Source organism: Oryctolagus cuniculus, chromosome 7, assembly GCF_051225735.1.
Source record: "Oryctolagus cuniculus isolate XC-2025 breed Fujian yellow rabbit chromosome 7, ASM5122573v1, whole genome shotgun sequence".
NCBI lineage: Eukaryota > Metazoa > Chordata > Mammalia > Lagomorpha > Leporidae > Oryctolagus > Oryctolagus cuniculus.
In genome coordinates this window covers 46,742,386-46,803,333 of record NC_142873.1, presented here as the reverse complement: position 1 = coordinate 46,803,333, position 60,948 = coordinate 46,742,386, and the positions used below count along the sequence as shown (strand labels likewise).

The 60,948-nt window shown below is 47.9% G+C and overlaps 1 protein-coding gene across 3 annotated transcripts; it reads right to left on the bottom strand.

Moving 5' to 3' along the window:
• Positions 1-20,942: 20,942 nt before the first annotated feature.
• On the bottom strand, positions 20,943-47,224 carry THEM4 (thioesterase superfamily member 4). Of its 3 annotated transcripts, XR_016210612.1 has the most exons (7): positions 46,770-46,957; positions 40,478-40,619; positions 31,154-31,310; positions 30,178-30,288; positions 26,482-26,606; positions 21,427-21,576; positions 20,943-21,332 (listed from the first exon to the last, which is right to left on the bottom strand). XR_016210612.1 is itself a non-coding variant. In XM_008264434.5 (6 exons), the coding sequence occupies exons 1-6, from the start codon at positions 46,827-46,829 to the stop codon at positions 21,298-21,300; spliced, it is 630 nt and encodes a 209-aa protein (XP_008262656.1). In that variant the 5' UTR covers positions 46,830-47,224; the 3' UTR covers positions 20,943-21,297. The 3 variants fall into 3 exon arrangements, 2 of the variants coding, with proteins under 2 accessions (XP_008262656.1, XP_089156059.1); XM_008264434.5 differs by lacking the exon at positions 21,427-21,576 and having other exon boundaries at positions 46,770-47,224; XM_089299933.1 differs by lacking the exons at positions 21,427-21,576; positions 26,482-26,606.
• Between the last annotated feature and the right edge of the window lie 13,724 nt (positions 47,225-60,948).

Genomic DNA, 60,948 nt, shown 5'->3' with positions numbered 1-60,948 from the left:
GGTTAATGTGAAGCTTGGGACACCCCCATCCCACACCGGAGTCCCACCCTGGCTTTTTTTTTTTTTTTTTTTTTGTGCCCTAGGTCTGAAACAGCTCTGGCCACCCACACAGGCATCAAGCTGAGATGGACGGCTCTGCCCCTGAGGGATACCAGACCACCACCAGCTTCCGGTGCAGCTGCCCGCTAGTGCACACCCCGGGAGGCTGCGGTGATGGCTCAGTGCCTGGGGAGGCCCGGATGGAGTCTCCAGCTCCTGGCTGAGGCCAGGCCCAGCCCTTGCTGTCGAGGGCATTTTGTGAGAGAAGCAGCAAATGGAAGATCTGTCTCTTCTCTTTCTCTGCCTTTCAAATAAAATGAAAATAAATAAACAAAAACCTCAAAGAACAGTTAGGGACAATTACTACAGCTTTGTGACATCGGACCCCAGGCGTTTACACTTTCACCTACTTATTGCTGAGGTTAGTTCAGAGGTTATTTGTTTTTCGGATCCTAAACCGGACACCAGTGATGTATCATTGCCAAGATCTGCCTCGGCAGAGCGTCGTCAATTTCCCGACTAAGGTAGCGTTCTCTATAAAACACAAATTTTTCACGACTCGGGTTTGGAAACTGGCCTCAAGCGCAGGGATAAGGGGTGTCTGCCTTGCCCAGGATCTCCACCTCCTGCTCTGCCCTGCTTTTGTGCATGCCCAGCCCCAGCGTGTGATCAGAGAGACTCATCCAGATACAGAGCCCACCTTCGCCTCAGCTTCTGTGTCTGTAAAGTGGGAGTAACAAGGCCATCTGGGCTGGCAGTGTGGTGCAGAGGGTTAAATCGCCTCCTGCGTCGCCAACGTCCCACATGGGCACTGGTTCCAGTGCTGGCTACTCCACTTCTGATCCAGCTCCCTGCTGATGGGCCTGGGAAAGCAGTGGGAGAGGGCCCAAGTGCTTGGGCCTCTGCTGCCACGTGGGAGACTCGGTTGGAGTTCCAGGCTCTGGTGATTTGGGGAGTGAACCAGAGGATGGAAGATCTCTCTCTCTGTAACTCTTTCAAATAAATAAATAATTTTTAAAGAGGGTCTGCTTTGTTAGGTGGTTGTATGATTTTGGGAAATTTACTTAAATCTCACCATTTGCTCACCTGTAAATTGAGGCTATCAATAGTATCTAAAAAGTAAAGAAGGTGATGCAGACAGTGTGTTTTCACAGTGCTTAGCAAGTTCTTGTTTTCAGCTGTAGCCATCAGTTTTCCACAATGACATGTGCTGCCGTGGGCTTGGCGCCCTGGCGAGGAGTGTGGTGGGGCAGTGCAGCCTCGCTTGCTCGGGACAGGTGCGGCTTCTTCCCAAACAGCCGTGTTCATCTCCTTTAACACTGCTTCGTCCCCTGGGAGACTCAAGACAGACAGCTGAGTGGGGCAAAAGCACTCAATTTGTTGCACGCATGCTCATAGAAAAAGTTCTTTGGGATGCGCACTTGGCATAGTGGCTACTATGATGCTTTGGATGCCCAGGTCCTGTATTGTACTGCCTGGGCTGGAGCCCTGGCTCCGCTCCCTTTTTTTCCTTTTTTTTTTTTTCTTTTCTTTTCTTTTTTTTTTTTACAGGCAGATTTAGACAGTGAGAGAGAGAGACAAAGGTCTTCCATTCCGTTGGTTCACCCCCCCAAATGGCCCCTACAGCCGGCGCACTGTGGCCGGTGTATTGTGCCGATCTGAAGCCAGGAGCCAGGTGCTTCCTCCTGGTCTCCCATGGGGTGCAAGGCCCAAGCACCTGGGCCATTCTCCACTGCACTCCCTGGCCACAGCAGAGAGCTGGCCTGGAAGAGGAGCAACCGGGACAGAATCCGGCTCCTCGACTGGGACTAGAACCCTGGGTGCTGGCGCCGCAGGCGGAGGGTTAGCCAAGTGAGCCGTGAGGCAGGCCCCAATTCCAGTTTCCTGCTAACGTACACTCTGGAAGGCAGTGGTGATGGCTTAAGTACTCGGGTCCTTGCCACCCCCGTGAGAGACTGAAATTGGGTTCCCAGCTCTTGACTTTGGCCTGGTCTAATCCTTGCTGCTGCAGGCATTTGGGGGGGGGCGTGATTTCTCTCTCTCCTCCATGCTTCCCCCTACTGCTTCCTCTCCAATTAAAAACTTTTCGGAGGGGCTGGCATTGTGGTGTGGTGGGTTGATCTGCCTGCAGCACCGGCACCTCTTTGGGGCGCTGGCTTGGGTCCTAGCTGCTCCACTTCTGATGTAGCTTCCTGTTAATGTGCCTGGGAAAGCAGTAGAGGATGGCCCAAGAGCTTGGACCCCTGCACTCATGTGGGAGACCTGGAAGAAGCTCCTGGCTCTTGGCTTTGGCCTGGCCCAGCTCTGGTTGTTGTGGCCATTTGTGGAGTGAACCAGTGGATGGAAGATCTCTCTCTCTCTCTCTCTCTCTCTCTCTCTCTCTCTCTGTAACTCTGCCTTCCAAATAAATAAATAAATATGACTGATTAAAAAAATTTCTTTTGGAGAGGTTCTTTAAGGTCAAGGTCAATCCCTGCCTCCTGGAAGCTGATGCTCCTCTCGTCCCTCCCCTTCTTCTTCTGCACTTGGACAGACTGCTAAGCTCTGGAAACTTCCGGCTGAGGGCTGGACAGGGCTCAGGGGAGTGAACGGCACGGTTCCCCAGGAGCCCCAGCAGGGACTCTCACTTTCAGCCCTTGAGTCTGTAACTGTGCACACCCTATTCAGGGGAGGAAGATGCAAGGCACCCCAAGGTTGATATTAGGAGTTGCAAAACAGTCCCCAACCTGTGTAGGCAGGCACCGGGCCATGTCTTACCCTGCCCCCGGGCTGCTCCTAGCTCCTAACATGGAAAAAGGGAGGGTGGGTGGACTGACAAGGGGTGGGTCCTGGATGCTGGCGCTGCTGTCCCCTCTGCTGCCTCAGGGGTTCCCTGTGGTGACCGAGGCACAGCCCCCCGGAGCCTTTGCTCCACAGTTATGGGCGCGCGAGCACACCCTTGCTTCCAGGATGAGGGTCACTGCCACGTTCTTGGGTTGGGTGGGAAGAGGAAGTTCTTCTCCCAAGAGCACAGCTTGGCCCTGGGCGCTCCCCAGGGCTGTGAAGCCCAACAGACCGGTTCTTCAGAGGCTGCCGCTTGCTCTCACACAGGCCATTTTGGAGCTCGTCCACACATGGTCCTGATTCCGCAGCTCTGCCTCCCCTTCCAGGCTTGCCCGCTGCCCCCGCCTCCTCCCCACCCCCAGGTACTCCACGCAAGGGTTTGAGTAGTGGTCTTTTCCTTCTGAGGAAGACCTTGGGCTCGCTGTGCAAATTAGGCCCCCCCCACCCCCGGCTCTGCAATTCCTCTCTGAGCACTGCATACCTGTGGTTAAAGGGTGCACGTGTGTGAGGGGCTGGGAAGCAGTGCACTGGCTCCCTCCTGTCCCTCTGCCTGGCTGAAGATCCCACCACTGGAGAGACAGAGGCAGGGATAATGAGTCCGCCAGAAATGGCCACATCTCTTGGAGGGGCAAGTGTTGTGTCTCAGCAGGTTAACCACTGCTCCGTGTCCCCTACTGGAGTCCCAGGTCAAGTCCTGGCCACTCTGCTTATATCCCAGCTTCCTGCTAATGGATCCCAGGAGGCAGTGGGTGATGGCCCCGTAACTGGGCCCTTGCCACCCATGTGGGAAGCCTAGATGGAGTTCCAACTTCAGCCTGGCTGAGCCCTGGGCTGTTGCAGGCATTTGGGGAAGTGAACCAGCAATTTGGAGATTCATTCTCTCTCTCTCTCTCTCTCTCTCTCTCTCTCTCTGCCTTTTAAGGAGATGAAAATAAATGCAACATTGAAAAAACAAGTCTTGGAGCATTCATTCGCGAGGCACTTCTCTGCAGACTATATGCTGAACTTACCTCCTCTGCTGGCTCGAGAGGTCCCTGACTACAGCTGTGCCGTTTAAATATCTAAGCTGCAAGTCTGTAACACATTTTTAAAAAATTTTATTTTATTTATTTGAAAGAGTTACAGAGAGAGGTAGAGAGAGAGAGAGGTCTTCCATCTTCTGGTTCACTCCCCAAATGGCTGCAATGACTGGAGCTGACCTGATCCAAAGCTGGGAGCCAGGAGCTTCTTCTGGATCTCCCACGTGGGTGCAGGGGCCCAAGCATTTGGGCCATCTTCTACTGCTTTCCCAAGTCATAGCAGAGAGCTGTATCAGAAGTGGAGCAGGGGCCAGCGTTACACACAGAGAGGAGAGACAGAGAGAGAGAGAGAAAGAGAAAGACACAGAGAGAGATGTCTTCCATCTGCTGATTCACTCCCCAGTTGACTGCAGTGGCCAGAGCTGTGCTGACCTGAAGCCAGGAGCTTCTTCCGGGTCTCCCATGCGGGTGCAGGGGCCCAAGGACTTGGGCCATCTTCTACTGCTTTCCCAGGCCATAGCAGAGAGCTGGATTGGAAGTAGAGCAGCTGGGACTCAAACCGGGGCCCACGTGGGATGATGGCACTGCAGGCCGCGGCTTTACCCACTATGCCACAGTGCTGGCCCCAATAAATAAATCTTTTTAAAAAAGATAAAAAATTTAGTTTTTTTTTTATTAAAGTAGCAATCACATATAATTTAGTCACGCCCCCATGGAAGCAAAAAACCAAGCCCAGTCCCTCCACCCTGCTCCATCTTCCACTCCCACAGAGTCAATCATGTTAAACTGGTTTCTTCAGCTTTTACAAATGTGCTTAAAGAGCTCCTTTTTCATTTTGTCAGTACTAGGCTTAGACTTGACAAAGCACATGGTTTCCTTTCCCTTACTACCAATTCCACATTTTTATCTTGAATCAAACCTATGAAACTTCAAATTAGACACACCAGAAGTAGGAGTTTTGTAAAAAGTCATGTGTTCTGTGAATAAATGCTTCAGATTTTTATTATATATTGGAGCAAATGCTTCCTTGAGGAGCATTGCAACTCAGTCCCAGCATTGGGGGGCCTTAATCCTGCCTTGCACACTCTGGGTCTTCCATTTGGAGATTTATTTATTGCCAGCTTTTTTTTTTTTTTAAAGATTTATTTATTTATTTGAAAGTCAGAGTTACACACAGAGGAGAGGTGTTACTGGAGAACTGCGAGGGTCCTTGTCTTCGCGCAAGAAAGAATTCAGGCGTGAGACAGAGTTAAGTGGAAAGCAAATAGCAAGGTTTATTAGGGCAGGGACATCCATAAGAACAGATGGGCACCTCTCCAGACAGAACCTGGGAGAGAGTGCCCAGTCGCTCAGACGAGGGGAGAGCGAGGTTACATGATTGAGTGGAGAGAGTACACCTGGCCAGGCCGGGCGGGCGGCTCAGCAGAGGCAGAGGGCTGAGCGCGCAGTCCAGTTGAGGCCGGGGGTGGGGGGTGGGGTGGGGGGGGTGGGCTTTTAAGGGGATGGGCCTTGCCTTCCCGCCTCTGCTCTTCCCGGAACAAAGGACTTTTTGGATGTAAATGCGAAAAGTTCCTATCTGAGTTTTCCTTCTGAAGTTCTCAGAAACAGCAGGAAGCCTGGCTGCCATTGCCCTGCTTAGAGGAAGGATGGGCGGGACCCTCTGGAAGATCCCTAGGATGTTTGAAGTGCACATACTGGGCTGCACCTGGAAGGTGATCAGGCAGAAGGGGCGGGGACCCCCACCCGGCAGGTTGTCAGGATGACTTTGAGATGCATATGCTGGACCTAGATGTCAACTCTTTAGGCCTTTGTCACACACACATAAGCTCATATCTGACTTCCTAACTAGCATTGGCAGAGAGAGAAGTCTTCCACCTTCCATCTGCTGGTTCACTCCTCAGTTGGCTGCAACAGCTGGAGCTGTGCCGACATGAAGCCAGGAACCAGGAGCTTCTTCTGGGTCTCCCATGCAAATGCAGGGGCCCAAGGACTTGGGCCATCTTCTACTGCTTTCCCAGGCCATAGCAGAGAGCTGGATTGAAAGTGGAACAGCCGAGACTAGAAATGTGCTCATATGGGATGCCAGCACTGCAGGCAGCGGCTTTACCTTCTATGCTACAGTGCCGGCCCCTGGTGGTTTTGTTTAACAGTATCCTGGATTTTTTTTTTTTTAATCACAAATAAATACAGTGTGCACTCAGGAAACAGGAGTCTCTCTTAGTTCAATAATGTTACTTTCGCTAACATCTTCAAGCACTACCTGCCTGGCACACCAGTCACTTACGGGGTTGCCTCGTTTGGGATCAGCTGTGCCACTGGCATCGTAACCCCCAGTCCTCCCTGTCTGCTGTTCACTGCTACATTACAAAGTAACCCAGATTCCAGGAGTTGAAAGTCTATCCTCTCACGCCATCTCTGAAGGTCAAGACTCTGGGGAGAGGGTCATGGTGGCTCTGGCTCCAGGGCCCCTCGAGTGGTTGCAGGAGCTGCTTGTGGGGCTGCTTTTCCTGCAAGACTCCCCGGGGCTGAAACCAGTTCCAGCCAGGCGGATCCCTGCACGGGGCTGCGGGTGATAGACTTCTCCAAGACAGATTGTGTGTGTGTGAAGGGGGCAGGTGGAGAGAGAAACATCAGGATGGAAGCCACGGTCTTCCTGTAACACAATCTGATTTGGGAAGTGGCAGCCCATTACTTCTGCCATATTTTATTTGTTAGAGGTGAGTCATTATATCTCGCTCACACTCAAGGGGAGAGCAATTAAGCTCTGCCTTTTAAGGGGATGAACATCATATGATGTGTAGGCTTAAACACATCCCCATTTCCCAACTCAATTGTTGAAAACTACAGCCTTTGGGCCAACTCTGTTTCTATCAATCAAGTTTTATTGGAACACAGCCAGACCTATTTATGTGGCTTTTTCTGTGCTACAGTGTTCCAGCTGAATAACTGCGACAGAGACACGGTGTCCCCAGGTCTAAAATATTTTTATATTTAAATAAGTTTCATATTTAAATAAGTTTAAATAAGTAGCACAGGGCTGGTGTTGTGGCATAGCAGGTTAAGCCTTTGCCTGTAATGCCAGCATCCCACAGGGGTGCTGGTTCATGTCCTGGCTGCTCCACTTCCCATCCAGCTCCCTTGGATGGGATGCCTGGAAAAGCAGCAGAAGATGGCCCAAGTGCTTGGGCCCCTGCACCCTCATGGGAGACCTGGATGGAGTTCCAGGGTCTTGGCTTTGGCCTCGCCCAGTCTTTGATGCTGGGGAGTGAACTAGTGGACTGACGATCTATCTCTCCCTCTCTCTCCCTCTCTCTGTAATTCTGCTTTTCAAATAAGTAAATAAGTAAATCTTAAAAATATATTTAAGAAACCCCAGCAGAACTGAGTAGAGTTGTGTAAAGATATCTAAAAACTCCCAAATTATTTCCTTCTTCATTTCATTCGAGGAAACAGTTGAAGCTTTATTAAGTGTTTGAGGGTAAGGCACGAATGGGGAAAGCTCCTGGCTCCTTAGGAGTGTGCCAAATACTTGGGCTGTCACTCCCCCTCTTCGTGGAGGAACGACACTAAACCCTGCCTAGGCTTCCTATCCGAGTCACGGCACCATTATGTCACTCCCCCTCTTCGCGGAGGAACGACACAGGACCCTGCGCTGTTCTTTTGTCTGCTCGGCCCTCCCCGGGTTTGCTGCTGGTTCTTCCCGGGTTGGCTACCGTCCCCTCCACCTCCGTGGAAGGGTGGTTCCCCCTGCCACTTTCCCCACTTCCGCGGGGGAGCGGCACACCGCCAGCCGGCTCTCTTGGGGGCTGCACAGGTGTTCCTTCAGATAGATGTTCCTGGTGCATGTTATCTCTCTCCTCCTTTATAGTCCTCTTCTGCCAATCCCAACTCTGCTACCCACACGCCGAGTACGCTGCTCTCCTCCAATCAGGAGCAGGTCCTACAGTTTATTGGTTGAACTGGAGGCAGCTGTGTAGAAGCTGTTTCCTCCTCTCCCAGCGCCATATTGTGGGAGAGCAGATGCATAGAATAAGTCTTAATTCCAGTAACTTAGTCTAGTCCGAGTTGCTCCCCATAGATCCCCCTTTCTTTTTATTTTTGGCGTTGATACGCGCCTGTCTTCGGTGCCCCACGGCACACACTCTGCTCTGCTTGCTAGAGTTGCCCACAGGTGCTTACAAGCCTTACCAATCAGGCAAACCGAATCCGGGTCCTCTCTTCGCCATGTTGTGAGGAGGTTTTTAGGCGCTGATGCGTGCCTGTGTTCGGTGCCCTGCAGCGCATGCTCTGCTCTGCTAGAACTGCCTGCAGGTGCTTACAAGCCCTACCAATCAGGCAAACCGAATCCAAGCCTTCTCATTGCCGTATTGTGGGGAGACTTATTGGTGTTGATAACGTGCCTGTCTTTGGTGACCTGCAGCCGCCCACAGGTGCTTATCGTCTTACTAATCAGGCAGACTGAATCCAAGCTCTCTCATTGCCATGTTGTGGGGAGGCCTTATTTTTCTCTATTTCTCTACCTCCGGGCATTCCTATTTCTCCTATTTTACTTCTATCTGCCAGCATTCCTATTTTTCTCATTTTACTTCTATACTTCTATTTCTCTTATCCCTGCGGCTTCCCGGCGCCTACCCCGAGGCTGCTTCTCGGCGCCTTGCCCCGTGGCGGCTTCCCGGCTTCGCGCGCTCCGTGGTCTCTGTGCCCTTCGCACCCGCACCATGGCCTCGCGCTAGCCCCACGTTTCCTATTCACGCCCTGTGCGCTCTCCCCGTTTGTGCCCCACGCGCTCTCTCTGTGCGCGGCGGCTTCCGCGAGTCACACAGCCTAGCTCACGTTTCCGCTACCGGTATTCAGTCTAAGTTCCCCGGGCTAACCTGGCGAATTCAACCTAGCCTACGTTTCCACCTTACTGTTTGGCTTCCTGTCTTTTGCTCCCCGGGCTAATCTGACGGATTCCAACCTGGCCCACGTCTCCGCCTCTGGTTCCAGATTTTCGCCCCTTGTTCCCCGGGCTGACTCGACGAATCCCAACATAGCTTACGTCTCCGCCTCAGCCTGCCCCCGCAGCTTCATCCTCCCTAACATTTTTCTCTACCCGGTATGTTTCCTAACTTTTCTTCCAACAATATTCCCCTCTCATTTCTCCTGGCTTCTCCCCACAGTCCGTATCCGAGTCTAAGTTTCTTCTAGGTTTCACTTTTGCTTTCAATCTCCTAGCTTCCCTACCATAGTCCGCATCCGAGTCTATGCCTAGGCTTTCAATAGCTTCTTCCAGCACCTTTTCCGTCCGACTTTTCCCTAGGCTCTTTGCTAGTCTCTCTCTCCGGTATTTTCCCACTTCTTCCCGTTTCTTCCCTCCTAGGTTTTCTATCCGAGTCACGGCACCATTATGTCGCTCCCCCTCTTCATGGGGGAACGACACTAAACCCTGCCTAGGCTTCCTATCTGAGTCATGGCACCATTATGTCACTCCCCCTCTTCGCGGAGGAACGACACAGGACCCTGCGCTGTTCTTTTGTCTGCTCGGCCCTCCCCGGGTTTGCTGCTGGTTCTTCCAGGGTTGGCTACCGTCCCCTCCACCTCCGTGGAAGGGCGGTTCCCCCTGCCACTTTCCCCACTTCCGCGGGGGAGCGGCACACCGCCAGCCGGCTCTCTCGGGGGCTGCACAGGTGTTCCTTCAGATAGATGTTCCTGGTGCATGTTATCTCTCTCCTCCTTTATAGTCCTCTTCTGCCAATCCCAACTCTGCTACCCACACGCCGAGTACGCTGCTCTCCTCCAATCAGGAGCAGGTCCTACAGTTTATTGGTTGAACTGGAGGCAGCTGTGTAGAAGCTGTTTCCTCCTCTCCCAGCGCCATATTGTGGGAGAGCAGATGCATAGAATAAGTCTTAATTCCAGTAACTTAGTCTAGTCCGAGTTGCTCCCCACATTGGGCTGTTGGTAAGAGTCAGGCCACAGTACCGAAAGGGTTCTGAGAGTTCAAGTGAGAGGAGTTTGCAGCCTTGTGTAGCTCAGGGGGCCCCGATAAGGCAAGAATGGAAGAAAAGGAAACCTACTCAAGGTCTGCTCGGCCACTGAGCTTTCTGCTAAGCACTGAAACAGACGTGATCTACAAACATTTCATCACAAACACAAGATTGACACATTTCCCAGACCCCTTACTTTTTTTTAACTACTATAATAGTTTTGTTTAGTATCAATACAAATACTGTTTTTGCTTTCAACAGAAAAGCTGCATACATACTAGTGTTTTAGGAGACATCACTGAATTTGGACATGTCAGGCCTTTCTGTACACTGGTACCATGGCTGACAAAGGACTTCTGGTGCTAAGAGTGTTAGTTTGGCCCCTTGCTGGCTGTTTGCTACTATTTGCATTTTTCATTTTTTAAAAACAGTGAATAAACTCACACATTTAAAGTGTACAATTCAGGGGCTGGCCCTGTGGCGGAGCAGGTAAAGCTGCTGCCTGCAGTGCCAGCATCCCACATGGGCGCCGGTTCGAGTCTCTGCTGCTCCTCTTCTGATCCAGCTCTCTGCTATGGCTTGGGAAGCAGTAGAAGATGGCCCAAGTCCTTGGCCCCTGCATTTGTGTGGGAGACCCGGAAGAAGCTCCTGGCTCCTGGCTTTGGCCTGGTCTAGCCTGGCCCTTGCTGTCATCTGGGGAGTGAACCAGCAAATGGAAGATCAATCTCTCTCTCTCTCTCTCTCTGTCTCTGTCTCTCCCTCTCTGTAATTCTTTCAAATGAATAAATAAATAAACCTTTAAAAAATAGAGTGTACACTTCAGTGGTTATTGGTATATTATGATGGCCTTTAGAAGTTGTGGTAAAATATACATATCGCAAGATCACCTATCTCAACCATTGAGTGTAGGACTGGGTGGCATTAATTACACTCATGAAGTTGTGCCTCTATTACCCCTGTTTCTAGAACATTCCAGAGACGCTGGACCTGTCACATCCACTTCCCGTTCCCCTCTCTCTCTGCAGCCCCTGGCAAGCTCTAAACTATTTTCTGTTTCTGTGAATTTGCCTATTCTAGAGATTTCTCCTAAGTGGGCTAACACGGCCTTTGTCCTTCACTGTCAAGTGCATTTCACTTAGGAGTTTTCCAGGCTTGCTCACGTGTAGCAGGTATCTGAGCTTCCGCTCCTTTCGTGTGTGGCGCGTGTGTTTGTGGTGTGTGTGTGGTGCGTGTGTATGTGTGCTCTGTGTGTATGTATGGTGTGTGTGTGTGTGCTGTGTGTGTGTGTATGTGTTTGTGGTGTGTGTGTGTGCGTGTGTGTGTGTGGCACATTTGTTTATCTGTTCATCTGTCGATGGATATCTAGGTTGTCGTGGATAACGCTGCAATAAACATTGGCATCCAGCGTCTGAGCCCCACCTTTCAGTTCTTTTGGCTCCATAGCTGTGTAATTCTGTTGAGCTTTCTGAAAAACCGCCAGGGCATTTGCATCATTTTACATTTCCACTGATTCACCACGTTCCTGCCAACTCTTATTTCCTATTTTGTCTTTTGCTTCAGTGATAACCTTCCTGGTTGTAAGGTACGTTTTCCATTGCTGTAACAAAATCTGCGAGGCTGGCTACTGTGCACGGAAAGAGGTCTATTCAGCTCACAGTTTTCAGGTCTGGAAGTCAGAGAGTAGGCGGCTCTGTTGGCTCAGCCTCTGCTGATGTTCTCGTGGTGGGAGCATGCATGGTGAGACCGGAAGCCAGGGAGCTCCAGGAACCAGGCGGGCTCGCTCTCAGGGGCAAACGGGGGTGTCTTGTGCATCCCTCCAAGGGCAGCACTCCTGCTGACCTAATCACCCTTTAAAGGGTGCTGCACTGAGACCAAACTGCCAGCAGGAACATCTGGGGGACAAACCATACAACACTGGGGGCCGGCGCTGCGGAATAGTGAGTAAAGCTGCTGCCTGCAGTGCCAGCATCCCATTTGGGCGCCGGTTCGAGTCCCAGCTGCTCCACTTCTGATCCAGCTCTCTGCTGTGGCCTGGAAAGCAGTAGAAGATGGCCCAAGTCCTTGGGCCCCTGCATTTGCGTGGGAGACCCGGAAGCTCCTGGCTCCCAGCTTTGGATCAGCACAGTTCCAGCCATGGCGGCCATCTGGGGAGTGAACTAGCGGATGGAAGACCTCTCTCTCTGTTTTTCTGCCTCTGGCTCTCTGCAACTCTGCCTTTCAAATAAATCAATAAATCTTAAAAACAAAAGCAGAAACAAAAGCAAAACCACAACTGGAAGAAGTAGAGTGGCATCTCAGCATTTCATTCTGGGTAATTTTTGTAAAAATTCAGGTGAAATTTGTGTAACGTACAACTAATGATTTTAAAGTGTACAACTCCTTGGCACTTAGTGCACAGTGTTGTGCAAACACCACTTTTTCTTAGTTTCAACACGTTCACATCACCCAAGAACAGCACTGTTAGGAACCACTCCTCTGTCCCCTCCCTGCCACCCCTGGCAACCACTACCCTGTCTTCTGTCCCTATGGATTTGCTTATTTGGAATATCACCTTTTTGGGTTAATCTAATGTTTCTGAGGTTCATCCAAGTTGCAGTGTTTCATTCCTTTTCAATGGCTGGATAAGAGTCATTGTCTATATCCCCACAATGTGCTTCTTCACCCTTCTATTAATGCACATTCAGGTTGTTTACAGATTTTGGTTACTATGAATGCTGCTGCTGCAATTTTTTATGCATAGACTTGTTTTCAACTCTCCTGGATTTACACCTACTGGAGGAACTGCTGGGTTATATGCTAATTCTAGGTTTAACTTTTCCAGTGGCTGCATTTTATATCTACCCAATTCCTATTTTTTCTATATTCTCACTGACACTTGTTTTCTGCTTAAAAAATTATAGCCAGTTTAGTGGGTGTGAAGTGGTATTTCATCGTGGTTTGATTTTCATTTTCCTTGTGATTAGTGATGTTAAACATCTCTTCATGTGCTTGTGGGCCATTTGCATATCTTCTTTGGAAAAATGTCTACTTAAGTCCTTTGCCCACTTAAAAACTGGATTGCCTTCTTGTTTTTGAGTTGTAAGAATTTTTTATATATTATGAACATAAAATATATTATTTATAATAATATAAACCTTTATTGGATATGTGATTTGCAAATACTCCATTCTGCATCAAGATTACCATGTGTTTTTTTCCCTTTTGTTCTATTAATGTGGTGTTATCACATTGATTGACTTTCTTATGTTGAAATACTCTTGTATTTTTGTGATAAATCCCACTGGCTCTTATTGTGTACTCTTTTTTTTTTTTAATTTATTTATTTGAAAGGCAGAGTTACAGAGAGGCAGAGACAGAGGCAGAGGCAGAGAGATAGACATAGAGAGATAGAGATATAGATAGATAGAGATAGAGAAAAGTCTTCCACCTTCTGGTTTACCCCTCAAATGGCTGCTGTCGCTCCCCCTCTTCGTGGAGGAACGACACAGGACCCTGCGCTGTTCTTTGGTCTGCTCGGCCCTCCCCGGGTTTGCTGCTGGTTCTTCCCGGGTTGGCTACTGTCCCTTCCACCTCCGTGGAAGGGCAGTTCCCCCTGGCCACATTCCCCACTTCCGCAGGGGAGCGGCACACCGCCGGCCGGCTTTCTCGGGGGCTGCACAGGTGTTCCTTCAGCTAGATGTTCCCCTTAGATGTTCCCCGGTGCATGCCGTCTCTCTCCTCCTTTATAGTCCTCCTCTGCCAATCCCAACTCGGCTGCCCACACGCCGAGTACGCTGCTCTCCTCCAATCAGGAGCAAGTCCTACAGTTTATTGGTTGAACTGGAGGCAGCTGTGCAGAAGCTGTTTACTTCTCTCCCAGCGCCATATTGTGGGAGAGCAGATGCATAGAATAAGTCTTAATTCCAGTAACTCAGTCCAGTCCGGGCTGCTCCCCACAGGCTGCAATGGCTAGAGCTGGGCCAATCCGAAGCCAGGAGCCAGGAGCTTCCCTCAGGTCTCCCACACCGGTGCAGGGGCTCAAGGACTTGGGCCACCTTCCACTGCCTTCCCAGGCGCATTAGCAGGGAACCGGATCAGAACTGGAGCATTTGGGACTTGAACCAGTGCCCATATGGGATGCCAGCACTGTAGGAGCAGCCTTACCCGCTGCACCACAGCGCTGGCCCCTCCTAGTGTATACTCTTAATGAGCTGTTGGGAGTTGGTTTGCTAGTATGTTGTTGAGGATTTCTGCATTCATATTTATAAGGGATATTGGTCTGTAGTTTTTTTTTTCCTTTGAGGTATCTTTGCCTGAAACCTCTCTAATTTTAAATCCATAATTAAGATGAGGAATAAGCCAATTCTTCATTTCTAAACTGGCCACAGTAGTGGGAGACTAAGAATACTATCAAAAAATTTTAAACCTGAGACATAAAACCTATGACTCATTTTTAGTGACTTAAATTCAAGAGATTTCTCTGTTGTCTGCACCATAGAGATTTTTATTAAGATTTATTTATTTAAAAGTCAGAGAGTGAGAGAGAGCATGAGAGAGATCTTCTATCTGCTGGTTCACTCCCCCAAGTGGCCACAATGGCCAGGGCTCAGCCAGGCATAGCCAGGAGCTTCACCCAGATCTCTCACATGGGTGGCAAGGGGCCCAAGTACTTGGGCCATCTTCCAATGCTTTCCCCAGTCCATTAGCAGGGAGCTGGATCTGAAGTGGAGCAGCTGGGATCAAATAGGCTTTCATATATTGGCATTGCAGACTCTGGCTTCACCCACTAGGCTGGGCCCTAACTTAGAGAATACTGTATATTTGGTACTGAAAGTTATGCTTGGGGCTGGTATTGTGGGGCAGCAGGTTAAACCTCTGCCTGTGACACCAGCGTCCCACAACGGAACGCTGCTTCAAGTCCTGGCTGCCCTAGTTTTGATCCAGCTATCTGCTAATGCACCTGGGGAAGCAGCAGCAGACGGCTCAAGCCCTGCACCCATGTGGGAGACCCAGATGGAGTTTCAGGCCCCTGACTTTGGCCTGGCTCAGACCCAGCTGTTGTGGCCATTTGGGGAGTGAACCAGGGGATGGATGATCTCTCTCTCCACTCCCTAGCACTGTACCTTGCAAGTAAATAAAACAAATCTTAAAAAAAAATTATGCTTGCCTAGAGTTCTATGATGGCGAGTTAATAGGTAGAACAATAATTTGGGTTGAAAATCCCCAAGAGGCAAGATCGGGGTATTTAGAAGGGGTATTTAGAGAGGAGGGATGTAGGAACCTGGCAGGCATGAGCTTCCTTAATACAGCACAAACATTTTTCTTGACTTCATTTTGTTTCATTTCACCTTCCCACTAGAGAAAAAACTTTATTTTACATTATTTTCAGTTCTTCCAATAATGTATTTTTGTACATGACTGTCATTATTGTGTTCCTTAGGTATTTAGAAACCTGGCAGTAAGAGTGAAAACCCACTACCTAGTTATGTTTGCACTGATAGCTCAAAGGTATTTTAACACTAACCATGAATTCCTAATCTTCACTCAAAATACTGCTTCCCATCCAGTGGAGAGCGGGGGAAACAGGCGGTGAGGAACAGTCCCATCGGGTCAGCAGGGCTGGAGGGAGCTGGCAGCAACTCTGACTGCTCCTTCCTCCTGACTGTTCACCTTCCGTACAAATACAACCAAAGAAACCATTACTCCTCCCTGACGACGGGGAGACTGCGTCACCAGCGCCTGGTCTTGTGTGGTCTCGCTTACATGCTGCAATGCTCTCTGGGCGAGATCAGGCTTGGGTGAGAACTGGAACTGTACAAGTAGGTAGAAAAAGGAAAAATACAGACAGAGAGCTGAGAGCATCTTTAGTAGGAAGAAAAGCTGGTCATCTGGCATTCTTTCAGTTAGGTCTTTTATGGGGGGGGGGAGGCAGGTGTGCTAGAACAGTTTTGCATGCCCACTGGGATGGCAAATCAAATACGGAGGCTGAAGTACCCTCACTACCTGAACTTACTTTTCTACAAACCAGACAGCAGGGCTGGCTCATTCATTCAGTTTGTGTTTCTTAACATGGCTGGCTTCCATGAAAAGCGAGCTGTAAGTTACAGCCGTCTTAGGAGCCTGCTTGAAGGGAGACAGGGTTAAGGAGAGGTTATTTCCAGTTGTGAGAGCTCAGCCATCTCCCAAGGGCACTTTCCTAAGCTCTAAGAGGGGGAAGGATCTGCCAGTTTCACTTTTGTAGCATTTCCCCCACCCTCACCTGCTGCACCCCTTCTTGCGGTTTAGGAACTGTAGGGGGCGATAGAGACAAAGTTTCCAGGGACTCGATTCCTCCTCTGACCTTGTCATTCTAGGGGAGGTTGGTTCTGGCAGTGGAGGACTCCAGCTGACCTTTTGGCTATGGAAGTGTTAGGTAGGAAGTTAGATATGAGCTTATGTGTGTGTGACAGGCCTAAAGAGAAGACGTCTATGTCCAGCATATGCATCTGCATCTCAAAGTCATCCTGACAATGTTTCAGGGGCAGCCCTGTATTTGCATCTTGCTCTGCCCCCTTCTACCTGATAACCTGCCAGGTGGAGGTCCCCGCCCCTTCTGCCTGACAATCTTCCACAATCTCCCAGATGCAGCCCAGTATTTGCATTTCAAATACCCTGTTCCAGATCCCCATTCTCTAGGGGGTCCTGCTCACCCTTCCTCTGAACCCAGGATGACACCAGCTAGGCTTCCTCCTGTCTGATACCTTCAAGGGAAAACTCAGATAGGAGCTTCTTAACATTTACAGCCATAAAATCCTTTGTTTCAGGAGGAAATGTGTGAAGAGGAGACCTATCTCCTTACCCACCCCCCCACCTAAATGTAGATCAGGCACTCTCTCTCAGGTCCTGTCTGGAGAGCTGCCCGTCCATTCTTGTGGATGTCCCTACTCTAATAAACTTTGCTACTTTTTACTTCCCACAACAACACCCCATGTTTTAGTCTGCTAACTGCAGCTTCCTTTGCTGCCACATACTTCTTCAAATGCACCACTACTGAAAATTCCCAACTTAGCGTACACCACCTCTCTGGGTGCCTCCCTCCCACAGGGGGGATATACTTTGTCTGTGGGACTCTTGCTTACCAATGCTTACCTTCTAACTGGACAGGGCTCTGTCCCCTGGCCTATGTCCTGTCTACTATATCTGTTGCTAATGCTTCAGCTTCCATACCGATTCCCTTACACACTACTTCTCGACTTTCCAAGAGGATTCCCCCCCTGATCCCCATCCTGGTAGGGGTCAGCAGGGTGGCTGGAGTGGCAGGAGTTGCTACAGGCACAACAGGTGCAGTATCAGCAAACAACATGTATACTAGCCTCTCCTCCGAACTGGCTGGTCTTAACACCCAAATAGCAGCATCTCTCTTCACTCTCCAAAATCAGATCAACTCTTTGGCTGCAGTTGTTCTCCAAAACAGATGAGCATTAGACATGCTAACTGTTGCTCAGGGAGGTGTCTGTGCCATGCTCCAGAAGAGTGTTGTTTCTGGGGCAATCAGACTGGACAGGTACAAACCCAAATTCGTACTTTCCTGGACAAAGCCAAGCACCTCCAGGAACAGGCCAAGCAGGGCTGGGATTTCTGGCCTGACATCTGGTCATGGAAATCTTGGCTATTTCCTCTCCTTGGCCCAATAACTTCCATAATCTTGCTGCTTCTCTTTGGACCGTGTGTTTTTAATGCCCTTGTTCGTTTTGTCTCTAACAGAATAAAAGCTGTCAAACTCCAAATGGTCGTCAGACAAGGCTTCCAGCCCATTCCATTGGACGACCTGAGCAGCCCTCTGGACTGAGCAGGACAGTCTTTCCAAAGCCACTGTTGCATACCATAAGACAGATAGCAAGAGGAGATACCCAAATCCTCTGTGACACCCACATGCCAGCTTTGATGAAGTTACAGAAAACGGAACTCCACCCATAATCCCAAAGAAGAATTTTGGGTATTTGCCTCTTGAGGGGGGAATGTTAGGTAGGAAGTTAGATATGAGCTTATGTGTGTGTAACAGGCCTAAAGAGAAGACTATGTCCAGCATATGCATCTGCATCTCAAAGTCATCCTGATAATGTTTCAGGGGCAGCTCAGTATTTGCATCTTGCCCTGCCCTCTTCTACCTGATAATCTGCCAGGTGGAGGTCCCCACCCCTTCTGCCTGACAAATCTTCCACAATCTCCCAGATGCAGCCCAGTATTTGCATTTCAAACACCCTGTTCCAGATCCTGATTCTCTAGGGGGTCCTGCTCACCCTTCCTCCTGTCTGATACCTTCAAGGGAAAACTCAGGAGGAGGAAATGTACCTTCAAGGGAAAACTCAGATAGGAACTTCTTAACATTTACATCCATAAAATCCTTTGTTTCAGGAGGAGATGTATGAAGACAAAGACCCATCTCCTTAAAAACCCCTGGCCTCAACCAGACTGTGCTCTCAGCCCTCTGCCTCTCTGCTGAGTCATCCGCCTGGCCTGGTCAGGTGTAATCTCTCTACTCAACCATGTAACCTCGCTCCCCCCCAACCCCGAGTCCGAGTGACTGGGCACTCTCAGGTCCTGTCTGGAGAGGTGCCCATCCGTTCTTACAGATGTCCCTACCCTAATAAACTTTGCTACTTTTTACTTTCCACTACTCTGTCTTACGCCTGAATTCTTTCTTGCACGAAGACAAGAACCCTGTCATTCTCCGGTAACAGAAGGAAATCTAGGTAGAGTGATACAGGCTATCCCTAAGTTACAAGGTTGGAACAGTAAACTGTTGATGTTCAATCAACTTCAAAAATGGCAATTTCACATGGTTCAGCCTAAACGTCTTATGGGGAAAGAAAAGCAAGAAAGGAAGCCCAAAGAATCTACTGCCTGGGGTTGGTGCTGTGGTGTAGCGGGCTAAGCCTCTGCCTGCAGTGCTGGCATCCCATAAGGGCGCCAGTTTGTGTCCTGGCTGCTCTGCTTCTGATTCAGCCCTCTGTTTGAGGCCTAAGAAAGCAGTGGAAGATCGCTCAAGTGTGTGCTTGGGCCCCTACACCCATGTGGGAGAGCCAGCCCAGCTCTTGCTATTGCAGCCACTTGGGGAGTGAACCAGAAGATGGAAGACCTCTCTCTGTAACTCTACCTCTGAAATAAATAAAAAATAAAAAAAGAGACACTTAAAGAATCTAGTGCCTACAGTAGCAAACAGAATGTTTTCCAGAATATTAATCTCCCAATTAATTTTTAGTCTTGTCTGAGGCTCTTCTGTGGGTTGAAATATGTTCCTTCCAAAAGGATAGGATGATGTCTTTATTTCCAGGACCTTGTAATGTGACCATATTTGGAAACAGGGTCTTTACAGAGGTAGCCGAGGTCATTCAGATAGACCGCACAATATGACTGGTGTTCTTCTAAGAAGGAGAACTCCAGACACAGAGGCAGATATGCACCAAGGAAAGACAAAGTCACACAGACTGTCACACAAGATGCAAGATTGCGGAGATATTATCTACAAACCAAAGCTTGCCTGTGGCTATCCTAGCTGGGAGAGAATGGAACAGATCCTCCTCCAGCACCTTCAGAGGGAGCACAGCCTTGTTAAGTCCTTGATTTTGATCTGGCTTCCAGAATTATGGAGTTGTTGTTGGTGTAAGCCATCCTGTGTAGGGTACTTTGTTACGGAGCACTTCCACTGATGAGAGACTATATAGGTGGGGAGATAGGACAGCACAGCCTATGTTAAGAATGGCGAATGACAGCTTTTTTTTTTTTTTTTTTTTTTTTTAAAGATTTATCTGAAAGTCAGAGTTACACAGAGAGAAGGAGAGGCAGAGAGACAGAGGTCTTCCATCCGCTAGTTCACTCCCCAGTTAGCTGCAAAGGCCGGAGCTGTGCCAGAAACTAGAGCTTCTTCCGGGTCTCCCACATGGGGGCAGGGGCCCAAGGACTGGATTTGAACTGTTAGGTGGGAAGTCAGAAATTTACCCTATGTGTGTGTGAGACAGGCCTGAAGATCAGCACCTACTGCGGAAGCTCCAGAAGCCCAGCATTTTTGTACTTCAAAGTCCTGCCCAGACCCTGATAACCTCCCAGGTGGTCCCAGCCCTTCTCCAAGGAAAGCTCCCAGGAATTCTCTCTCCTCAGGACCAAAGAGGTTACCTGACCTGATAACATGGGGCAATAAAACCTTCATAGATGCCCTAATGGTAACCCTTTTGCCCAGGCCCAGCAAATCTGGGGAGGAATTTTCTAATTTTCACCCAATAAACCCTTCCACTAGGACTTAGCCATCCTTTGTCCTGGAGGAGAGGAGGAGGTAGGTAAACAGACTCCCTTAAAAACCTAGGGAGTCCAAACAGTCTGCTGCTCACCTCTCTGCTGAGCCGCCCTGCCCAGGTGCATTCTGGGCATGCTCTCCAGTCAACCATGTAACCTTGTTTTCCCCCAGTCCGAGTGACTGGGCACTGTCTCTCTGTCCCTATTCCCAGTAAAGCCTTATCACTTCGCTCTCTGTCTCATGCCTGAACTCTTTATTGCTTGAAGACAGAACCCATGGCTTCCACGGCTTTTTGATCCGGTGACAGAACTGGCACCCACATGGGATGCCGGCACTGCAGGCGGCAGCTTTACCTGCTACAGTCCCAAATGGCAATAGTTTAATTCCTAGAAACCCAGAGAACAGACTTGAGGTATCCACGTCTATAGGAACTGTTTCCTACTCTGGCCAAAAAGGTTTGTTCAGATAACCAAAGCCAGCTTTGTAGCTTTCAACGTGTGTGCATATGTACATACCCGCTGCACTCCCATGTATTTGCTCCTTCACTTGGTTTTCTAGCATTTCCAAATTTTCAGTAAAAGTTTCAATACAATCCTTTCTTCAGTCTGCGGTGGGGCAGATGTCCCTCTTGCACAGCTTCGAGGAGCTCGCACACATCTCAGCAGTCTTTCTGGTGGAAAGTGAGCTCCTCCTGTCATATTCAGAAGACTGTTCAGGAAGGCCAGTGTTGGCAGGCTTCCTCCTGGGGGTTCATCAGAGGGTGAGCAGGCAGGAGTGGGGGCATCGGTCTCATCTGGAAGAGGGAAGGCCTGATGCACAAAAGTGTGGAATTCACCAAGAAGATTTTTTTAAAAAAAGATTTATTTATTTGAAAGGCAGAGTTACAGAGAGAGGCAGAGGCAGAGGCAGAGGCAGAGAGAGGTCTTCCATCCGCTGGTTCACTCTCCAAATGGCTGCAACAGACAGAGCTGGGCCGATCTGCAGCCAGGATCCGGGAGCTTCTTCTGTGTCTCATATGTGGGTGCAAAGGCCCAGGACCTGGGCCATCTTCTGCTGCTTTCCCAGGCCATAGCAGGGAGCTGGGTTGGAAGTGGAGCAGCCAGGACTCGAATCGGTGCCCATATAGGATGCTGACACTGCAGGCAGCAGCTCTACCTTCTATGCCACAATGCCAGCCCCCACCAGAAGATCTTTTATTTCAGGCTTTGTTAGGATCCAGCTTTATAAATAAGCCTAAGCAAACAAAATAATGGAAGATCATGAGTCAGCGGGCTCAGTCTGGTGGAGCGCTCCAAGTACACAAGGGGCTTTAACTTCATATCTGTACCTTCAGTCTGTCTTCCCACTCTTGTTCCGGCCACATTAAGAATCAGTGCTTGACTGTCACAATAGTGTATTACTCCCCCTAGGGGAGGAGACCAGGACCAGGCAACCAGATCCTCTACTTCTTGGCCATTTCATGGTTCATTAATTAGCACTTCCATTAGAGATAGCAGGGAAAGGAAAAGGAGTAAAATGACAACCAAGTCATCTGGTACCTTTGTGATACTAAAATTACTACAGTCAGGAATGGATTCAAATTATTCATGATATCCTTCCTGTTCCTTTTATTCTTCATTCCTGCAACAGCAGGTATTTAAGGGAAAAATGAATTTCTTAAACAAGACACAAAAAGCATTAACCACAGAGGGAAAAATATCTAACAAATGTAACTGTATTAACATTAAAAATTTTATTCATAAAAGAGACCTTAAAAAACAAGCTGCACTGGCAGGAAATATGTGCAACTTATACATCTAGCAAAAGGATTAGTCTAATATAGGATGCAGAAAGAACTTCTATAAATCAGTAAGAAAATGAGAAGTAGAAAAAGCTGAACAAACTGGAATTTCACACAATGCAAAATAAATGTAGACAGTAAACATGCAAAGAAGTATTCAATCTGACAGGTTATCAGGGAAATGTAAATCAAGACCACACTGAGATACCATTTCATAGGGGAAAGAAAAAAGCTTGATTTTACTAATTGCAAGAGAAGTCAGGGATCAAAGACTCTTGTATCTTGCTGATGGGAGTGGAATTTGGTACAGTTTTAGAAAATATTTGGACATACTTCTTTTTTTTAAAGATTTATTTATTTATTTATTTGAAAGAGTTACAGAGGCAGAGAGAGAGAGAGAGAGAGAGAGAGAGAGAGAGAGAGATGTCTTCCATCTGCTGGTTCACTCCAGCCGTGATGGCCAGAGCTGGGCCAATCCAAAGCCAGGAGCCTCGAGCTTCTTCCCCGTCTCCTACGTGGATGTAGGGGCCCCAGGACTGGGGCCGTCCTCTGCTGCTTTCCCAGACCATAGCAGAGAGCTGGATTTGAAGTGGAGCGGCTGTGACTCGAATTGGCACCCAGATGGGATGCCAGCACCGCAGGCGGCGGCTTTACCTGCTGCACCACAGCTCTGACCCCACTGGACATCCTTCTTTAAAGTTGACGCTCACATATCCTGCAGCCTAGAAACTCTGCTCCTAAGAATATGTCAAGCTCTCACCCATGTGTACCACCGAGAGACATGAACAAGGATGTTCACGCAGCCCATTCACAGCAGTGAGAGGCCTGTTGTATGAAGAACAGTTACACTGACTGTGGTATTGTCACACAAGCAGCATTACGCAAAAGTATAAATGAGCAAACTACACAGCCAGCAGCATGGATGCACTTGAGTCACATAAAGTGAGTGAAAAATGAAGCCCCAGAAAAGCATCTGTATCTCTTTTCTACAAAGCTAAAAAAGAAACTAAACAATGTGTTCCCTATACATACTTAGATTCTTGGTAAGACAAAAACTGAAAATGAAAAGGCACAAGAGAATCCAAAACACAGGGCCAGAGTTGTGCTGCAGCAGGTTAAGCTGCCACTCGGGACAGCGGCATCCCATACTGGAACGCTGCATCTGATCCAGCTTCCTGCTAATGCACCCAGGAAGGCAGTGGATGACGGCCCAAGTACTTGGGGCCCTACCACGTGGGATACCCAGATGGAGTTCCTACCTACTGTTTTCTGCCTGGCCCAGCCCTGATATTTGGAGAGTGAGCCTGTTGGAAGATCTCTTATAATCTCTCTCTCTGTGGATCTCTATCTTTCCCTCTCTGTCACTCTGCTTTCCAAATAAGTAAATAAATCTAAAAATCCTCCCACACCTCTGTTTCTCTCTCTTTGTAACTCTGCCTTTTAAAAAAAATCTTAAAAGAATCCCTCCACAAAATGGTTACCTCTAAGGAGGTAGTTGGGATGTGAATAATAACTAGGCAGGAATAAAATATTTTTAAGATTCTAGTTTTGGGGCTGGTGCTGTAGTGTAGCAGGTAAAGCTGCCACCTGCGGAGCCGGCATCCCATATGGGCACCGGTTTGAGTCCCAGCTGCACCACTTCCGATCCAGCTCTCTGCTATGGCCTGGGAAAGCAGTGAAAGATGGCCCAAGTCCTTGGGGCCCTGCACCCATGTGGAAGACCTGGAAGAAGCTCCTGGTTCCTGGCTTTGGATCTGTGCAGCTCTGGCTGTTGTGGCCAACTCCAACTGGGGAGTGAACCAGCAGATGGAAGACCTCTCTCTTTCTGCCTCTGCCTCTCCTCCTCCTCCTCCTTTTTTTTTTTTTTTTTTTTTTTTTTTTAAGATTTTATGGGACTGGCGCTGCGGTGTATTGGGTAAAGCTGCTGCCTGAGGGCCAGCATCCCATATGGGCGCCAGTTTGAGTCCTGGCTGCCCCACTTCCTATCTAGCTCTCTTCTATGGTCTGGGAAAGCAGTAAAAGATGGAACCAACTCCCTGGGCCCCTGTACCCACGTGGGAGACCTGGAAAAAGCTTCTGGCTCCTGGCTTTGGATCAGCCCAGTTCCAGCCATTTTTTTAAAAAAAAGATTTTATTTATCTATTTATGTGAGAGGTAGAATTACAGACAGTGAGAGGAAGAGACAGAAAGAAAGGTCTTCTTTCCATTGGTTCACTCCCCCATTGGCTGCAATGGCCGAAGCTGTGCTGATCTGAAGCTAGGAGCCAGGCACTTCTTTCCGGTCTCCCACATGGGTGCAGGGGTCCAAGGACTTGGGCCATCTTCTACTGCTTTCCCAGGCCATAGCAGAGAGCTGGATCAGAAGTGGAGTAGCCAGGACTTGAACCGGCACCCATATGGGATGCAGGTACTGCAGGCAGAGGATTAACCTACTGTGCCACAGAGCTGGCCCCTGCCTCTCTTTCTCTCTCTGTGTAACTCTTTCAAATAAGTAAATAAATCTTAACAAAAAAGATTCTAGTTTTTATTTGATGGTAGGTCCCAGGGTATTTGCCATTAATTTTTTTTTAAAGATTTTATTTATTTATTTGACAGATAGAGTTGCAGACAGAGAGAAAGGTCTTCCTTCTGTTGGTTCACTCCCTAAATGGCCGCAACGGCCAGAGCTGTGCTGATCCGAAGCCAGGAGCCAGGTGCTTCTTCCAGGTCTCCTATGCAGGTGCAGGGGCCCAAGCACTTGGGCCATCTTCTACTGCTATCCTAGGCCATAGCAGAGAGCTGGACTGGAAGAGGAGCAACCGGGACTAGAACCAAAGCCCATATGGGATGCCGGCACTGCAGGCAGAGGATTAACCGGGTGCACCACGGCACCAGCCTCTTGCCATTAAATTTTAAAGATAAATATACTAGAGTCAGTATTTCACCTAGCTGGGTGAATGCCCTCATCTGATTGCATGGGTTCAATTTCTGGCGTTGGCTCTTGGCTCCAGCTTCCTGGTACTACAGATCCTGGGAGGTGGCGGTGATGGCTCAAGGAGTTTGGTCCTGGGGTCAGTGTTGTGGCATAGCAGGTAAAGCCACAGCCTGTGACTCCAGCATCCCGTATATACACCAGTTTGTGTCCTGGCTGCTCCACTTCGGATTCAGCTCCCTGCTAATGGCCTGGGTAAAGCAGCTGAAGATGGCAAATGTTTGGGCCTCTGCCACCCACGTGGGAAACCTGGATGAAGCTCCTGGCTCCTGCCTTCAGCCTGGCCCAGCCCTGGCTACTGTAGTTATCTGGGGAGTGAACTCATGCATGGAAGATATCTATCTCTCCCTCCTCTCTCTCTCTGTAACTCAATTCACCTCCCTGCTAATGCACCTCGGAACGTTGCAGAAGATGGCCTAAGCGCTTGAGCCTCAGCCATCCACATGGGAAACCAGGATGGAGTTCCAGGTTCCTGGCTTTGGCCTGCCCAGCTACAGTCATTGTGGCCCTTTGGGGAATGAAATAGGGGACAGAAGATCTCTGTCTCTCCCTCTCTCTGTAACTATGCCTTTCAAATAAATAAATAAATCTTGAACAAAACATATATGTCCAACGTATCCAGTTCCTGCCTAACATCTGCAACTCCCTTCTCCAACAGTGTAAATGTGGCTCCTGCCACTGCTGCCAGCCCTAACATGCTGAACCCTCTACCTGTGTGGACTCTGACGCCCAGGCCACTCTGCATGGGACACCCTGCGATTGGCCACTCCTCTGGGAGACACCTTCCTCACTCCACTCAGGCTGACTCTGCTGAGCCACTGTAGTCACCTCTCCTCATCACTGGGCCTACCCACCTGATTCTACCTAATGGCTTTTGGAAAAAGTTACTTAGGAAGGAAGTAAGGATGAAAGGAAAAGAGGAAGAAAATGGAAAGAGAATGGGGTGAGCTTCTTTATTTTTTCTATACTAATGATAACATTCTCTATTTACTGTCATTCATCTTGCAGTCCATTCATAGCTTAATGAGAGCTCCATATCAAAGTTCCCTCTTCTTATTCATGGCAACACAATATTTTTCATTCCATTTCATACCCAATATAGTTTACGCACATACTAGTTTTTTACCCATTCTTCTATTCATAGGTACCTACATTTTGACAATCTTTTTTTTTCCAAATAATATTGAAACACAATTATTGGAACTCTATAGTGACACTTTCATTATGCACCTGTTAGTACATCCATGGGATAAACTGGCTAAAGGGTATAGAACTTTGTAATTTCAGTAGATTTTGGCAAGTACACTTTTACCAGAAATGTACAAGGGGTCTTCAAAGTGTTCATGGAAATGAGTATTATGAAAAACTATATATAGGTTTCAAAATTTTTTTGCATCAAGATAAACTTATCTTTTAATCCCATTTATTCATGAACTTTTTGAAGTACCCTTGCATAAAAATACCTTTAACTTGTTCTTGTGGGTGACAGGGATTTGAGAATTTCTGGGCATGTGTGAATTATAAACCAAAGCAAAGCAAAGCAAAACAAAACAAAACAAAACCCCAAACCAAACACAAACAAAACTCTAATGCAACCCAAATCAAAAAGAGAGAGAGTGGTGGCTTCTTACTCGTGGCCTCTGAGTAAAGCGTCTTCTCATCAACACTGCGAATATCACAGGAAATAAAATATTTCCTTCCTTCAATTTTATCAATTTGGCTGTTTATCACAACAACAGAACAAAGGGGGATAGGTCTGTAGAAATAAAAAAAAAAAAGGAAAAATAACATTTTGTCAGGATAACATAACATTGATAGATGATCAAGTACACGGCCAAGGGTGGAAATTTATGATATCTGATAGCAATTAGCACAGGTTTCCCAAAGGTGACTGTAACCACTAGTCTTAGGTTAGCAATTAGACTGCCTTAAGGGCTCCAACACTGTGAGCTCTCATGCTCCTCTTCCCATGCCTCACTGCTCTGGGCATACAATCCTAGGTTGCCATTCTGGACCTGGTTCAAAGAGATCACCAGGGATTCAGAGATGATTCTTTGTGGAGATTCAGAGGAAGTCTAAAAGGAGCTGAAATCCTTCAGAGAAGTAAAAACGTGAGACAGTCTCATTTCCTTTGTCCAATCCCCTTTAGAGAACTGTCATTGGAAAGGCATCTAATAATAACAAATTGCTGGTAACAGTTTGCTGTTCCAAGCCAGAGCTATCCAACAGAACTTTCAGCGTGATATAAATATACCTTATCTGAGCTGTCTGTCCAAGATGGTAGCCACATGTGGGCATTCTGCATTGGAAAAACAGCTACTGTGAATGAGAAATGGAATCCTTAACTTTAGTTAATTAATTTTAACCTAAGAATAGTGGTTACAGTCACCTTTGGGAAACCTGGAGGTACAGCACCATAATGAAAAGGGTAACACCTGAAGGTGAGGTTTCAGTTAGCAGAAATAGGAGGTAGAGTATAGAAATGCACGTCATGCCTCTGCAGTACCACTAGGAATTCTCTAGATGGAGAGGAAGTTATCAGCACGGCAGAGATTCCTAATGGCAGCCTTGAACATCTGTACCCAGCATTATCTGATTTCCCCATCACACTGGCCAGTGTTTCCTTTTTCGCTTAAGCTACGTGAGTTAAGCATTCTATCCTTCACAACAGAAAGCCCTTGACTAGTAGAGAAGCTAAGAGAAAGGATCTCAGGAAATAGAGAATAATAAAGCAATTATGTTTATACAGTATAATTTTTAAATGTAACTAATATTTTGGCACAAATTAGCTTGGTGGGCACAGACAATAGGCTTTAGATAATTTATCTTCATCCAGTTTTGCCAGATAATCTAATTAGATTTATGTGATACTAATATGCTGCAATGTGAGATTCAAATCCACACCAGTCTGACTGAAAGTCCTGCTTCCCATTTGCATTTGAGCTTGTTACGCTTGTCACATGACTTAGGTGAGGTGGGTAAATCCATATCTTCCCGGGATAGAGCTCAATGCACACTGAGACAGTGGTGCTGGAGACTAACTTAGTGTTTTCACCACCATCACCATCACTGAGGAGATGCATCTGTTGGAGGAACTACTGAATAAAGAGAAATAACTTGTAGAAGCGATTTGGAGATTGATTTTGCTGTGAGATCATAAAAGTAATGAGAACTCAAAAGTATCAACTGAATTTCCAGTAAAAACACAGGATAGGATTTAATTGTGCATTTCAGAGGGAAAAGCTTCCAGAATGTGAAACCCAGTGACTAGAAAGTAAAGTTTCAGTGTCACCAGACTGTTAAATGATCTGAGCTTCTAGAAAAGAAAAACAGAAAAGCCACCTAAATTCGAAAAAGCAAACAAAAAAATTAGCCTAAGGATTGCCCAATTTTTCCTTTTCTCTTGAAGAAAACTAAGGAGTGTAGCTTTTAAAGGTTTGCTTTAAATCTTTGTGGTAGAGTAATACTTGGCGGATAACTTCAGTGTCATCCACCCATCCATTCACGAGAACTCACATTTAACTCCTTCATGCTCGCGCCATTCAGGCAGCAGTGAAACCTCTGTATACCCACAAGATGGAATAATTAGAGCAGGAAAACGAGAGAAAGAAATACCATTCCACAGCTCCTCAGTTTCTAAATAGATGGACAGCAAAGGTTTGCAGCTTTACCAGCCTAGCTTCTATGAGGGTAATTTCTTTTTTTTCTTTTCTTTTTTTTTTTTGGACAGGCAGAGTGGACAGTGAGAGAGAGAGACAGAGAGAAAGGTCTTCCTTTGCCGTTGGTTCACCCTCCAATGGCCGCCGCGGCAGGCGCGTTGCAGCCGGCGCACTGTGTTGATCCGATGGCAGGAGCCAGGTGCTTCTCCTGGTCTCCCATGGGGTGCAGGGCCCAAGCACTTGGGCCATCCTCCACTGCACTCCCTGGCCACAGCAGAGAGCTGGCCTGGAAGAGGGGCAACCGGGACAGAAGCCGGTGCCCCGACCGGGACTAGAACTCGGTGTGCTGGCGCCGCAAGGCGGAGGATTAGCCTACTGAGCTGCAGCGCCGGCTTTTTTTTTTTTTTTTTTTTTTTGACAGGGAATGAGGGTAATGTCTTCAGCTCCATATTTCTTGTGTTTAAACAGACCTTTAACACTCATGGAAATGTTCCTGTTTTTGAACAATTACACTTTGATTTCTAAAAGTTCTATGAGGTTCCATGGCAAACTTGTTGCTTTCTCTTTTTATGATTTCATCATTTTTTTCCTTTAGATACATGCTATGGGAGCTACTAGTTTTGAAGATGGAATGTCTTCCAGCTTTTCCTGCCTGCCACATTGCACGAAGAGGTCTAATCCAGAACTTCCTGCCTGATTTCTCATGAATGGGTTACAGAGATGGAGACACTGAACCTTTCAGCTGGCTAATCAAATGCTGCTGGAACCATTTTTTCCAATTTTTTTTTTTGGGGGGGAAGGGGTTTTCTATGGCGTGCTTTGCTCAAACTCAGAAAGTCTTATAAGTGCCTGGGAAATTATGGTCCCCAGAAAGGCCCTTATCCTGTGACTGATATGTACAAGTATATGAAGACCCAGCTCTCTTGCCTGAGGTAAAGACAATTCCTGAATCTTACTCCTTTCTCTATGATCAGGCTGAAGCTACCTTTTCTGGGACTTTGAGAATTCAACCTTGGTTGGCTGCAAGCCTTCCTTGTCTTGCTTCTTCTACTTTCTTGCTAGTTTCTTCTAAGTGCACTTCCTTAATATTCTTTTATTAAAAAAAAAAAAAGATTCATTTATTTAAGAGAAAGTGTAAGAAACAGAGAGAGAGATACACACACATAGAAAACAGACATATAGAAAACAGTCTTCCATCTGTTGGCTCACTTCCCAAATGGCTGCAAAGGCTGGACCTGGGCTGATCCGAAGCCAGGAGTCAGAAGCCAGGAGCTTCTTCTGGGTCTCCCCCATGAGTGCAGGAGCCCAAGGATTTGGGCCATCTTCTACTGCTTACCCAGGCCATTAGCAGGGAGCTGGATTGAAGTGGAACAGCCAGGACTTGAACCCATGCCCATATGGAATGCTGGCACTGCAAATGGAGGCTTAACCTACTACACCACAGCACTCGCCCCAATTCCTGAATATTCAATTGCATAGGAATATGAGGGCACTTCAAAAAGTGTGTAGAAAATCAAAATTGAAAGAAAAGTTTATTTGGGTGCAAAAAAAAATCCAGGCAATTTTCCAATGAACTTTTTGAAGTCTCCTCAAATTTGTCTAAGATTTGCTGCTGAGGAATCTGACTTATGATCCCTAAAGAAAAGTACAAAATTACTGTGAGTTTACCTTCTAAAATTGATGTTTAGATTGGCAGTCATGGCATATCCTCCAGTTAAAACTGCACATGTACCAGCTGTAATATCAATCATGGTTGCAATGGCACCTCCATGAACGTATCTAGTTACAACAAGAGAAGAGAAATGTTTACAGTTCTGAAACAATGAACCTCTTGAAAGGGAGAGGTTATTCAAATATCTACATACAATTTAATTATAGAAAGGCCACTTAATCAATTTTCAGAGTATTTCATGTCAAATAATTCCCATGTCCCCAACTTTATAGCATAATAGTCTTAAATATGTGTAATAAAATCAGAACTTAATAGTAATCAGATTATAAGCATGCAAAAGCCAAAATGTAATCTTTTAAAAAAAAGTTTATTATGTTTTTATTTTTAAAAGAGATTTATTTATTCATTTGAAAGGCAAAATTAGAGGGACAGAGAATCTTCCATCTCTTGTTTCACTCTCCAAATGCTCACAATAGCCAAGGCTGGAACAGACCAAAGCCAGGAGCTCAGAACTCCATGTAAGTTTCCTAAGCTGGGACCCAAGTACTTGGGACATCTGCTGCCTTCCCAGGTGCATCAGCAGGAAGCTGGATTGGAAATAGAGTAGCTGGGACTTGAACTGACGTTCCACTATGGGAGTGCCACAATGCCCACCCTTATTATATTTTTATTAAACAGACTACACATATGCATTGTTCAAAAATTTAGGAAATTCAGCTAAGTATAAAAAAGGATGGAAAAAAGGAAGACCCATAATACTGTCATCTAGTTACTGACAAACCACCATTAACATGTTATTGATATGCCTTCAAAATATACGTTACTGCCCCATGTCTTTTCATAACACATTGGAAACATCTTTCCATGTCAGTAGGTAGACGTATAACTACATTATCATTTCAGTGCCCTCACTGTGGTCCACGGCTACACAGGTGTGCTTGGGGAGTCACACTCCCAGGCTATGATTCTTACCCATGGTTTCCTTGCAGATGAGGACCTCCTTGGAAAACACAAACTACTCTTTTCTCAGCTTCATTATGGAACATCACATATTCGAAGCCCAGGCCTTCCTCAAGGCTTCTTGTGAAGATCTGAGCCTTTGGCGTTTGTTCTTCCACAAACTTTGTATCTGCAGGGAAATGAGGTGGATGGGCACATGGGAAACAGGTATGACAGAAACGCCTTGACAGAGTTAAACACCTATACTCTGCACAAATCAGATGTCAATGGAACATTGATCAAAATGTCAACTGCGTACAAAATGCAAAGGAATGGGAGCATCTCAAAGAAACAGTATACAGGATCTTTGCCCTTGCAGAATTAACAACCTAACTGGGGATAAACATATATGAAATCCAAAGTTCTTACCCATATGTAGATATCAGAAAATATAGTCTATAATGCTAACATAATAAAATGATAAGGTATAGACAGAAACCCTTCCTGGAATAAATGGGATTTAAAGAAAATGAATGTAATAGCAAGGAAAAGGTTTTCCTGGCAGACGCGAATTTTACCTATTATTTACACTGAATCAGAAACAGGTCCAGTTCAGCCCAATATTCAGTGTGATTGTGACCCAAACCAAGAGAACAATTAGGGTTCATGAAATCAAGTTAGTGAGTTTTAATGAGACTTTAAGAAGAAACAGAGGTAGGCACCATAACTCAGTGGCCTAATCCTCTGCCTGTGGCATTGGTACCCCATATAGGTGCAGCTCCAGCCGTTATGGCCATCTGGGGAGTGAACCTGTGGATGGAAGACCTCTGTCTCTCTGCCTCTACCTCTGCTCCTGTCTCTCTGTAACTCTGCTTTTTATGTAAATAAATAAATCTAAAAAAAAAAAAAAGAAACATAAGGAGTTGGCATTGTGGCACAGTGGGTTAAGCTGCAACCTGCAACATCAGCATCACATATAGGCACTGGTTTGAGTCCCTGCTGATCCACTTCTGATCTAGCTCCCTCCTAATGCACCTGGGAAAGTAGTGGAATATGGCTCAAGTGCTTGAGTCTTTGCCACCTGCATAGGAGACCTGGATGGAGTTCCTGGCTCCTTGTTTTGACCTGGCTCAGCCCTGGCTGTTGCAGCTATTTGGGAAGTAAACCAGCAGATGGGAGACCTCTCTGTCATTTTGCCTCTCAAATAAGTAAGTAAATAAATCTTAAAAAAAAAAAAAAAAAAAAAAAAACAGAATACTTCATACGTGTCCTGCATAATACTAGTGCGGTTGCTCTTTTGTCCCATATAATTTTCTATATAATGAGGACATAAACCTCTAAGATCTCTTCCAGCTCTGACATCAGGATAAGATAAACATCAAATCCTTCTAATTTTTTACTTAGGAGTTCAAAATTTCTGGTCTGGATTATTAAACTTTGATGTTATCTCATAAAAATGATAAAAATAACAATGGTAGTGAGTTTCCTATCTAGCTCCCTGGGAAGGCATTGGAATGTGGCCCAAGTGCTTGGGCTCCTGCCACCCACGTGGGAGACCTGGATGGAGCCTGGGCTCCTGGCTTTGGCCTGGATCAGTCCTGGTCATTGCGGCCATTTGGAGAGTGAATCAGCTCATGGAAAATCTTCTCTTGCCCCCATTATTCTGCCTTTCAAATAAATTAATGTATTTTAAAAAAAGATTTATAATGTATTTAAAAAATTATTTATTTATTTATTTGAAAATCTATGTTAGAGAGGGAGAGACACAGAGAGAGAGAGAGACAGCTTCCATCTGCTGGTTCACTCCCCAGATGTCCACAATGGCCAGGGCTGGGCCAGACTGAAATTAGGAGCCAAGAGCTTCAATCCGGGTCTCTAGTAGCAGGGGCCCAAACACTTGGGCCATCTTCTGCTGTTTTTCCCTGGCCATTAGCACAGAGTTGGATTGGAAGCAGCTGGGACATGAATCAGTGTCCATATGGGATGCCAGCTTCACAGGCAGAGGCTTAACCCACTCTGCCACAACACTGGCCCCAAATAAATAAATCCTGAAAAAGGAAAAAGAAACACACAATCTCATGCTCTACCCTTGACCTACTGAAGCAGAGCCTGCCCCTTAACAAGCTGTTTCGTGTTCAGGTTGAGAGGCACTAGTCTTTTAAGACATGGCTAACACTGAAGGCAGCAGAGGGAGGCCACGATCAGATCTCCATTTTGAATCACTCTGACAGTTGGGCAGACGGAGGACTCTGAGGAGAGCAAGACTGGAGGCAGGAGATGTTAGAAGCACTCTGTAACACCATAAAATTACAATCAAGTTAACTGCTAGGTGGGATGACTGATTTCTCTAGTAATGTTCAGTGACATGAGGCCTGTGCAAAGCGGATGGCAGGGGCCTACTTGTGGCATATTGGGTTAAGCTGCTGCCTGTTGGTGCTAGCATCGCTTTGAGTCCTGGCTGCTCCACTTCCAATCCAGCTCCCTGTTAATGTGCCTGAGAAAGCAGTGGAAAACAGACCGAGGGCTTGGACCCCTGCACCCACATGGGGGACACGAAAGAAGCTCTGGTTCCTGGCTTTGGTCTGGCCCAACTTCAGCCGTGGTGGCCATTTGGGGGGTGAACCAATGGATGGAAGATCTCTTTTTCTGATTCTCCTTCTCTCTTTCTCTGTAACTCTTCCAAATAAAATAAATAAATATTAAAAAAATAAATAAATAAAGAGAAGATGGCAGATGGTTAGGTTCCTCCAGGGCAGGATTTTCCTAGGTAAGTGACCTTAAAAAGTCTGGATAGACGAGGGCTACGTGGACAATGAGAAAGCAAAGGACTTAGTGAGCTAAAGGTCTTCATGAGATCCAAGAACTGTTCCCAAGGGGTCTTCGAACAAGCAAGCAGGAAGGAAAAGATTGTGGTTGGAAAACAGCATATCTAAATATGCAGATTTGGAAGCTGTGCACTTTGTGGGAAGATGAGGCAAAATATGCTCATGGGAATGTGTGTGGCTGGGACTGGGGGAAAGAGAAGTTGACGGGTGAGGAGGAAACCAGGAACTGAGGCGCCACCATGTGGATGCTGGGGTCGGGTACAGGGAAGACCGATCGGTGCTGAAACCGCACCAAGGGAGAGGTGAGTAGATGACAGGTAGAGGGGAAGAAGAAGGTGATAAAATCAGACAGTATATAAGCCACAAACAGAGAGTTTTCTAAGAAGAGGGGAAGTAAATGTTTGAAAGCAGGGACTGGTAGCAAAGCCCAGTTTAAACTCTTCTTGATTCTGAGAGGGCCAAGTTTCAGTTAAGAGGGAAGTGGGGGCTGCATGGGGGAAACAACAGAATATTTGAGAATGAAACCCTGGAAAATACTGACATTTAAGAAACAGACAGAAAGGGAGTGGGAAGACTGGCCTAGCAAGGCTTATGAAAGCCAAGAGAAAATCATTTCAAGAATGAGAGGGCTGGCACTGTGGTGTAGCAAGTAAAGCTGCCGTCTGCAGTGCTGGCATCCCATAGTGTCACCGGGTCGATTTCCTGTTGCTCCACTCCCCATCCAGCTCTCTGCTGTGGCCTGGGAAAGCAGTAGAAGATGGCTCAAGTCCTTGGGCCCCTGCATCCACGTGGGAGACCTGGCTCCTGGCTTCAGATCAGCACAGCTCTGTTCGTTGTAGTCACCTCAGGAGTGAACCAGTGGATGGAAGATCTCCCTCCCGCCCTCCCTCCCTCTGCCTCTGCCTCTCTCTGTAACTCTGCCTTTTAAATAAATAAATAAATCCTTTTTTTCTTTAAAAAAAAAAAAGAGGAATGAGAATATAAGTACAGTAAGGGCCAAATAATGCTCATGGAATTTGGCACTGGGGTCACCAGTGGCTTCTGTGTAGAAATTTTGGTATAGCTGTTAGGGTAGCCATTAGCACTGAGTAAGGACACTTACTGTGGTAACAGAATGGAATGGAATCAGTAATACAAATTAATTACATTTTTAATTACAAAATTACATCTTAAGTAATTTAATAATTGAAATAATTTAAAGAGAAATTATTTTTTCCTTTCATTTTATAAAATACAATAAGTCATCTCTATATAACAGAGATTCTATAAAGAAACTTAAGAACTCTATATCATTTTCTTTTGGTTACAGTAGTTTTATCATTGTTTCATTTCTTCCTTTAGCAGCACTGAAGTATTTACTATGAGGAAACTGAGATACAGAAACGTAGAGTACTTGCTCAAGGTCACAGAGCTTTAACTTGTTGGAGCCAGAATTTGAACCCATTTGAACTAAATTTGAACTAAATTTCGACCATTAAATTAGGAAGCTGTTGGCTTCTGAATGGCTCTGAAGCCATGACACTGAATGTGACCGAAGAAGTACAGAGAGGAAACCAGTACGGTACTGAAGATTGAGACACAAGGCTATCCTTACATTAAGAGTTTGTAGATGAAGAGGAATTGGCACCAAATTGGTAACCAAAAGGAGAATGTGACGGTCTAGAGGTCAAGTTTAAGGAGGAAGGAGTGTACTAGCTGTGCCAAAAGCTGAGAAGTTATTAGGTTTCGCAACTTGACAATCACTGGTGCCCTTGACAAGAGTAGTTTTGATGGAGTGGTGGCAATCAGAGTCTGATTAGTGGTTTCAAGAGAGACTGGGAAGAGAGAAGTATACTGCAGCATGTCTATACGCTGATGAGAAAGACCTGCCGGAGAGGGATGTCCAGTGTGGACCTAAGGGGATGAAATGCAGTGCCCAAATGGAGGGCGTGCCCTCCCCTAAGAGTACAGTTCATTCACAGCAGGAAAGAAACAGAACATCAGACACGGATGCAGAGGGAGGACACAGGAGGTAGCAAGAGCTCGGGAGTTCTTAGTGAAATAAGAAGCAGGATCAGCTGAGTTGAGAATGGGAAGGCAGAATCAGAGGCTCAAGAGGAAAGAACATGTATGTAGAGGAAAGGAGATATGCAGACTAGGGAAACCAAGGACCTATTTGGGTCATTTTTCAAAGGTCATTAACTCCCCAGGCTTCTGCCTAAAGGTCTGTTTAGATGATTAAAAGCTAGTAAGTATCTCAGAAATACCTGGATAAGCTCCATGACAGCAGAGACTATCTGTGTATTAAGGTATACTTCACGAATACAGTGCTTGGCAGAGCACAGACGCTCCACAGATATTTGCTGAATAAATACACACTGCATGCTGTAAGTTAGAAAACAGAAAGTTTCTTTTTTTTTTTAAGATTGATTTTTATTTATTTGAAAGGCAGAGTTACAGAGAGGCACAGGCAGAGACAGAAAAAAAAGGTCTTTCATCTGCTGGTTCACTCCCCAAATGGCCACAATGGCTGGAGCTTCGCTGCTCCAAAGCCAGGAGCCAGCAGCTTCTGGGTCTCCAATGCGGATGCAGGGGCCCAAGGACTGGGGCCATCTTCTACTGCTTTCCCAGGCCATAGCAGGGAGCTGGATTGGAAGCAAAGCAGCCAGGACTAGAACTAGTGCCCATATGGGATGCCGGCACTGCAGGTGGCAGCTTTATCCACTACGCCACAGCACTGGGCCCCAGAAAGGTTTTTATAAAGTGAAGAATGCATTAGGTGCACATACTTGTATACAAAAAGTTCTTCAGTTAGGCTCAGTAAGTCAGCCACATAGGACACTAAAGAGGAGACAAACAGTTCACAAGAGAGACACAGGGTATTAGTTGATTTTAAGTGGACAATGTGACATGGCCCCTGCTGGAAAAATCTTAATTTGAGTTTTAAACTTAGTTCTGGGAAGCACTAAGAAGGGTTCTAACAGACTAGAACATGCCCTGCAAAAAAGCAAACAGGAATGTAAGGCGACTGAAATCCTAAGGGAGCAATGCTCGAAAAGAACAGAGGGGGGCGGTGCTGTGGTGCAGCGGGTAAAGCTGCTACGTGTAGCGCTGGCATCCTATATGGGTACCGGTTTGAGTTCTGGCTGCTCCCCTTCTATTCCAGCTCTCTGCTATGGCCTGGGAAAGCAGTGGAAGATGGCCCAAGTCCTTGGGCCCCTGCACCCGCGTGGGAGACCCAGAAGAAGCTGCTGGCTCCTGGCTTCGGTTAGCACAGCTCTGACCAGTGCGGCCATCTGGGGAGTGAATCAGCGGATGGAAAACCTCCTTCTCTCTCTGTGTAACTCTGACTTTCAAATAAATAGATAATCTTTAAAAAAAAAAAAAAAAGTGAGGCAGCTTCTTGTATCTTGTCTTTTTTGTATGTTCACTTCCCCTTATGCTTTCCAACATAAGTTAAAGCAGTATAAGGCCCTCACCAGAAGCTAAGGAGATGTCAGTATTGTGTTCCTGGACTTCCCAGTCTCCTGAACCATGAGCCAAAACAGTCATAAACCTCTATTCTTTATAAATTACCAAGTCTCTTGCTGTAATTTATTACAGCAACAGAAAATGGTCTGGGGCCAGCATGTGGCATAGCTGGTTAAGGCACAGCCTGTGGCACTGGCATCCCATATGGGTGCTGGTTTTAGTCTCGGCTGCTCCACTTCAATCCAGCTCCCTGCTAATGTGTCTGGGAAAGCAGCAGAGGATGGCCTAGGGGCTTGTGCCCCTGTACCCACATGGGAGACCAGGAAGAAGATCTTGGTTCCTGGATCCTGGCTTTGAACTGGCCCAGTCTCAGTCTTTGCGGCCATCTGGGGAGTGAACCAGCAGATGGAAGATCTCTCTCTCTCTCTCCTTCTCTCCCTCTGTAATACTGCTTTTCAAATAAATAAATACATATTTTAAAATAAGAAAATAAAGACAGACAGACAGATAATGGGTAAAAGTCACAAGAGATTATAGCTCAATACAGTATAAAGAAGAAATCACTAGGGGTTGGCATTGTGGCACAGAGGATTAAGCCGTGGCCTGCAGCGATGCCAGCATCACATATGGGTGCTGATTGAGTCCCAGCTACTCTACTTCTGATCTATTCCTTGCTAATGCGCCTGGGAAAGTAGTGGAGGATGGCCCAAGCGCTTGGGTCCTGGCACCCATGTGGGAGATGAGGAAGAAGCTCCTGGCCCCTGGTTTTGGCTTGACCCAGCCCTGGCTGTTATGGCCATTTTGGGGAATGAACAAGTGGATGGAAGACCTCTCTCTCTGTAATTCTGCCTTTCATGTAAATAAAATAAATCTTAAAAAAAAAAAAAAAAAAGAGTTAACGCAGAAAACAAGAGGAGACATGGAAAACGTGAAACAGTAGTGGTTCCCAACCTTTCTTCCATTCCCCAACAGAAGGCTGCCGTCTTCTTTTCAGCACTGAGCCCAGTAAGGAAGAGTGCCCGGCCGTGAGCACTACACTGGGGGACACTTGATTTGTGTTCCTCACTGCTATATCCCGGTGCCTATGCCTGCCACAGAGTAGGTTCTCAGTAAACATTCATGAAAGGAAGAGGCCGGTGATTCTAAATGAGGAAGAAGTACTGGAGACTAAGAACTCTGAAGTGATTCTGATGGTCCCTTGGTATTCCTGCACCAAATGATCTTCCATATCAGTTCTCAGATTCTGTTTAAAGTCATTTGATTTACTTTGTTTATTTGTTTCAATAATTGCCCGTACTTATAAAACTTTAAATTAGTGTGTCTTGGGGCCAGCACTGTGGCACAGCAGGTAAAGCTGCCAGCTGTGACTCTGCCACCGCGTGTGGGCACCAGTTTGGGTCCCGGCTGCTCTGTACCAATCCAGCTCCCTGCTAATGGCTTGGGAAAAGCAGCAGAAAATGGCCCAAATGTCTGGGCCCCTGCCACGCATGTGGGAGAATCAGATGAAGCTCCTGACTGCTGGCCTTGGCTTGGCCCTGTCTGGCCATTGTGGCCATCTGGGGAGTGAACCAGCAGATGGAAGATCTCTCTTTCTTTTTCTCTCTGTAACTCTTTCAAATAAATAAATAAACCTTAAAAAAAAAATTAGTAGGTTCTAGTAGGTCATGAATTCCTTTGAGAATCTTATGGAAGCTATTGATTCCTCCCTAAAAAATGGACATTCCTTGGAGAAGAGAGATGACTCATTTTCGAGTGCTGCATCTGAAAGACTAGCATACTTTTGCATTTTCATAATGGTAGGTGCTGCAAATTTTTGGTTTGATTTTAATTACAAAATTCTAATTTTACAGCCTAATTATCATTATGGCATCTTCTAAAATGGTAGGTGAAGGTGGGTATTAACTCCCAGTGTTTGTAAGGCACTTAGTATATTCCAAATACTATTCTGAGCACTAGGAAACAAAACATACAGAAAACTCTGCCCTTGTGGAGCTTCTACTCCCAAAGTGAGATAAACTACTGAGTAAATAAAACACTGAGTACGCCAGATGGTGGTAAGTGCTACTGAAAAAATAAATGCATCCTACATGGATATTACTAGGTAAAAGATGCTAATCTGAAAAGGCTCCACACTGAATGACCCAACTATACTCCTATAACATTCTAGAAAAGACAGAATATGAATACAATAAAGAAAACAGAGTTTTTCAGGGGTTGGGGAGGAAGGAAGGAAGAACAGGTACATTACCGGATTTTTAGGGTAGTGAAACAGTACAGTATAATACTATAATGATTGATACATGTCATCATAAACTTCTTAAAACCCATGGAAAATATGTGTATAACACAGAGTGAACTCTAATATAAACCATGGACTTTTGTTAGTAATAATACATCAATATTGCTTCATCAATATTACAAATATATCACAGCAATGTATGATGTTAACAACAGGGGGAATTAAAGCCAGGAGATGTCAGGAGGTATATGGGAGCTCTGTTTTCTCTGCTTATTTTTCTGTAAGCCTAAAGACAAAAAGTGTATTCATTAAAATAAAAATCAATAAAAAATTCCCCAGGAAGACAGGTCTGCTGTGTGTGTGTGTGTGTGTATTGGGTTGAGGGTGGGTTGCCTTAAGGGTTTAGAATCTGGGAAATGCGAGGGTGACCCAAGTGTTTAGAGCTTCTCAGCGTGATGGATCCAGATTTCAGATAAAGGACAAAATGCGATTAGTGATGACACGTGCAGGACAGGGAGCTGACGAGGGTGTGGGACGGTGCAGGCTCTCTGGGACCCCTTCACTCCTGCTAGTGCTGGTAAGAACAGCAGGGTGGATGCAGTCTTATTCTTGACAATGGGCTTTATGTTCTCACATGCTCGGTAGAATTAGTTGAGATTCCTGGCCTATCAAACTGGGGACTAGAGAACTCCCACACTGTCTTCCTTCTCTCTTAAAGCAGTAATGAGTGCTTCAATCTGTTCTGAGTTTTATATCTGATGTCCCAATATTTTTTTGAAGGAATATGGCTGTTTCTACCAAGAAAAAGGTTCCTGAAGTTTTGAACCCTTTGAGTAGACTTACATTTATATGAAGGCAAACGTTTCCAGGAGCCATCTTCACATTTCTTCATGAACTGGTCATAAAGGAGTCTTATGTCCTTGGTCCAGCTGGGGTTAGGGAGTGAATAGTCCTTTTGAGTGGCTTTCTCAGAAGAAAATGACCTCTGAAAGACAGAAGAATAGTGGGTGATGCATTCCCATTCATAATATATTCTCCCAGTTTTCAATGACTGTCTGGTTGCCTTTTTTTTTTTTTTTCCTTCAGAAGATTGTTACTTTTAAACAGAAGGGAACTGCAGGGATCACCTGGTCCAACATCCTTGGGCGAAACAGGAGATTGAGAGAGGGTAAGGGATTTGCCTGCTGTCACTCAGCTATCTCCTGGCAGAGCCAGCTTTCAGTCCACATCTACTTTCTTTCCAACTTTAATCAAGCACAGGTGATGAGTAAGGCGCTGGCACTAAGGTGAGATGAAGGACATCCTCTCAGACTGGGGGTCCAGAGAAAGTTCTTTGCTTGGATTTTTTTTTTTTTTTTTGATAGGCAGAGTGGACAGTGAGAGAGAGAGACAGAGAGAAAGGTCTTCCTTTTGCCGTTGGTTCACCCTCCAATGGCTGCCGCAGCCAGTGCGCTGTGGCCGGCGCACCGCGCTGATCCGATGGCAGGAGCCAGGTGCTTCTCCTGGTCTCCCATGGGGTGCAGGGCCCAAGCACTTGGGCCATCCTCCACTGCACTTCCTGGCCACAGCAGAGAGCTGGCCTGGAAGGGGGGCAACCGGGACAGAATCCGGCGCCCCGACCGGGACTAGAACCCGGTGTGCCGGCGCCGCTAGGCGGAGGATTAGCCTAGTGAGCCTCGGTGCCGGCTTGCTTGGATATTGACAAGAAGAAATTAGCCCGCTGGAAAGAGTATTGTAGGCAAAGGATCGCTGTATACAAGCAAGTGGTGTGAAAGTCTGGAGGGGCCTTATTACAACTGGATGACGTAGGTACTAATTATTACCCCCATTCTACGGGTGATGAAGTTGAGGTATAAAAGTGAGGCACTGTCACAGTGCAAGAGGAGGAACAGACGCCTGCAGAGACGCAGGCAAAAACCTCAACACTCAGCTAACTGGTTTGAATTATAACTGCAGGGCCCTCTGAAGAATTTTAAACAGGAGAGGGACAAGATCAGTTCCAGCATCTTTTTATGGACTTGTAGGAATTAGAATCATTCTCTCAACTGTGCACTCCCTTACCTGATTTTCTCTTTTAAAGTGTGGGATTCATCCAACAAGCTTTCTTTAAAAAAAAAAAAAAAAAAAAAAAAAAAAAGATTTATTTAGGCTGGCACTGTGGCTCACTTGGCTAATCCTCCGCCTTCGGTGCTGACAGCCCGGGTTCTAGTCCCGGTTGGAACTCCGGTTCTGTCCCAGTTGCTCCTCTTCAAGTCCAGCTCTTTGCTGTGGCCCGGGAGGGCAGTGGAAGATGGCATAAGTGCTTGGGCCCTGCACCCGCATGGGAGACCAGGAGGAAGCACCTGGCTCCTGCCATAGGATCAGTGCAGTGCACTGGCTGTAGTGTGCCAGCCGTAGCGGCCATTTGGGGGGTGAACCAACGGAAAAGGAAGATCTTTCTCTCTGTCTCTCTCTCTCTCACTGTCTAACTCTGCCTGTCAAAAAAAAAAAAGGTTTATTTATTTGAAAGTCAGAGTTACACAGAGAGAGGAGAGGCAGAAACAGAGAGATCTTCCATCCGATGGTTCACTCCCCAATTGGCTGCAATGGCCGGAGCTGCGCCAATCTGAAGCCAGGAGCTAAGAGCTTTGTCTGGGTCTCCCACGTGGGTGCAGGGGCCCAAGGATTTGGGCCATCTTCTACTGCTTCCCCAGGCCTTACCAGAGAGCTGGATCGGAAGAGGAGCAGCTAGGACTAGAACTGGCATCCACACGGGATGCTGGCACTTCAGGTCAGGGCGTTAACCCCCTGAGCTACAGCGCCGGACCCCAAGAAGCGTTTTTGAGCCCTACTATTTGCCCTGGTTCTGTGCCAGGGACAAGTGAGACAAAGAGAGAAGACCTACTCCTGCCTTAAGTTTTAATAGCCTCAGATGTGAAAAATACTACAATAGAAGTAGACCAGGTGCAGGAGTGACTTAGGGAAAACTTCAAAACAATAATATGATTTCTTTTTTTTTTTTTTTTAAGGTTTCTTTATTTATTTGAAAGGCAGCATTACAGAGAGAGAGAGAGAGAGAGAGAGAGAGAGGTCTTCCACCCTCTGGTTCACTCCTCAAATGGCCTCAATGGCCAGGGCTGGGCCAGGAGCTTCTTCTGGGTCTCCCATGTGGGTGCAGGGGCCAAAGGACTTGGGCCATCTTCCACTGCTTTCCCAGGCACACCATGATATGAATGGTGGAGTAGAAAAACTGCATCTCAGAGACTCTGGCTCTAAGGCAGGACTTAAATTTCATCTTCTAGCTCGCTGGTTCTGAAGACCAGTATGAAAAGATGGCTTTATATGGTACAAGGACAAAGCTACATGTCTTTTTTTTTTTTTTTAAGATTTATTTATTTATTTGAAAGTCAGAGTTACACCGGGGTGGGGGGCAGTGGTGGTATTGGTGGTGGTCTTCCATTCGCTGGTTCACTCCCCAAATGGCCGCAACGGTTGGAGCTGAGCTGATCCAAAGCAAGGAGCCAGGAGTTTCTTCCCGGTCTCCCACGTGGGTGCAGGGGCCCAAGGACTTGGGCCATCCTCTATTGTTTTCCTAGGCCATAGCTTTACCCACTAAGCCTCAGTGCTGGCCCCAGACACATGTCTTTTAAAATATTTTATATAGGAGCTGGTGCCGTGGCATAGTGGGATAAGCCTCTGTCTGTGACTCTGGGAACCCATATGGGTGCTGGTTCAAATCCTGAATGCTCCTTTTGGATCCAACTCCTTGCTAATGCACCTGGGAAGACAGTGGAGGATGACCCAAGGGCTTGGGCCCTGCACCCATGTGGGAGACCTGGAAGAAGCTCTTGGCTCCTGGTTTCGGATTGACCTAGCCCTGGTCATTGCGGCCATTTGGAGAGTGAACCAGTGGTTGAGGATCTAGCTCTCTTTGTAACTCTGCCTTTCAAGTAAACAAATAAATCTTTTTAATAATTTATAAAATTCTTTTATAAGAATTTAGCATCAGTCCAAGGATAGATAGGCGGTAGTTAGACAAACGTTCTCTTTTTTTTAAAGATTTATTTATTTGAAAGTCAGAGTTACACAGAGAGATGAAAAGACAGAGAGAGAAAAGAGAGAGATATCTTCCATCTACTGGCTTTCTTCCCAAATGGCTGGAATGGCTGTGGCTGGGCTAGACCAAAGCAAGGAGCAAAGAGCTTCTGCCAGGTCTCCCATGTGTGTGGCAGGGGCCCAAGCACTTGAGCCATTCTCCACTGCTTTCCCAGGCTCATTAGCGGGAAGCTACATTGGAAGTGGAGTGACAGGGACTTCAACCAGTGTTCATATGGGATGCAGGCTTGGCAGGCTGTGGCTTTACCCACTATGCCATAATGATGGCCCCTAATAAATAAATCTTTAAAAAAAATTTTTTTTTTTTTTGACAGGCAGAGTGGATATTGAGAGAGAGAGAGACAGAGAGAAAGGTCTTCCTTTTGCCGTTGGTTCACCCTCCAATGGCCGCCACGGCCGGTGCGCTGCGGCCGGCGCACCACGCTAATCCGAAGGCAGGAGCCAGGTGCTTCTCCTGGTCTCCCATGGGGTGCAGGGCCCAAGCACTTGGGCCATCCTCCACTGCACTCCCGGGCCACAGCAGAGAGCTGGCCTGGAAGAGGGGCAACCGGGACAGAATCCAGCGCCCTGACCGGGACTAGAACCCGGTGTGCCGGCGCCGCTAGGTGGAGGATTAGCCTAGTGAGCTGCGGCGCCGGCCTTAAAAATGTTTTAATATAAGATTACAAAAGGACATATAAAGAGTATACCATTCTTGTAATTTTACAAATATTATTATTCAAGATGAAGCTAATTAAAGAAAGGGAGTCTTTAAAGACTCGTGAAGGTGGAATTGTATGATGAAATGTCTTTTTCCATTATGGGGAGCCCAAAGGAATCTGAAGAAAGGAAGGGAGTAACATGAAAATAAGTTTTATAAAGGCCCTTCTACTGTAAAGAACAAATTAAAATGTAAGAAGCAATGGTGGTGAAATCAGTTAAAAGGCTGCTGACAAGGTCCTGGTCAGATACACTTAGAACCTGAACTAGGCTCAGAGGAATGAGAAGAAAAGTTTTAAGAGACATGTAAGACATTAGAACCAAGAGACATGGAAAACTACTGACTACTGGGGAAGAGAAAGTAGAAGAGCCTTGGATGACTGCAAAGGTGTGGGTTCAAAGCTTGAGGTGGACAGAAGGGAAAGAAAGATTAAGGTTAGCATGAGTGTGTGGGTGAGGAGAATGGGGAAGTATTCATTTTAGTTCAGAGCATACTGAGTTTGTTATCCCAGATGGTAACTGTGAGAAACAAAAATAAAGCTTCACTTCAAGGAGCTGAGAACTAGGAGATATTTGAAGTAAGTGCACTTGTGAATTCAAAGCACAGACTATACCAGGAGGGTTGTTAGAATCATTCCTTTTGTTGCCGTGAATAAAGGAAAGGTCTTGCTTGATCTTTATAAAGTGGGACTTGTTAAGAAGCATTATGGCTTTTTTTTTTTTACATATCTCCTTCTAAAAATTAAGTTACTAAGCAAAACAGCATGACTAATGAAGCCTGTAAATACTAACACTTAAACAGGCAACACAGATTACAAGGCCCAGCATATAATTAAAAAGAAATGAATTCATCTTGGTTGTTAGAAGATTAGCTCAAGATGTTCTCTTTTCCAATGGGCAAGATGGCACAGGATTAGGGACCAATCCAGGCTCATTATCTTTTAAAAGAAAGCCACAATAGCTCAGAGACACCGTACTGGTAAAGTCCTCTTCCAGCTGCTGCACAGAACTGGGCTGTTCTGGCCGGTGTTCCCTTGGTGTTTTATTACAGTGCATGGTCTGTACATCACTTTTTTTTTTTTTTTTGGACAGGCAAAGTTAAAGAGAGAGAGAGAGAGAGAGAGAGAGAGAGAGAGAAGGTCTTCCTTTTCCATTGGTTCACCCCCCCAAATGGCCGCTACGGCCAGTGTGCTGTGCCAATCCGAAGCCAGGTGCTTCCTCCTGGTCTCCCATGCGGGCCGCACACTACTTTTGCAGCTTGACGTGTGGCGGCAAAGTAGACTGTGAGCTCCTTTGGGAGACAGCATTGTTTCTCACTCATCTGTCTATCACCAGTAGCCAACGACACCTCGAGCACTGCTGAGGCTTAACCAATACTAACTGAATACCCCAATGAGGCAACCGCAGAGACACAAGAACAGGTAACATTTATTCAACATTAGGCCCCAGGCACCGCCATAAACTTCCCTTCCCTTATCTCGTTTAATCTTTAAAAATATTTTTTAATTAAATATTTTATTTATTTGAGAGTCACAGAGAGAGAGAGGGAGAGACAGATCTTCCATCTGCTGGCTCACTCCCCAAAATGGCCATAACCACCTGGACTGGGAAAGGAGCTTCTTCCAGGTCTCCCACGCAGGTGCAGGGGCCCAAGGGCTTGGGCCATCCTCCACTGCTTTCCCAGGCCATTAACAGGGAGCCGTATCGGAAGTGGAGCAGTGACCCAAGGGCTTGGGCCATCTTCCACTCCTTTCCCAGGCCATAGCAGAGAGCTGGATCGGAAGTGGAGCAGCCAGGACTCGAACCGGCGTCCATATGGGATGCCGGCACTGCAGGTGGCAGCTTTACCCACTACCCGACAGCGCCGGCCCCTCGCTTGATCTTCTAACCAGGCAGTGAGAAAAATGGCTTAGAGAGGGTCTGGTTCCCTCACAAGCAGATTCTCCCACGGCTTCGCGAGCTGGCTGTCATCCTCAGAAACAACACCAGCCAGAGGCCATGGGAAGGGGTGCTCGGCCGGCCGTGAGGCTAGCCACGGCTCCGGCCCAGGCTGCCCGCGTTCAGATGCCGGGATGACCCTACTCTCTTCACCTCAGCGGCACCGGTGCTGACCGGAGCCAAGCATCCCGCATCCCGCACGTTGCCTCAAAGCCGAGTCACCCTCCCGGTTCGGATTCTTCCCGTTCGACCCTCAGGATCGAAGCACTTCAGAGCCGCTGTCGCTACTGCTGCCGCGCGGGGCCGGCAGAGGCAAGCGATACGCCGCTACTCGGACCCGGCACCCACGCTTGTCGGCCCGAGCCCCGCCGAGTTCCCTACGCCCGCGCCGCACCCGACTCACCCGCGCGGGTCCCGGCACGGCCCCGAGGGTGCGCAGGCGCGCGGCGCAGCTCCTCAGCATGGCTCCCAGCGGCGGCCGACAGGGCGCAGCTCCTGCCCCGGAGGCTCGAAAAGGTCAACTCGCTTCCCGCCGCGCCCGAGCCTCCGGGTGGACGCTGCTGGGGGGCGGGGCGGGGCGGGGCCTGGGCGGGAAGGGCGTGGCGAGGGCGGGGCCTCGCCGGGTGGGAGGGACGGCGCATTCCGGCAGGCTTCTGGCCTCAGCCCTTTAGTTCCGGGAGACTTTGCGACCCGGCCGCTGCAAAGCCCGGGCAGGATGGCTGGAGCTGCCCGGGTCCTGCCGTCGACCTTGAAGTCGGTCAGGCTTCGCGAGTAGATTAGCGGGCGCCCTTCCCGCCTGGCTCCGGCCGAATCCGGTGCTCCTGTGCCGGGGTAGATCTGGCTCCGGTTGACAGGTCCCTGGGGCGGACAGGAGTGGTTTTATGAAGTGATAGGGTTGCCGGTGTGGATTTCTATATTCTATAAAGAGTCTGCTGGGTGCAAAGGGCCTTAGCCGATTCAAATGCTGCTGTCCCTGCTCACGCCAGCATCCACGTGTACTCACGTATTACAGAGTAGACTCTTTTGGCCTCTGGCAGAGCGGAAAGTCTTTAAGTCAGGCGTTTTTCAAATCCTAGGACCATTGGAAGGATGCAGGAGTTGACGACTAGCTTTGCTGTCAGACCTGAGATCAAATCCCCCTCCTCCACCGTTTATTGACATCTCGTGCAGACCCAGTCGCTGGAGCCTCTGTTTCATCATGTTTGGGACTAGAACGGGCTCCCATATGGGTTGCTGGCGCTTCAGGCTAGGGTGTTAACCCGCTGCACCACAGCACCGGCCCCAGGACCAATCTCTTGAGGGGGTGGAGAGATACTCTAAAATATGGATGGTTTGTTAGTCTGTTTCCCCACCTGAGACTCCATTTTTGGACATTTGACATTTGACTCCTAACTTCTAGCAAAGCATGGCTACTGGGTGTCCCAGAAAAAGCGCAACCAGTTTTTCAGGAAATGAACTGTCTGGGGCTCATCCTCATCTCTGGGGAACAGAAACTGGGCCCCAGAAAGAACACAATCCATATAGCAATTCCTGTTCCTACAACCTTAAGACAGCTCCGACTAAAGGGTTATGGATCTCTTAGTACAGGAACATAGCAAAGTTTGTATTTGGCTCTCAAGAGCAAGCCAGGGGAGGGTCTCCTCCCTGGAGAGAAAACAGAACACAGCCTTCATCCAGTGAAAGGCTGTCATGACTAGGACCTAGGACCCCTGCACCAGGGTTGTTAAATCCACTCCTTCAAAACATGTGGGCAATTAGAGATACTAACCGATGCCCAAGGGGGCATCATGTCATGCTCTAAAAATGTCTTTTTTTAAAATCAATCAAACTGGACAGGTGCCATTTCTTGGGTAAGGCCAGACAACTCCAGAACCCAGATGAACAATGCTGAAATTTTTGGCCTAACATCTGGTCATGGAAATCCTGGCTATTGCCACTTCTCGGTCCAATAGCTTCCACACTCTTATTGCATCTCTTTGGACCATGTGCCTTTAATGCTCTTGTCTGTTTTGTCTCTAACAGAGTATAAGTTGCCAAACTTCTGGCCTATCCCTTCAGATGGTATGCCCCACCTTCAGGACCGTGCAAAACAATTTCCCAGGCCACCTCTGAACACCACAGGACAGATGTCAAAAGAAGACTACCTATAAGCAGCTCTACACCCATATGTCAGCTTGAAGACAATACAGATGGACCTTCATCCATGCTACCCCCATAAGATTATGGGTGATGACTCTTGAGGGGGAAATGTTAAGGTTAATGGGTAGACATGAGCTTATGTGTGTGCAAGGGGTAGAAGAAAAATGGGAATTTCTGTGTGACAGAATAAGGAACAAGCCTTGGAAGCAAATCAGCATTTGTGAATCAAAATCTCACATTGTTCAATAACCTGGTTAGGTGGATTGCAGCCTTCTCCCTGGGGTAGCTCAGGGGACTCTTGTCTGCCCTTCATGGAGCTACTGTGAAGTCCTGGGGGGGATTCCAGAAAACTCTCCACTCAGCAATATTCCAGAAAGGGTGTAGGGGGAGGAGAAAGAGAGCCCACACCCAACATCCATAACAATTTCAGTCTGCTGCAGACTGGGCTCTCAGTTCTCTGAGATGCCCGCTTGGTCTGTCAGTTGTACTCTCTTCATTATGTATCTTCATTAAACTTTGCTAGAATGCTTACTGCTTAAAAAAAAAAAGGAAAGAAAAAGAAAAACCGAGTGTTTGTTCTGCTCTGGAAAGTAGGACTGAGGCTTTACAAGGAAAGGGAGGGAGGCTGTGCAGCTCAGTGTCTCCAAAGAGAAGCATGTTTGAATGAGTCAGGTGGTTGGAAACTGATGCAAACTAGGGTGGTTGGACACTGTGCAGGTCTGTTGAAATATCCAAGTCAAGGCCAAGGTTATTGAAAAGCCCAGAGAATTGTTTCATTTTCAGTTCTAGTCGTAGGGTCTGTGTGGCAGCTTCTCCCTGCCAGCAAGTCTGGAAGGCTCACCAAGGGATTTCTGCTTCCTCTCTGACTATTCCAAAGACACTATGGCTTTTATTTAGCCATAGAGAATGTCTCACCAGTCTTGCAGAAGGTTCACTAACTTTAGAATAATAAACACATGGGTGAATGTTGTGGCACAGCAGGTTAAGCCACCCCTGGGACACCCACCTTCTGTACTGAGTGCTTGGTTCAAATCCTGGCTGTTCAGTTTCTGATCCAGGCTCCTGCTAATGTGATGCTGGAAGACAGCAAGTGATGGCTCCAGTGGTTAAGTTCCTGCTGCCCATGGAGGAGGCCTGGATGTAGTTCCGGGCCCCTGGCTTTGGCCTGGCTATCACAGGCATTAGGGTCTGAACCAGAAAATGCATGGGCTCTTTCTTTCACCTTTTTCTCTCTCCCTCTCTCCCCTCTCTGGCACTCTGCCTTTCAAATAAATAAAAATAACATTAGAAAACTCTAGCTTTAATAGAGAAAAATAAGTATAGAACACCAAGTTTTCTTAAAGTATTAATTACATACATTAATTTATACTTACTCTAGTTTTGTGAATGTTCAGTAATGAATCATTCATTTTAATTACATCAGCATCTCTGACAGTTAAGGATGACTGAAACAAAATTGCTGTTCAGCGTTCACAAAACTATGCATAAGTGTAAAAGCACTATAAGGGCCGGGGCTGTGGCTCACTTGGTTAGCGGCGCCGGCATCCCATATGGGCGCTGGGTTCTAGTCCCAGTTGCTCCTCTTCCAGTCTAGCTCTCTGCTGTGGCCCGGGAGTGCAGGGGAGGATGGCCCAAGTGCTTGGGCCCTGCACCCGCATGGGAGACCAGGAGAAGCACCTGGCTCCTGGCTTTGGATCGGCGTAGTTCTGGCCGTAGCAGCCATTTGGGGAGCGAACCAACAGAAGGAAGACCTTTCTCTCTGTCTCTTTCTCACTGTCTAACTCTATCTTGTCAAATAAATAAATAATAAAAAAGCACTGTAAGTTTTCTATCTATGTTAGTATAAGGCAAGAAACATTCTGCAAATAAGATGGTTGTAAGGACACAGTGTTAATGTCTAGGAACAGGCAAGCATTCCAGGCTGTATTCCAGAATTTCACAGCTGTGTAAGCCAAGCTCTCCAAACAGTAAAGGAAACCGGAACAAACAGAAGGTTTCAGAAAGGCAAATGTACAACATGAGCACAGGGTGGGGCTGAGGACGGAGTGGCCAGCAGGACCGTGGGCACACCCTCCTCGCTTGTCCTCTGCCCTGCCCTCAGGCACCTGGGGCTTTTCCATGCTCTCTGCTGCAGCCCGGAGCTATAGACCTGAGAGTGCACCCTCAGAACTCAGCAGCTGCGTGATTCAGACAATGGAGAACATTCTCTGTTTTCTGAAGAGCTATGAAATATCCAAGCTTTGGCTCAACTTTCTTAGCTGGTGACACCAAGCACCTTTCTTAATGTACCTGTGCTACCTGGTGCTGAAGCCACTTAGACCAAACCTCTGAAAAAATAGACATTCTGGGACTGGTGCTGTGGTACAGTGGCTTAAGCTGTGGCTTGCAGCGTCAGCATCCCATATGGACACCAGTTCAAGTCCCAGCAGCTCCACTTCCGATCTAGCTCTCTGCTAATGTGCCTGGGAAAGCAGCGGAAGATGGCCGTGTGGGAGACCCAGAAGAAAGTCCTGGCTCCTGGCTCCTGGCTTCTGCCTGGCACAGCCCTGGTCGCTGTGGCCTTTTGGGGAGTGAAGCTAATGATTCATTACTGAACACTCACAGAACTATAATAAGTATAAATTAAATGTATGTAACTAATACTTTAAGAAAACTCTCTCCCCATCTCTCCCTCACTCTCCCTCTCTCTCTCTGTAACTCTGTCTTTCAAATAGATAACCAAATCTCTTAAAAATAAATAAATAAATGGATGAAGACATCCTAATGGTGAGGAACTGAGGGTGAACCCTCACGGAAGGTCTGTTGCTACTGTTTCCCGCATCCATTCCTATATGCCTCCATGAGGGTGGTTGCCTCTGAAGCCAGGCGGAGACGTACGAGGAGAGGATAAAGGAAGAGGCGGGGAAAGTTAGGAGTTCCCAGGGAACAAGAGTTTGCCCTTGAGACTCCCTGACTAGCCATCTGCTGTGGTGGAAGCTAAAATCCCAAACCCAGTGACTCCCTGCTCCTGGATTGGCTGAGAGTTTGAGTTCTCTGAAGAGCCCTCCCCTGACCTTTCATCGAGAGCCACGCCCCCATGGTAGGTGTTCCTCAGCCCGGGCTTCCTTCCTGCAGGCTCGTGGGGAGAGCAGTGCTGAGCCTTGAGCGGCTGCTGCACCCTGAGCTCTGTCCCACCCCCCCCCCACCCCCCCCCCCCCCGACACAACTGCTGGTCTCGGATTCCACGCCTTCCTTGAGCAGAGAACTGCTGAGAACGTCAGATGTGGATCCCACAGACAAGATCCTCTGAGTCTTTCAAAGAAGGAAAATCGGAAGCACTGGATCCCATTTAGAAATTAATAAAAAGGGAGCTGGTGCCGCGGCTCACTAGGCTAATCCTCCGCCTTGCGGCGCCAGCACACTGGGTTCTAGTCCCGGTCAGGGTGCCGGATTCTGTCCCAGTTGCCCCTCTTCCAGGCCAGCTCTTTGCTGTGGCCAGGGAGTGCAGTGGAGGATGGCCCAAGTGCTTGGGCCCTGCACCCCATGGGAGACCAGGATAAGTACCTGGCTCCTGCCATCGGATCAGTGCGGTGCGCCAGCCGCAGCGGCCATTGGAGGGTGAACCAACGGCAAAGGAAGACATTTCTCTCTGTCTCTCTCTCTCACTGTCCACTCTGCCTATCAAAAAAAAAAAAAAAAAAATTGAAATGGAGAGTCTTACGATTCTTGGCCAATAAATGAATGTCTGAGCTTCTTAGACATGAGAAAGAGAGGAGTGAGTCCCAGCCCCTCATTCTTTCCTTTTGGTTCTCAGGGTCAGGGCAGAGTCCTGAGAAGAAGAAAAGGTATGATAGTTAAAAGTAAGGTTCCACCTGTTTGATCTGAATGAGCCTTCCAATCCCTTGCAATAGGTGCCAGGTCCAGACCTCAGAGAGGCGCTGCTGTGTGCAGTGAGACCTGGGACACATCTCAGAGTCCTTGTTCTACCCACACGTGGAAATGAGTGGGTGCTGCCCAGCAGGTCCCATGTGAGCCGTCCAGGAAGGACTGCTGGTTGGCTTGCCACTGGAACTTCTCTCTCCCAGCTCTGTGCATCCACTTTGACTTCCTGAGGGCCATGATTCCTCTTCCAGGAAACCTTCTGCTCTGTGCCGCACACGGTGGTTTTGAGCATCACCTGGGAAAGCAGATGGGAAGGTACTTTAGAAATGAAGCCGGGGCCAGCGCTGTGGCATAGCAGGTTACTCCTCCCCCTGCACTGCTGGCATCCCATATGGGTGCCGGTTCAAGTCCTGACTGCTCCACTTCCAATCCAGCTCTCTGCTGTGGCCTGGGAAAGAAGTGGAAGATGGCCCGAGGGCTTGGGCACCCACATGGGAGACCCAGAAGAAGCTCCTGGCTCCTGGCTTCAACTTGGCCCAGCCCCAGGCATTGTGTCTATTTGGGGAGTGAACCAGTGGATAAAAGATCTCCTTCTATCTCTTTCTCTCTATCTCTGCCTTCCAAATAAATAAATAAATCTTTAAAAATAAAGCTTTTTTTTAAAAAAAATAAAGTACATTTTCCTTAAAAAAGAAGAAATGAAGCCATACACATATATCAACCTTGTTAATATTTATTTGAAAGGGAAAGCAACAGAGAGAGGGAGAGAGAGAGGAGACAGAGAGAGATCTTCTGTATGTGGGTTCACCCTCCAAATGGCTGGCCAGGCGAAAGCCCTGGTCTTCCACATGGATGACAGGGACTCAGATACTTGGGACCATCCTCTCAGGGAGCTGGATTGGAAGAGGAGCAGCCAACACTCGACTTGGTGCTCTGATGAGATGCCGGCAGTGCAAGCAGTAGCTTAACCACAACAACACAACTGCAGACCTGACCTTGTTAATAGCATTGACCCCTTGACCTTGTGTACTGGTTCCCAGGTCTTTCAGCGTTTAATATCCAAAGGTCCCCCATAAAGGATCACCTGAATTATCCCTATGCTTCTACTTTTATTACATACAATCAGCTTTCTTGGTTTCCCAAGTTGAAGAATTTGCTATAGAAAAGCAAAAGAGGGAAGGCGGCTGCTATTATCCTTTTGTTTTAAAAGATTTATCTGTCTATTTGAAAGGCAGGGAGAGAGAGAGAGAGAGAGACTCTCCCATCTGCTGATTTACTCCCCATATGGCTGCCATGGCTGACACTGGGCCAAGCCAAAGCCAGGAGCCAGGAACTTCATCTGGGCCTCCCTGTGGGTGGCAGGGACTCAAGTACTTGGGTTATCTTCCACCACCTCCCAGGCACATTAGCAGGAATCTGGATTGGCAGCAGGGCTGGGATGTGAACCGGCACTCCGATACCGGTTGCCAGCATCGCAAGCAGTGGCTTAACCCACTGTGCCACAGTGCTGGCCCCAGGAAGCTGCTTTTTATTCTGAAAAGGTGGCTAGTCTTTTCTTTCCTGGTCCATTTTTAGGCATGCTCTATGCATTCCAGGGAATAGTACAGCCTGCCATAGTCATGGGAGGGTGGCAGTGAGAATAGGATTGAGAATGAAGGCCTTGGGAAGAGGACACAGGGCGTGTCGTCAAGCCCTGTGTGTGGACAATGTGAAAGAGGTGGCAGGCTTTGGGTGGCCCCTCTCCCACTAGGTCAGCTGACCCTCCTGTCCTTGTCTGGTCCTGGCTAGAGCTTTTTCCTCTTGTCTCCTGCAGCCCCGGGGTTGGCCTTAGGACACCGTCTGCTTTCATCATCTGTTCCATGCAGAGCCCACCGATGAGATGTGAGCAGAGCAGCAGCTAAGGTCAGGTGACGGCTGTCCTGGAATCCCTAGAAGATGCCACACCTCTGTGTCCCCTGCGCCTTCCCCAGTGTTTGGGACTGATTCATCATTCACTGTGAACTCTGCCCTTGCAGCAATCCCTGCAAGAAGCCTCTTAACAGCTCCTGTGCCCGAGCCACCCCCAGGTCCCCTCTGCATTCCCTCACTCAACAGATCAATTCCTTAGCAGGCTTTCTTTCACCCTCACACGTGGATGAGTCTGCCACCAAAGCCCATAGCTCCGTCAAGTCCAGATTCCCTGCCCCCAGCCTGCTGGGAGAGCACTAAAGCTTGTCATGGAGGAAAGGTGAGAACAAGGCATCTCTGGCACTGGCCTGGATCGTCCTCTCTTCCACCTCACTTGTGGTTATGGGCCCTAGGACATGCGCCCTCTGACACGAGTGATAGGCTCATTCAGGACATGCCAAGAATTACGGGCGATAGACAGCCTTTCTGCTCCTCACTCCCAGCACCACAGGTGGAGTGGCTAACCCACTGTGTCGCAGAGCCGGCCCCTCTCTTGGCTTTTAAAGGGTGACAAATTCCCTGAGCCCTCGTCCAGGAGTGGATATCACCTGCCTTCAAAAGCCCCCTCCTTCCCTGACGAAGTTGGAGATGCCCCCCTTCCTACCTCCTCTTATCAATGACATTGTATGCAGCCCACACCCCCTCCTCACTGACAATTTCATATCCTATGAGCAGTAAGGAAGACAGGTCTTCGATGAGTGAAAAAGGGGGCAAATACAGGTATGATTTTTGCAATATAGTGGCTTGGCTTAGTCGTTATATAGAGAATGTTTTCAGTGACCAGAGGATCAGAGGAAGGCGAACTTTGAGTACGAGTCTTTGGGGGGTATTGCTGTGAACATCAGGCTGGTTGTGGCAGGGTCTAGGGTCAGGGTAGATGCCTCTTAAGAATATGTCATGGGGCCGGCGCCGTAGCTCACTTGGTTAATCCTCCACCTGGCTCACTTGGTTAATCCTCCACCTGGCTCACTTGGTTAATCCTCTGCCTTCGGCGCTGGCATCCCATATGGGCGCCAGTTCTAGTCCCGGTTGCTCCTCTTCCAGTCCAGCTCTCTGCTGTGGCCTGGGAAGGCAGTGGAGGATGGCCCAAGTACTTGTGGGAGACCAGGAGGAAGCACCTGGCTCCTGGCTTCAGATCAGCGTAGCTCCGGCCGCAGCGGCCATTTGGGGGGGTGAACCAACGGAAGGAAGACCTTTCTCTCTGTCTCTCTCTCTCACTAACTCTATCTGTCAAATAAAAAAAAGAATATGTCATTTGAGGAATGGTAATGTGTTGATGCAGCATGATTCGACCCTCCCACTGAAATTTTCTTAGTGGAAAGTCACCTTGAGGAAGTTGTCCCCCTCCCTAGCTATTTTTTCAGGATGCTTTGGAGGTGGGCACTGATGGTGGTGCAGTGGGCTAGCACTGATGGTGGTGCAGTGGGTTAGCTGCTTAGACATCCGTATCCCATATGGAGCACCAGTTTGAGTCCTGGCTCCTCTGCTTCTGCTCCAGCTTCCTGCTAATGCTCCCTGGGAAGCAGCAGATGATGGCTCAAGTACATAGGTCTCTGCCACCCATGTGGGAGACCTGGGTTCAGTTCTGGCTCCTGGTTTTAGCCTGGTCCAGCCCTGGATGTTGAAGGCATTTGGAAAGTGAACCAGAGAATGGAATACCTCTCTCTCTCTCTCTCTCTCTGCCTTTCAAGTAGATGAAAATAAACATTTTACAAGCACAAGACAGATTGGTTGGCGATGCTCTGCAGTGACAGGAACACTGACCAGGCAGACACCCACCTCCCAGGGTAAAACAAAGCTGAGTAAAGAGAAGAGGCCTTTGACTGAATGGGCAAGCAGGCGGAGCTCGAGGGGGAAGGAGTGCCCTGGGTGGGAGGGCACAGGTTTAAGCTTCGCCGTCCTTGTGTCATCACCCTTTCTTGTTGCTCTCTTTCCCGGTCTGACCCAGGCACCACTTCCTTGAGACTGATCTGGGTGCTGCACGGGACTTTGATGCCATTTTGGCAAAAATGTACCTGGGCTCTTCTTTGAGCACTAAAGCATTACCTCCTGGGCTATTGTCAGGTGTGGCTTTACCCACTATGCCACAGTGCCAGCCCCACGTAATTCACATTTTGTGTAGCTGCCCACCCTTAAAATAAGGATCTGGTGGCCAGCGCTGTGGCCTACTGGGCTAGGCCTCTGCCTGTGGCGCTGGCATCCCATGTCAGTGCTGGTTCGAGTCCCAGCTGCTCCACTTCCAATCCAGCTCTCTGCTATGGCCTGGGAAATCAGTAGAAGATGGCCTAAGAACTTGGGCCCTGCACCCACATGGGAGACCCAGAAGAAGCTCCTGGCTCCTGGTTTCGGATCAGACCAGCTCCAACCTTTGCAGCCATTTGGGGAATGAACCAGTGGATGGAAGACCTCTCTCTCTGTCTCTCCCTCTCTGTCTATAACTCTACCTCTCAGATAATTGAATAAAATCTTTAAAATAAGGGTCTAAGGGGAAGGCAATGCCACTTATACAGCCTGGCATCCAAAAATGAGCCGAGTTTCCTAGAGAGCAGTAGAGGTAGTTTTTCCTGAAAAACCTGGAAACAATCACCACGGTCCTCCTCCTCCTCCTCCTTCTCCTCCTCCTCCTTTTAAGATTTATTTGAGGCTGGCGCTGCAGCTCACTAGGCTAATCCTCCGCCTTGCGGCGCCAGCACACCAGGTTCTAGTCCCGGTCAGGGTGCCGGATTCTGTCCCAGTTGCCCCTCTTCCAGGCCAGCTCTTTGCTGTGGCCAGGGAGTGCAGTGGAGGATGGCCCAAGTGCTTGGGCCCTGCACCCCATGGGAGATCAGGATAAGTACCTGGCTCCTGCCATCGGATCAGTGCGGTGCGCCAGCCGCAGCGGCCATTGGAGGGTGAACCAACGGCAAAGGAAGACCTTTCTCTCTGTCTCTCTCTCTCACTGTCCACTCTGCCTGTCAAAAAAAAAAAATATTTATTTGAAAGTCAGAGCTACAGAGAGAGGGGGGCAGGGAGAGAATTTTCCATCGGCAAGGTCTCCCTAGTTTCTCTGCTTCAGGGTCTCACAAAGCTGTGATCAAGTGTCGGCAGGGGCAGAGTCCCACGTGAAGTGTTGCCTGGGGAAGGACAGGGTCCATGTTCCCTAGGTAGCTGTTGGCAGGATTCAGTTCACCAAGACCGATCGGCCGAGGGCCCCAGTTCCTTGCTGGTGGTGGGTTGGGCTGGAGACGGCTGGAGACCACCCTCGGTTCCCACGGGAGCCTCTCCAATGTGGCAGCTTGCTCAGTCACAGCCAGGAAAGGAGGGTCTGCAGGAGGTGGAGTCATCCGAGTGATCCGAGAAGTCTCCCTGACACGAGCTCTCTTCTTGGATACCTCCCTCAGTCCACTGGAGCCAAGTCATCAAGCTGGGTCCTCGCTCCCATGCATATCCATAGCACCAAAGTTGAAGCTGTTTAATTGCCAGTGGAGTGGTAGCAACAGCACCTGGTCCTCCTGCTCGCTTCCAAGGCAGCGGTGGCTGTCCACTTCTTGAGTTCTGGAGGGCCACGTCTGCTTGAGGTGGAACTTCCTCCTAGCGACGGCCCTGGCTGAACTCGAGCTCCGGACACCACCAGCCTGTCATGCAGCAGGGACCAGGCCTCGCCAGGGCAAGGGGCTCAGGGAGTGCTGGGAGGTGAGCTGGGGCCTCAAGGAGGACAGCTGGGCCAGCCAGTCCTGGAGCCAGTGGCCCGAGTCTTGCGCTTTAAAGATTTATTAGGAAACACTAGAGCAATGATTAGCCCAAGGGAGGGTTTCTCAGCCTCACTCTACGGACATTTTGGACGAGGTAATCCTTCGTGGTGGGCTGTCCTATGCACTGTGAGATGTGTAGCAGCATCCCCGCCTTCCCCCACCAGAAGCTGGTAGCACCTGCTGGTCCTGAAAATCAAAAATATCCCCAAACCTAGCCAAATGCCGCCTGGGGCAGCGGAGCAGAATCAGTCGTGGTTGAGAACTGCTGGGCTAGGGCTAATTATTTCTCACAACCGAGCAGGGACCTTCTTGAGTACCGTCCCTGCTGCCCTGCAACTCACGCGGGGTTCCCGTCCCGGTCCTGTTGGAAACGGGCTCTATTCTCAGCCAGCGACTCCAGGCACTGTTCTCTCCAGCAGTTCTTTCCTGAGCAGCGGCAGGTTCCTTGCACACGTGCGCGATCTGCACTCTGTGAATGCCCTCTGCAGACCTCCAGAGTCCTGCCTCTGTGTAGGCCTCTCCTCTCCAGGCTCCGTCTTGCAAACACTAGCATGCGGGTCACCCCAAACTCAGCGGCACTTCTGCAGCTCCCTGCATCCTGTTCTGTGCCCAGCCTGGACCCTTTTAAGGTAAGCGTAGGATCGTGTCCTCATTTGCTCTCGTACTCTCAGGGGTCACGGGATCACTGTCCTTCACAGCCGGGTGTTCATCAGCTTGAGCATTGCTGTTTCATAAGATATGGAATCAACCCAAGGGTTGATTAATGAATGAACAGGTGAAGAGAATGTGGAAAAACAGACCCAGTGGAATACTACTCAGCCTCAAGAAAGATGGGCATGCTTTTGCTTGCAACGACCGGGATGAAACCAGAAGACAGTATGTTAAGTAGAATAATCTAGGCTTGGAAAGGCAAACACGGTGTGCTGCCGCGTGTGGACTCCCACAAAGCCCAAACTCGCAGAAGTGGAGAGTAGAATGGTGGTTACCAGAGGCTGGGGCATGGCTTGGGATTGGAGAGATGTTGGTCAGAGAACGTAAACTTTCGGTTAGTAGGAGGAATAAGATTGTGTTCAACATGGTAGTTGCAGTTACAACATATTCTGTGCTTGAAAATTGCTAAAAGAGGCCAGCACCACAGCTCACTAGGCTAATCCTCCGCATGCGGGGCTGGCACACCGGGTTCTAGTCCCGGTCTGGGCGCCGGTTCTGTCCTGGTTGCTCCTCTCCAGTCCAGCTCTCTGCTGTGGCCAGAGAGTGCAGTGGAGGATGGCCCAGGTCCTTGGGACCTGCATCCGCATGGGAGACCAGGAGGAAGCATCTGGCTCTTGGCTTTGGATTGGCTCAGTGCGCCAGCCGCAGCGGCCATTGGGGAGTGAACCAACGGAAAAAGGAAGACCTTTCTCTCTCTCTCTCTCTCTCTCTCTCTCACTGTCCACTCTGCCTGCCAAAAAATAAAAAAGAAAATTGCTAAAAGAACAGATTTTAAGGGTTCTTACCCCCAAAAAGGTAAGTGTATAACATAATGCATTTGTTAAGTGGCTTGATTTAGCCATTTTACAATGAATACCTATTTTAAACCATCATGTTGTACATATTTAATATACACAACTTTTATTTGTTCATTAAAAATAAATTTTAAAGAAAACCATTTGGCATATTTTGTGAATGAGTGAGTGTGTGTGTGTGTATGTGTGTGGTAGGACAAAGTGCTCTTTAAGGTGAGAGGGTAAAATCCAGTCCTGTTATTGCATCTTGGCCCAAGCATATCCTTTAATTTTTAACCTTGGATTGAGTGCCTAATTCCCTTGCAACTTTTCACATTACAGTTTTTTTATATAAAGATTTATATATTTGTTTGAAAGTCAGAGTTGCACACAGAGAGAAGGAGAGGCAGAGACAGAGAAATCCTCCATCCACTGGTTTACTCCCAGTTGGCCACAACGGCTGGAGCTGTGCTGATCTGAAACCAGGAGCCAGGAGCTTCTTTCAGATCTCCCACATGGGTGCAGACGCCCAAGCACTTGGGCCATCTTTCACTGCTTTCCCAGGCCATAGCAGAGAGCTGGATTGGAAGTGGAGCAGCTGGGACTCAAACTGGCACCCATATGGGATGCCAGCACTGCAGGCGGCAGCTTTACCCACTGTGCCACAGCGCTGGCCCTACTTTACAGTTTTTTTCCCCACTGTGAACTTAAGCCTATTCATGTTAAAATTTGCAAAAAGTCTAAATGAACACAAATATAAGCAACTCAATATTTTAAAAATATTTTATTTATTTATTTGAGAGGTAGAGTTATAGACAGTGAGAGGAAGAGACAGAAAGGCTTGCTTCTGTTGGTTCACTCCTCAAATGGCTGCAATAGCCGAGCTGAGCTGATACAAAGCCAGGAGCCAGGAGCTTCTTCCGGGTCTCCCATGTGGGTGCAGGGGCCCAAGCACTTGGGCCATCTTCTACTGCTTTCCCAGGTCATAGCAGAGAGCTGGACTGGAAGAGGAGCACCCGGGACTAGAACCAACGCCCATATGGAATGCTGGCGCTGCAGGCGGAGGATTAACTGTCTCCACGGTGCCGGCCCCTACAACTCTTGTTCTTTTAATTTTTTTTTAATTTTTATTTTTTTTGACAGGCAGAGTGGACAGTGAGAGAGAGACAGAGAGAAAGGTCTTCCTTTGCCGTTGGTTCACCCTCCAATGGCCGCCGCAGACGGCGCGCTGATCTGAAGCCAGGAGCCAGGTGCTTCTCCTGGTCTCCCATGGGGTGCAGGGCCCAAGCACTTGGGCCATCCTCCACTGCACTCCCTGGCCACAGCAGAGAGCTGGCCTGGAAGAGGGGCAACCAGGACAGAATCCGGCGCCCTGACCGGGACTAGAACCCGGTGTGCCAGCGCCGCAGGAGGAGGATTA

Excerpts from the sequence above, each read along its gene's own strand:
- THEM4 (XM_008264434.5), bottom strand. The coding sequence starts at position 46,829 with ATGCTGAGGAGCTGCGCCGCGCGCCTGCGCACCCTCGGGGCCGTGCCG. Across the intron at positions 26,607-30,177 it reads CTAAACATCAATTTTAGAAG|ACCTATCCCCCTTTGTTCTG; the intron begins GTAAACTCACAG and ends TTATTTCTACAG. Across the intron at positions 21,333-26,481 it reads GCTTTACTCAGAGGCCACGA|GCTTATTTATAAAGCTGGAT; the intron begins GTAAGAAGCCAC and ends TTGTTTGCTTAG.